This window comes from Artibeus jamaicensis, unplaced genomic scaffold, assembly GCF_021234435.1.
Source record: "Artibeus jamaicensis isolate MK-2021 breed Jamaican fruit bat unplaced genomic scaffold, CSHL_Jam_final contig_477, whole genome shotgun sequence".
Classification (NCBI taxonomy): Eukaryota; Metazoa; Chordata; class Mammalia; order Chiroptera; family Phyllostomidae; genus Artibeus; species Artibeus jamaicensis.
Window position 1 is genome coordinate 5,974,615 of NW_026521854.1, and position 72,089 is coordinate 6,046,703.

The 72,089-nt window shown below is 43.0% G+C and overlaps 1 protein-coding gene and 1 pseudogene across 3 annotated transcripts; both read right to left on the reverse strand.

The window, feature by feature from the left end:
- Positions 1 to 2,579: 2,579 nt before the first annotated feature.
- On the reverse strand, positions 2,580 to 7,270 carry LOC119054751 (ras-related protein Rab-10-like; annotated as a pseudogene).
- A 7,253-nt stretch (positions 7,271 to 14,523) lies between these two features.
- LPL (lipoprotein lipase) lies at positions 14,524 to 37,054 on the reverse strand. Of its 3 annotated transcripts, XM_053668148.1 has the most exons (10): positions 36,774 to 37,053; positions 31,290 to 31,459; positions 27,195 to 27,374; positions 25,826 to 25,937; positions 24,919 to 25,152; positions 23,538 to 23,780; positions 21,565 to 21,685; positions 20,627 to 20,809; positions 18,876 to 18,980; positions 14,524 to 16,435 (listed from the first exon to the last, which is right to left on the reverse strand). In XM_053668148.1, coding segments are annotated over exons 1-10 (1,437 nt in total). In that variant the 5' UTR covers positions 36,862 to 37,053; the 3' UTR covers positions 14,524 to 16,434. The 3 variants fall into 3 exon arrangements, with proteins under 3 accessions (XP_053524123.1, XP_037008604.2, XP_037008603.2); XM_037152709.2 differs by lacking the exon at positions 31,290 to 31,459 and having other exon boundaries at positions 36,774 to 36,855; XM_037152708.2 differs by lacking the exon at positions 14,524 to 16,435 and having other exon boundaries at positions 18,872 to 18,980; positions 36,774 to 37,054.
- Between the last annotated feature and the right edge of the window lie 35,035 nt (positions 37,055 to 72,089).

The following is a 72,089-nucleotide window of genomic DNA, read 5'->3' on the forward strand; positions in this document are numbered from 1 at the left end:
CAGGTCAGCTGACAGGTGCAGAAAACCTCAAGGAGAAAGAATACAGCAAGGACTTAGCACATAGTAAATGTTTGAAAAGCATTTTGCATTTGTCACCAATGTTCTGTCAATTGTTTGCTTATGTGAGTGGGTTAATGCAGTTATTTTTGTCGGGGAACAAATACTTGAGTGCCTGCTATGTGCAAAGCACTGAGAATTAATGTCTCTGGCCTTACATTAATTAAAGGATGTTTAGGAAACAAACAGTAAACAGGTTAAAAAAAAAGAAAACCTAGACAGTTTCAGACAGGACAACAACCGTACTTAGGGTAACAACTTGTCTTCTTTCATTATTATATTATATTGACTATGCTATTACAGTTGACCTGATTTTTCACCTTTGCTCCCCTACATCCACCACCCCCCACTCCCTCAGTCAATCCCCCCCTCCATTGTTCATGTTCATGGCTCATGTGTATAAGTTCTTTAGCTACTCCATTCCCTAAACTGTACTTTACATCCCCACTGTTTCCTGTAATTACCTATTTGTACTTCTTAATCCCCTCATCTCTTCACACATTCTCTCCCACCCTCCCATCTGGCAACAATCTGATAGCTAACTTCTTTTCTCTTCCTGCTTTTAAGAGTTTCTCTTTATCTTTAACCTTTGCCCTTTTAATTATGTGTCTTGGAGTGGGCCTCTTTGCATCCATCATAATTGAGGCTCTCTGTGCTTCCTGGACTTGCATGCCTATTTCCTTCACCTACCTAGGGGAGTTCTCTTTCACTATTTTTTTAGACAGAGTTCCAAATTCTTGCTCTTTCTCTTTTCCTTCTGGCATCCCTATGATGTGAATGTTGGACTTCTTGAAGTTGTCCCAGAGGCTGTTTATCCTACCCTCTTTTTTTTGGTTTCTTTTTTCTTCTTATTGTTCTGCATGGTTGTTTTTTGCTTCCTTGTGTTCCAAATCATTGATCTGATGCTTAGCTTCATCCACTCTACTACTGTTTCCCTGTAAATTGTTCTGTATTTCAATTAGTGTGTCCTTTATTTCTGACTGGGTCTTTTTTATGTTGCTGAGGTCCTTACTGGGTTCCTTAAACATCCTTTTAACCAGTGTTTTGAATTCTGATTCTGATAAATTGCTTATCTCCATTTCATTTAGCTTTTTTTCTGGAGTTTTGATCCGTCCTTTTATTTGGGCAATGTTTCTTTATCTCCTTGTCTTGGCAACTTCCCTGTGTCTGTTTCTATGTATTAGGAAGAGCTGCTATGACTCAGTGTCTTGGTAGTGTGGCTTAATGTAGTACGTGTCCTCCGGGGTCCAGTGACACAGCCTCCCCTATCACCCAAGCTGGGTATTCGAGGAGCTCCCTTCAGGTGCTCCTTGAATACACTCTAGACTCATAGTTGAGCCTTAGTTGCTGTTGGCAGATCAATGGGAGGGATTCATTCAGGCCAGTCAGCTGTAAGGATTGACTGTGACCACTTACCACCAATCTCCACCCTCCATTGAGGATCAGCAGTGCAGGGGCAGGGTGCTGGTGCTCCAATGTGGTCTGTAGTTGTCCACTGGATGCTCTTCCCCTGGGGTTTCCTGGGTGCTGCAGGCCAAGATCAGCCCTCACCTGTGTTTCGCCTGAGCTATAAAGCAATCTGAGATGGCTGCTACTTGTGCTGGGCTTGGAGATTTCTAAGTGAAGCCTCTATCTGGCTGCCTCTAGGGCTCACTGAAACCAGCTGTTGCTTGTTTGATAGGATTTAGAGCCAAGACCAGCCATTCTTATGGAAAAGCAGTTTGGGTGGGCTCAATTAACTACTTTGAAAATTATAGCCAAACAAACTACAAACATGGTAATGGTCTATGTTTGGGTGATGTCTCTTGCACATGCTTCCATGAAAACAAGAAAAACAATGGAAAAACCAAAGAAGCTATTTCCACATAAGGCACAGGACAAAATCAACCACATTTACATATTGAAGATGAAAATGAGTGTTTTTTTGGCTTTGTTTGTTTTGCTATTATATGTCTATAGATTAAAGGGACTCAAGCGTATTATCCATGACAGAAAATTACTGTTATACAAAATAAAATTGTTAATTCTAACTTTTATTCTTATACAATTTGAAGAATAGAGTTGAAATGATTGCTATAAGTTTGAATGTTGGTAAGAACTAGACTATAATATAATGCAATGCAGTGGTGAGCTGAGTGAGTACATTTGAAAATGAAGTCACAGACATGATTTTTCTCTATATTTTTTGTTTGTTCGGAGAAAATTATAAAGTCAGCAAGCAGTCCTGGATGAAAGAACAAATAAAATAGGTGGATCGGATAGTTAAGATGAGGAATAACCCTGGCCAGGTGGCTGAGTTGATAGGAGCATCTTCCAGTACACCAAAAGTTTGCAGGTCCAGTCCCTGGTAAGAGCACTTTCGGGGGGCAATCTATGTCTGTCTGTCTGTCTCTCTCTCCCTCTTCCCCCTCCCCTCTACCCACCCTTCCCTTCTCTCTCAAATAAGAAACATATCTTTGAGTAAGGATTTCTTTAAAAGATAAGAAACAAAAATATGTTTAGAGTTAAAAATGGACAGTGGTTTATTCTGCAGCAAGAAGAGAAAACGATGGTGAATGGGAACTGCCAGAGCGGGGATTTCTCTCCCGGCCTGTCACACCTCCTCTACTGCTGAGGTCTGCGTTTTCCACTCAGGCTTTTTTACAGAGGCCTTTTGAAGGACATCTTCAGCTAATGTGAGAAAAAACTTTCCGATATTTATATTTGATTTTTCACTAGTCTCAGAAAACCTAACACCATGCTCCCTTGCAATCTGTTCTCCTTCTTCCGCAAGTACAACTCTGACCATCCCTATCACACTTCTTTCCTAACGCATTCTTTTCACATGTTCACTGGCATGCTCATCTATGCTTCTAAACCAGTTACTGATGTTTTCAAACATTTACTATTGGTGAAGTCATATACTAGCATGATACCCATTGCTCCTCAGTAATAGGAGGTTGTGATGGTATGAAATTGCTCCTGGACTGCCGTATCTCATATCTGTAGATTGATCTTCTTCCCTTGTAATTTGACTGTTTTACTCTTAAAGTCTATTTGTATGGTAGAAATAAAGGTGGTATCAAAGGCATCATCCCAATCACATAAAAGGACACCAGTCTTCCCCACTCCAGAGTCCCATATCAGGAGCAGCTAGAGACCCCAAGGGTAAATAGATCCCTTTCACTATGGCCAACTCTTCTTCACTCGGGCATTCTCGGGCCACAGGACCCAGGAAGCATGGGGAAAAGTAGGACTCAAAAGGGCGTGGGCAACCTAGTAATGTCCTCATCCAGGAAGCACCAACTGGGGTGGCATCCTGTGGTCTCAGAGCAGCAACCAGGCTCCACAGCCTCTCCCGGCCCTCAGGGCCCCCCTACCACCTCAGGGCTGTTCCCAGTCCTACCTGGCAAGTAAGCAAGCTCGGCCATGGAGGGAGCAATCCAGGCAAGAGTGAGGACAGTCTCTCCAGAGCAGAAACTCCACACTGTGACAGAGTGATGGCAGAGAAGGAGGACTCCAAGCTGGGGAGGTCAGATTCATAGCCACAGGAAACTGAGCCCTACCTCCCCAGAGCCACTTTTCTACTTGCTCTCATACTGGCATGCCTATTTCCTTTCTTCTCCTCATTTGGGGATTTGCTCGTTGTTCTTTTTCTACTTCCTTTAAGTGTAAAGTTAGATTTTTTAAAATATTTTTCTTGTTTCTTGAGATAGGCCTGTAATGCTATGAATTTTCCTCTATAGACTGCTTTTGCTATGTCCAGTAGATTAATTCTATATCTGGTAAATTACTTGCTACATTTCATTTAGCTATTTTTCTGGGGAGTCTCCTGTTCTTTCATTTGAGGCATGTTTTTTGTCTCCCCATTTTGGCCACCTCTTTGTGATAGATAAGTTCTATATATTAGGTAGATCTTCTATGACTCCCCATCTTGGCAAGATGGCCTTATATAGTAGGTGTCCTGTGAGATTCACTGGCACTCTCTCCTTGAACACCTGAGCTGGGTGCTCCAGGAGTGTCCCTTGTGTGGGTTAGTGGGCCCTTCTATTGTGACTGAGTCTTGATTTCTATTGGCCCAATGGTGCATGGGATTGACCCTCAGGTTGGCCGACTGTGAGGATCAACCCCAACCACAGGGTACAAGCTTCTGTGCAGGTGCTGACCACATGAAGCAGAATTCACCTCAGCAGAGTCTGGTGCCTACTGAGATCTCTCTTTGGATATGCCACTTGTGAAGCTAATTGGGTCCTGTTCTGATGTTGTCTGGAGCTGTTTGGAGGCCTCCTGGGAGGGACTCTGGTATGAACAAATGTCAGACACTGCCTGTGACTGGCCCTTGGCAACCTGTTGGGAGCTATAAAGCAATCCAAAGTTTGTGGGTGCTTCTGCTTGGCCTGGGTTTTGGTGGGATGGATTAAGCTGCACAAAACGGCTGACTTTTTCCAGCACTTGGCCTGGGTGGCAGATCAGCAAAAGTCCCAAGGAACACTGAGAGTTACCTCTGTCTGCCTTTGCCTCTGCCTCTGCTTCTGCCTGCTGGCTCCCTGTTAGGCTCAGTCACTAAAAGAGCCATTAGGGTGCTCCAGTTGCATGAGGTACATTCTCAGTGAATCACTAGGTTGGGGCAAGTGGTGTGCACCAGATCTATACACACTCAAACTTGTTTCAGTGCTGGGTCTGAGGCTACTCAGCAAATTCCCCAGGGTATGCCAAGTCTAGCTACCACCTGCTTGGTGCTTGCATATCTTGGTGGTGGGATAGGGTCTCAAGGAGTCATCAGGGTGAGGCCATCAGAGTTTATGAGGCCCAAACAAACCAAGATTTGGCTGTGTGAAGGGAGGGCTCTGCAGCACTCAGGCATGCAAGGGAAAAATGTTCCCCATCCTAGTGCCAGAACCATCTATCTCAGATTCTGCCAGGAGCCTGATCACAGCAGGATGGGGCCACTGGGGGTTCGGAGAGGAGATGGTGCTGGTCAGGCTCTGGGGAAGGGAGGGAGAGTGCCCTCCTCCCCAGAGCCACACCGCTCAGTCACTGACACCCCTGGGTCTGCCCAGACCTCCACACCCCGGCCCTGGCAGCTGGCTCCTCAGCAGGGCACACTCCACAGGGGGGGGGCATCTTGTCCGTTTCTTGACATTGTCTTTGGAAGCGCATAAGTTTTAAATTTTGATTAAGTCTTGGTTATCAATATTTTCTTTTATGGTTTGTGCTTTTGATATCTAAAGAGAGCTTTCTCTAACCCAGTGTCACAAAGATTTTCTTCTGTGCTTTCTTCTAGAGGTTTTACAGTTTTAGGTTTTACACTTGGGCCCATTTCTAGATAGTGTTCATATGTGGTGCAAGCTACAAATAGAGGTGGGTTTTGTTTTTGGTTTTTGGTTTTTATTACATCAGGATATCTAATTCTATCACCATTTGTTGAAAAGACTATTCTCCCTCCATTAAGTTATGTAGAAACTTTGTAGATCTTATTTTGTAGATTCCATTGGATTATTGACATAGATGATCTTGTTGTCTGCCAGTATACACAGTTTTACCTTTTTCTTCCCAATCTAGATGACACATTTCTTTTTCTTGTCTCTTACACTGAATGGGACCTCCAGTATAATGTTGGATAGGAGTGATGAGAAAACCATCCTTGTTTTGTTCCTGATCTTAAGGAAAAATAATTCAATATTTTACCACTAAATATGATATTAGCCATAAGTTTGTAGATGCCAGTTATGGTTAATTTTATGTGTCAGCGTGAGTGTCTTGAGGCTGTACAGATGGCTGGTAAAACTTCTTCTCTGGCTATTTCTGTGAGAGTGTCCCAGAAGAGATCAACAGTTGAATGGGTAGACTAAGTAAAGGTCACCCTTGCCAAGTCTGGGTGACCATCATTCAACCTGTTGAGTATCTGAATAGAACAAAAAGGCAGGCCTGCCTGCTTGACCCAAGACATCCATCCTTTACCCCCAGACACTGACACTCCTGGTTATTGGGTGTTTTGATTCAGACCAGGACTTGCACCACTGACCTCCCAATTTCCAGGTCTTTGGATTTGGACTAGATTATGCCACCTGTTTTCCAGGTTATCCAGCTTGCAGACAGCAGACTGTCAGACTTCTCAGCATCCACAACTGCACGAGCCAATTCCTAATATGTATATTCTCCCACTGGTTCAGTTTCTCTTGGGAAACCCTAATATAATACCTTTCATCAGAATTAGGGTATACTCTTCTATTCCTAGTTCTCTGAGAGTTTTTATCTTGAATCTATATCAAATTTTGACAAATTCTTTGTCATCTTCAATTTTCTATGGTTATAAAATAGTCCTAATTGATGAACATATGTGTTGCTCACAAATTTGCTATTACAAATGAAGTTGTGATGAGTGGCACCACACTGATACCTTTTCATGTGTGTCTTCAAGATGAATTTCCAGGAGCAGAAGTATTGGGAAAGAATGTGTATTTATAATTTTCTATAATGTGTATTAGCAACTGCCCTCCATGGGGATCATACGAGTGTACATTCCCACTGCCAATGTGGGAAGTTCTTGTTTCCTTTCAGGGTTGCTATCAAAGTGTATTTTTAAACTTTAGGTTTTTCCCAATCTAAACTGGTAAAAAGTTGCTTTAAAATTTATCTCTTATTATGAGTGACAAGGACTATTTTTTATCTGTTTAAGAGCCTTTTGTGTTTATTTTCCAATTCCCATCTTTTGTCCTTTTCTTTGTGTGTGTGTGAGAGAGAGAGAGAGAGAGATTTTTTCATTAATTTTTAGGAACTTTTTAATATATCTTTTTTTTGGTCAATTTGTTATTTTTTGACTTTGCTTTTGGTGTGTGTATAAAAGCTATCTGTCAGCTTATCTTTAAAAAGTCACATTCTTTCCATTATTTTTTTCTGTGGACACATGGGAATGTGGCCTAAGAGAAACACTGTAATTTTATCAATTTCTTTGACAAATCATTTTGTGAAAAGTGGTGACCCTTACAACAACAGCGTGCTGACTCCTGCTAATTTCTTTCACAGAAAGTAGTCAGCATAACTTAAGTGCTTCTTCTTTCACTCCTTACATCATACCTTTAGGATTAGAAGAGCAGTAAAGGTCAAGGAACACCATGCCACTCTTTGGTGCACATGGAGTCAGAATGTACCCTCTGATCCAAGGTCGTCTTACAATCATTAGCAGCCCAGTTTCAGATAAAATGCTCCGCATCTCTGAAAGTATGCTCGCCATTGGCACCATAGCCCAGCCACATGTGGTAGTAGAGAACTCCTAGGGCCTTACTTTACAGCCCAGACTCTCCAGCTTACAGACTTCCAAGAGCCTAATTTCCTAGCTCTTACTTGGATATCAAAGTGCTGAGTTGACAGGCATGCACTCAACCAGCTCTTTATTTAACTTGTACTGCCGTTGCCCTCAGTATAGGACACCATCTCACATGATGTTGCCACGTACAATGATAAAAGAAAGTTTTTTATGATTAGTATTTATGATATAGCGTTATGACATATCTTCCTTCCTTCTTTCTAACTTCTGTTTTCTATTGCTTTTTTTAAAACCCCCAACTCAACTCACCCCCGCTTTCCTTAGCTTTTTTGGGTCAGTATCTTGGTTCCTTTTTATTTGTTTCTTCTTAGTACATATAGGAAAATTTCTTCCTAGAGATAGTTTTGCTCATGTTCGTTACATTCCTGCGAAATTCTGTGTAATGAATCACAGAATGTATTTTTAGAACATCCTAAATGTTCTGTTCCTTTTGCCTGCTCAAACTTGCCAATGACACCATGACCCTAGCACCTTACAAAATGCCTGCATTTAATAGTGCATAATAAAATTTGTCAATTTGGATTGACCCAGCACTTTTCCTCCTTTGTCCCCCCAGATGTTGATAATATTGTTTGTCGCAACCCACCACCAAAGTGTGAAGCACCCAAGATGTCAAGGTTTCCTGACTGAGTCCCCCAGAAGCCAGTACAGCCTATAAAAACTGCCAGAGACCCCAGCGCACTAAGACCTTGCTGGGAAAATGTTGGGCCAAAGTTCCCACCAGCCCCCACACCATAGATCCCAATCTAGCCACCCACAGAGCAGTGCCTTGTCCCCAACTCTCAGCCACACCTCCATAAGGGCCAGCCTACGAGACAGCAGGAGACACAGACGCATGGCAGAACTCAGAGTTGTCTGTCTTCTCTCTCCTGGCCCCATGTCCATGATGTGCTCTGTGTATTCCAGTTCTCTTTTGCCTTAGGAAAATTTTTCCTCCCAAAAGATTTCTGGTGGACCACCCCCAAGTGCTCTGATATGTCCAACAGGCTTAAAACTTAAAAGGGAAAAAAACAATGACTTTGAAGTCAGATCTGGTTTTGAATGTCAAGTCTTCCACTTACTAGCTATGAGGCTTTCTAAACTGTAAGTTACTTAATTTCTCTGCGTCTCAATTTATTCATCAGTAAAGGAATGATAAAAATACCTTTTTTGAGGGGTTATTGTGAGAATAAAACAAATATAAACAAAGTGCCTAGTACAGTGCCAGTGCATAGTTGCTACAAAGACAATAGTAGCTACTACTTTTATCAAAGAAACATCTGAGCAAACGTCTGCTGACATTTGTATGCTGACAGGTCCTGCCATGATAGAAGACAAGATTGAGGAAGAGCATTCAGAAGAGTGGATATAGTCATTAAAGGTACAGAGAACATAGGGTGATTATTACAGACAGGAGGGCCACATGAACAAAGCACTCTTATTTGGGAAAAGAATAAGAGACCATGCTGTCTGGGGCAGAACTTCCATGTCAGATGAATGAAGAGTAACTTGGCTCAGTTGGAGAAGTATAGGGAGTACAATTGTTTATTGTCTCTTCACTGTGCTACTCTCCTTGACTTATGCTTTGGACCATTAGATCACCATTAATGTGTTTAAAGAACTCCCAATTTTGATTTGGCTCAGCCTGACTTGGCAGATGGTGTTGGAATTGCATCTCCCGGCAGCTGTTCTGGAGGTGTGAGCCTGGACTTTGCACATAGCCTTTCCCATCAGCAATGGGACAATGTTAACTGCTTCACAGGAACATCACAGGAATCAGAAAAGAAGATGTATGTAAGGGCGTGGAACTATAGCTTCGGAACCTCAGGTGCAGCCCAGGTGCCAACGCCCAGGGTCTCACCCAGGACACGATTTCTGTTGCTACACTATTCTCTTCTTGGAGTGCAAGCCAGTAATGAAAATTTCACCATCTTTGGCTAATGAGGCCAAATTTTGCAAATCTTATTATTCATCTTATCCCCTTTAGGAATTCCTCCAATTGTGTCATGAGATTGGGTTTCATTTAGATTGTGAAATCTTTGTCTTTCACCTTTGACTAAGGTAGAATTGTCTCAGCTCAGCAATTAATGGACTTTTAAACCTGAAAAAGACTAGAGATATTACAACTCTGTCAGTGGGAGAAGTCAGGGAAGGAACTTAGGTCTGGGTACTTCCCTTAATCTCACTTCTTAAGCAAGGTTCCAGCTTAGGTCCAGAAGTCTGCGATAAGAAAGTAAAGAACTTGAGCCATGATGAAATAGGGAGGTCCCCATACTGGAACTTCAGTGCAGGCTTTCTGAGTTGTCTTTGTAGAGCCCACATTGACTGAAAAAAATCAATCATTATGAGTAACTGGTTTGTGAGAATGGGAGTTGCTCATGTTATTCAATCAAGAAAGAACAGTCTTTTCAACAAATAATACTGGAATAATTTGACCATGTAAAATAAGCAGTTACTACCACCACACCTTAACAACAACAACAAACACATCTGTCCGTAGCTTGCACCATGTAAAATGTGGTGCAAGCTACGGACAGATGTGTTTGCACTTAACCAGAAGTGGGCTAAATGTAAAACAGTGAACAATGCACACACACACGTGCACAAACACACCTGCACACATGCATGCTCCCATACACAAATGATAATTTACAGTTTGTTGTTCACCAACACGATTGGGTTTTGAGTAGATGAAAGGGATGTTATGTTGTATTCTAGAAAGTGCACTCAGTTGTCATATTATTAACAGACTAATGGGGTAGCTAGGGCAAGCAAAGAGACCAGGGGAAGACTATTACAATAGTCCAGGGAAGATCTGAGGGCAGTAGCATTAAAAAGAGTAAAAAGTGGTCAGATACAGGATGTATTTTGAAGCAGAGCTGTGGGATTTCTTGACCGATTGATTATGCTTTGTGAAATAAAGAAAGGATTAGAGGGTAGATTCTAAGTTTTCCTTTCTGGACAACTGGAAGAAAGATGTTGCCACATACTCGGTAAAGAAAACTGAGGAATTAGTAGGTTTTATGATCAATGGCCATATTTTTAACATTTTGACGACTGCCAGAGTCAGCAACCTCGCCCAGGCTTGGTGCCAGGAAACATGCTGTGACTTGTTCAGCGGCACGGAGGCCAGGGCTATGGAAAGTCACGTGCAAGCATGTGCATGGACTCGGGGAAAACCCACCCAGCCATGTGCCCATTTTTTAGTTCATCTCTTCTCCTTTTTTCTTTTTAACATCTCAAGTCTTCAGGTTCCTGGCCAGCTAAGAGCCTGAGGCCTACTCAGCTTTCCTCTAGGCTGTCCCCTGTCTTGGGACAACCAGGGTCTCAGTGAGACAGAATGTTCACCACATGGAGCACAGCACCTGGAACTTGACAAGATGTTCAATGAACAGGGTTAGCCCCCGTTAGGCAAATGCTGACTGGCTATTTGGTCCCTTCACCTTGATTTGCTTGGAGAGATCTCAACAAGGACTGGGCACGTCTCTTCAGAAAGCTCCCAGCCCCTGGACTGAAGGGTGTAACAGCAGAAGGGAGACCACATACTGACTTGCAGTCACACTACTGGCTAACGACTGGTATGACCAGGGGAGATAACTAACTCAAACAGAGAATTTCCAAGTCCAGGAATCTCCAAGATTTTGTGTGTGGAATCAGTTTTCTGAAAGAATTTAGTTGGTAAGTTAGTGGGTTGGTTACTCTTAGCCCCAAATCTCACTGGACATGACTCTAAAATAACCCTATTATGTGGAGGAACCATATTACTTTGTAAAACCAATAATGAAACATAACAGAAATAGAAATCGAAGAGCTAATTATTCATTATCTTTTGCTTTAACAAAGAAAAGCCAGAGGGAGGAAAGGAGAATTCTTTCAAAATATAACCTTCCCAGGTTCTTTCATGTTTTGTTCTTGCAAAACATGGTTTCCTAAATGTTCAATTTATAAATAACTATTGGAGTGTCACCTATCAGGTAAGTAAACTATGTGTATTCGTTATCTACTGCTACATAACAAAATAGCCCCAGATTTAGCAGCTTCAAACAATAAACATTATTTCACAGTTTTTATGGGCCAAGGATTTGGGAGCGTCTTGCTCAGTCTTGCAGGGATGCATTCGGGCTCTTGGTGGGGCTGCGCCCTCGGACGGATGCCCGCCTGGGTTGTGTGGAGTCGCTTCTGGGCCTGCCCTGTGGTTGTCAATGAGAGGTGTTCGTGCTTCGCCGTGTGGGCCTCTCCATGGAGTCAGCCACAAAACAGCTTCCCCCGGAGAGAGCGACCCAAGAGAGACAGGTGGCACACGAGAACAACCAAAATGGAAGTCACGGTCCTGTTACAGCCTTCTTTTGGAAGTAACATGCCATCACTTCTGCTGTACCGCACAGTGTGGGGAGAAGCTGCCCAAGCATGCCAATACCAGGAAAGGAGGACCTTTGGGACCGACCGCTGGCTGGCTACTACACTGCTCCAGTTGTTCTGCACGCAGTTGGTCTTTAGCCCCCTAGTTCCCCTGGCCAGAACCCTGTGATCTGTACACATACAGATCTGAGGTGTGATTAACTTAGTTGGTGTCCCTGGTGCGGAGTGCCCTCAGTGGGGCGGCTCCCCACCGCACACGTCACTGGTCACGCAGATGCGTGAGGTTTTTAGTGAAAATTCATTTATTCTATTCGAAGTCCCCTGTACCTTCTCATGGGAAATGTATGGTGCTATGTTTGTATGTGAAGCAAACTCAAAATGAAGCACATCGTTTATAAAGTATTCAGGAGACAGAACGATGGAAACAGATGTGGATACGCTGAGCACTAACCAGTAAGAACCAGTCCGAGGCCCGTGTGTGCCGCTGACTAGAACTGTGACCTCAGGAAAGTCCCTCAACCTCTCTGGGCTTATTACATCAGCTAAAGATTGAGTGTCTGGTATTAGGTGATTTCTAATCACACTGCTACTTCTAAAGATGGTTATTTAATGATATTCTAATGATGGAGAATTCCCAATGAGATGCATTTCGGAGTACAATTTTTTAGACATTAGCATTTCTGCAGTAAGAGAAATGTATCACAAATGGGCCTATAATCTTACTGAATCAGAGCATTTTAAAATAAGACATTTTTAACAGGACTAGTTCATTGGCAGCGTTCACTTAGGACAAACTCTGCCATACGCTGGCCCTTGGGAGATTCAAGGCCAGTGTGAGAAGTTGGGAGTAAGCCCTGCAGAGTTCCTCCCACGGGGGCCAGAGAGCTCTGTCCACAAAGTACAGTTTCCCGGGTCACATACAGGAATAGTATGTGGTCATGTCTATCCCCACAGGTCTAGGTGTATACATGTTTAAGACCTTTAATGAAGCAAAATTCACATGCCATAAAATTCACCTATTGGAAGTGTACAATTCCATGATTTTTTAGCAAATTACACGGTTGTGCTTTTCTAACCACAATCTAATTTCCATCATTCCCCAAAAATCCCTTATATCCAATTATAGTCAACTGTTCTTTCAACTCCCCTCCCCAGGCAACCACTAAATCTACTGTCTCTATAAACTGCCTTTGCTAGAACTTTCATACCTGTGGAATCACACAATACGTGGTTTCTTGCATGTGGCCCTTTTGTACAGCAGATGTTGCTCAGGGCGCCTCCATGCTGCAGCCTGTCTCAGCAGTTCGTTCTTTTAATTTCTGAATAATGCTCATTTGTGTGGACATTTCGTCTACCTCTTCACCAGTGTGTGGGCATCGGGGATGCTTCCATGTTGGGGCTGTTAAGAATGATGCGGCTGTGACATTTCTGTCAAATCTTGGTGGACATATGTTTGCATTTCTCTTAGGTATATACCCAAGTAATGGTGTTGCTGGGTCACATGGGTTAAACTCTATAGTTAATTTTTCAGAAAACTGACAAACTGTTCTCCAGAGTGGCTACACCATTTCACGCTGCCACCAGCAATGTACGTAAGCTCATGTTTCTCCCCATCCTCGCCAAATCCTCCATTGCCTGTCTTTTTTATTAGAGCAGCAATCATTGCTTAGCAGTGAGGAGAGTGTGAACCTGGGAGTCTCTTCTTCTTGGGGGGGACCCCAGCTCCAGAAAACCTTATGCCTAACCGGCAATCAAGTGGTCAGGGGCCACTGAAACAACTGTGTTCTGACTAAACTCTTCCTGATTGTCCTGAGAAGCAATTCCTCCCTAGCCGTGTGGATGCTCTGGTGTGTTCGTCTCCACCATCCGACAGCCCAGTGCGAAGTTCTGAACCATGCGCCTCCCGTCCCAATAGTTTGTTTTACTGTAAATGCCAGTCTTTTTGTAGCTAACATTTAGGCCTCAGAAAGAGACAATGTATTCCAGAAAATGGTCAAAGATGTTTTTCTATTAATCTAACGTTTTGTGGGAAACTATCCTGCAGGCAAGAAAAGTTTCATGTATTTATTGAGGAAAATTCTGTATTGTTTTCCTCTGTAGTTAAGTCTAAAGATCTCCAAGACATTGATAGACCTAGAGGGTAATATGCAAAGTGAAGTAAGCAAGACAGAGAGAGACAAATGCCATATGACTTCACTTATGTGTGGAACTAAAAAACAAATAAATCAACAAACAAAACAGAAACAAACTCATGGATACAGAGAATATTGTGATGGCTGCCAGACGGAAGGGGTGTTGGAGGAATGGGGGGAAAGGGTGAGGGGATTAAGAAGTACAAATTGGCAGTTATAAAAATAGTCTCGAGGACATGAAATGCAGCACAGGCGATACAGTCGATGACGCTGTACTAGCCATGTCTGGTGGCAGGTGGGCACTAAAAATACCAGGGTGACCACTTTGAAAGTTACATGGTGTCTAATCACTACATGGTACACCTGACACTAATATAAGATTGTATATCAACTATAATTGAAAAAAATTATTTTTAAAAATTTCTAGCTTGTGAGCCATGTGAAAATGGATTGTAATAGATTGTTAGGTACGGGGCTGTAATGTGTTGACAAACAAGTGAATAAAGGCTCTCTAAGGCCCTGTACAAATGTAAACATAAAAAATACATATAATGTGTACTGTTATTTTTAGAAGCCATATTTTTTTTCCTAAGTACAGCAGTTCCTCAGTAGAAATGTGCTGAATGAATCTGCCCTAAGAATAAATTTCTATTTTAGGGGACTAAAATAATACAAAGTAATGAATTAGTGTTGCAATAAAATTTTGTCAATTTTATTAAAACTTCACATAGGTAAGTGAGTTTGTTTTTTCTGAAAGCCCATTTTATTGCACTGCTTCATCAGAGTAAGGTGGCCCAGCGAGACCATCACTGATAAAGACACGTACAAAGTTAGCACCACACCTTTAGAAATGCAGATCACCATGGCAACTTTCCCGATATGTACAACCCCCGTTTACACATACACACATGTATTTACAGCTAATAAATAACATGTAAGGCCAAAGCACTGTTAATATATAATTTGTAATGAAGTCGAGAGAAGCCAGAGTTTCCAGGGCCTTACACTGATTTGATTCACGTTCCTAAATTTATGCACCTTGCTCAAAACCCAAATCTGGAAAATTGATGGATTAGCAATAAAGGGGGAAAGCCAACCACAGATTGCACATTTTATTTTCAGAGAGAATTCGTGCCAAACTGGCTGATATGGATCCCAGCATTCACCCTGCTCTGCGCAGGCACAGCCGGGCCCCTCAGATGAAGGGCCTATAACCCCCTTACACCTTTTCATCCCCCGCCTTCCAAGCGCTGAATGGTTAGCGCACAGGTGGGGCTTTCTCTGTGGATATGTATGCAGGTAGGTGCCTGCAACGTGCTCACGGTCCAGATTCCCCACAATAGCCTCTGAGATATTTTACTTCTTTATAATGTTATATTAATTATATAGAAAAGCATTCTGAACACAGATCTAGATCATAAATAATTGCTCACTCGCTCCCGACTCATTAAAAACAACAACTCTGACGACGCTGCGTGTGGCTGTGGCACCTGAGGACTCCTTCCATCGCCCGCAAGGGTTTTAGGCGCAGTTTATGAATATGTCCCAGCAGCTTTTCCATCTCTCTACTTAGTAAAAACAGCCCTCGTCTAAAATGTGTAGACCTTTGAGTGATGCAAAATTTGGCTTTGAACACGTTTTCTTATCGGAACCAAGGAAGAAAGAGACACACTCGAAGTGTGACTGGAGCGTGACCGAGATAGGCCTGAGACCAAGTAGGAACCGCTGGAGAGTAAATGACTCCAAACCGATGAAGACACTTTTGAAAATCTGGCACTAAAGTTATGGGATCACTTTCTTTCTCCACAGTTAAAATTACGTGCCAGCTGAGCATGACAGGCTCCTTTTCACACCTACCGAGGGAGTGTTGTTAAAATACAACTTTGAGACAAAGCAAGAAAAGGAAGGAAGAGATTAAGCAATGAACTGTAAAGCCTATTAAGATTTGATTGTATAAATTTTATATCTCCTTTAATTTGTAACCTAGTTATGATGCAACCAACCCCAGAGTGTTTAAAGGCTCAGTCCAGCTCCATTCCTCCTTCCTCGCTCCAAACCGCTAGTTCCTGGTTCATTCTTGAACTGCCTCCGATGACAAGAGGGGAACCGTTCCAAGGAGGCAGGTGTTGAGACCAGTCAGGAAACAGTTCGAACCCAAGCCAGAAAAGAACACTTTCTATACTCAGACTTAGAGTGAACTTTGAGAATATATCAATCCAGAGAATGCAGAATTCCATCTGAAATATGAGTTCCAATCAAGTGTAGGCTATGGCTAAACTCATCGCATAAAGAAGCTTTATTATTTTACCGCAGCCCAAACAATTCTTGTTTCTTTCTCAAGGGACAAAAATGCAGTGCTTTTCATTCCTGCCGTTTTTTAACGTTGTAGGATGTGCTATTTGGCCACTGTACTCCTCGAGTTGAATTAGCCACTTTTTAGTACTTGATACTGTCTCTTAAAATAACTAACAAGGATAACTGGGATTAATACTCAGGAAAATTTGCTTTTAACCACCCAAAGTTCTGGACATCTTTTGTAAAAGTTACTTCCTTCTTCACAGAACTCATGTGCTGTTCTTCCTTCTGTAGGTTTGCTCCGTTTCTGAGAAAAAAAAAAAAAAAGAGCAAGAGAAAAGGAAGGGAGATTTATTATCTGCTTACAGTTTTATAACCCTCTCCCCTCCCCCACCACTTCAGGAGGAAAAGGATTTCAACTGCAAGTTCAGAACGAAGTTGTGAGAATAAACCCGGGGGAGACATGGATAATAGAATAGGCCAGAGAAAGCGGCAGGTTCCTAGAAAGGGCAGACACGCCAGCATCTGCTTAGCCATGTCCCAGTAAAGCGTATCATTTTCAGAAGGCTAAACCAAATGATTTCGAAATTTAGGAAGATATATTACTTCTACAACTTGCCACATGAAATGCCTGTTTTTTTTCTTGTGACATGAGAATTCTAAAGAGTTACGTCAGAAGGTAAGAGAAACAAAAGGTTTTGTTTGATTAAAATTTAATCACAAGAAAACTGCAGAAGCTTATTAATCTGATTCATAACTACCTCTTAGATAAAGTTCTGATATATTTTTTAAAACCTATTGTCTCAGCAATCCTATAATCAGACAAAATGTATCATTAGACTTTCTCAGGTAAATTCTTGTAACCTATAAGTAATATGACCAGAAATACCTTATAAACAAATGGAGTTATTTCCTAATCTGGGATTCTTTTCTTTTTTCTTTTTCTTTTTTTTTTACATTCACACATAGATTTAAAGTTGTGAATAACTTTGGGAGAATGTCTGTGTATATGCGCATTTGTGTATGTTTTTATGTGACATGAATTCAGGTATAGGAGTCCCTTTCTAAGAGTTGAAACAAATGTGAAATTGCCTCAAATTTGTGATGAGGAAAAACGAAGCAAAGAACTTCTTAGTAAAACAGTCTCCACTAAAATAAGAATTCGGGTACTCTGCCTGGCTCAATGCCAGTAACTATTCTTCATTTCAAGTTTATCTTGAGTGTCCTACACAAATGTTCTTAATCCACATGGCCCCACCTTGCACTCAAAGTGCATATGCCATGATTCCATTTTTGTAAAATAATATAAATATTATCCATGCATAGAGAAAGCCTGGAAATACACACAAATGTATCTCAGAGATCCTGCAGGCTGGGTCCCAGACCCCTGCAAAAAAGCAAGTATCACACTGAAGTGAGTCACAGGAATGTTTCAGTTTTTCAGAGCACAGAAAATTTACAGAATACTGTAGTCTATTAAGTATGCAATAGCATTATGTCTAAAAAGTGATGCACACACCTTAAATACTTTATTGCGAAAAAATGCTAACCGTCATCTGAACCTGTTGGGACAGTAGAACCTACTGGTTGCTGTCCCATCACTTGCTGGATGCAGGGTGACCACAAACCTTCCATGTGCTAAAAATGCAGTATCCAGGGCGCGCAAGAAAGCGAGGTCTGCTCGTACATTAAAATGTTAACCGATTGTCCCTGGGCCATAGAGTCATATGATTTTATTTCCTTTTTGCCTCTTTTTTCTAATTTATCCATAACCCATAATTATCCATGGATAACTTACATTATAAAATACAAATTAAAAATAAAAGAGATATTTCATATAGGGTCTTTAATGTGCTTTTTCTGATTAGGCAACTCTTATTCTGTACTTTTGTCCACAAATGTAACAGGGAGAAGGCAAACCACAAGCAATTGCTTTTTTTCTGTTTGCAGATAACATTATGACCAGCCTTCCCCACTGCTTCATGCGTCCCTGGCTCGTAATGAGTTTTCTCCTGGCAGGCGAATGAGTGGACGAATGAAAGTCAGGAAGGGATGGGGAAAATCACATGCTTAGTCTCCACTTAGTACTGACGCTCTGGAAAAATTCATCTGAGAGCTGCCACACGGATTAGCCTGAAAGGTCAGGTGAGAAAGAGCCAGGGAGCTGTTTTGAGACGGAAAAGAGAATGAGAACCGCCTCCTATAGTCTACCTCCACTAACTCCCCACCTCTGGAGTTTTGAGATGGATGCTTGGTGGCTGCCCCTTGGGCCCTCTGCCCCGGAGTCAGCCGGCACTTAGCCCATCATAGAAAGAGTATGTGGCTGCAGCTGCTGCTTCGCTCTCCTGGATACGCCCCAGGAGGAGCCGCACCCACAGCCACGAGACTGCTAACGTGTGCCGCGTGCTCTGCACACAGAACTGTCTAGGTAGCAGGAATGCTGTGCAGGGGAAAGCACGCAGGAAGATTTTGTGGTTGTTCAAGTGGAAAATAAAATCTAAAAGTGCGCCAGGGATGCAGATCAGAACCGGCAGAAAGAGACAGTATAAAAGAACGAGTACTGCCCAAAGCGAATGGACCAGTCTGATGTCCACATGGAAGGGCTAGGAAGACTCCGGGGGGCTCCGATCACAGGAACGCACGAGGGCCTGCAGTTCTGGGCGCAGAGGCCCGCGTGCAGCAGCTCTGTCGGCGCGCCAGCCCGCCGACCCCCGGGGGAGGGGAGGGGTTGACCCCCTGATGCTCACCAGCCAGAGTTTTTATTCAGGGACTTCTCGTGGCACTTCACAAAGACCACAGATGGCTTCCCCTTCCGCAGATGAGACACTTTCTCCCGGGAACAGAAGATCACCCTGGGAGGAGAAACATGGGTGTGAACATGCCATGCGGAGCCATGAAAAAGGCGGTTCAAAGACGAGTGGTTGGGTCAGGGCTGTTTAAATCCCACGTGATCCATCTAATTAATTGTTTTGATATTTTCAACAGTTAACTGTTGACACGCAGGCCATTCTGGTCAGCAACACCTCTGAGTCAGAGGGTTATTTGAGGGCCCAGCCCACCATTCAGCAACAAAGCCAGTTAATCAATCTAAACTGCATACAAAGAGCCTGCAGTGGCCTTAAAACCACAAGGCTCTCACCACGAGGTGATGCAAGATGGATTTCCCCACCCGAGTGTGTGCCTTAGGGGCTTCCCGAACCAGCCTCCCACGGGCTCTGCTAGAGAAACAGGGCTCTGCTTCTCCAGCCACAACCTCTCCTTCTTTTTTTTATTTGTTATAAAAGAAAATGACAAAAGAGAATAATTAACCGATATTAATTTAAAACACCACATTTGCATTACCAGTATTATAGTAATACTGTAGTTGCAAAATCCCTGTCCATTTAGTATAAAAGCTTCCAATCCTATGAGGTTCTCTTTGTGATTCATTGTATAGCTATGTGTGGGGTGGGCCCGGGGAGACAGGGTGAGATTCTCTTGGCATCTCATCCTTCTAGGAGAGGTTGGTGCTAGTCTTCAAACATCAAAGTAACATGTCAGAGGTTCTTTCCATAACTGCTTTGTGCTTGCAAGAAGCCATGCAAATCGAGAGGCTGAGATCCCCCACTTTTCCTCTCAGCTGTCACTCATAACTGTGACCAATAGGGGCTCCTGTTGTCTTCCCATGAAATTCAGAAACACTACTCTTTCCCTAGTATGACGGTTAAAGAACACTCCTGCAAAAAATATGTGTGTAATTATGTAGCTGATACAGTCTTCTTAAATTTTTAGATTACAGTTGACATTCAACTTTATATTAGTTTCAGATGTACAGCATAATGGTGAAAGATGTACATAATTTATTAAGTCATTCCCCCAGTAAGTCCAGTGCACACCTGGTACCACATAGTTATCGACTATATTCCCAAAGCTATGCTGTACTTTACATCCCCGTGACTACTTTGTAACTGCTAATTTTTTTTTTAAGATTTTATTTATTTATCTTTAGAGGGGAAGGAGAGAGGGAAAGAAACATCAATGTACGGTTGCCTCTAGTACATCCCCTGCAGGGAACTGGCCTGCAGGGAACCTGCCTGCAACCCAGGCATGTGCCCTGACTGGGAATGGAACCGCGATCCTCTGGTCCACAGGCCCGTGCTCAATCCACTGAGCTACACCAGCCAGGGTGTAACTGCTAATTTGTACTTCTTAACCCCTCCCCCTTTTCACTCCGCCCCCAAGCCCCCTCCCAGCTGTCAACCATCAGTCTGTTCTCTGTGTCTATGAGTCTGACTGTTTTGTTTGTTTGCTTATTTTGTTCTTTCAGATTCCACACACAAGTGAAATCCTATGGTATTCATCTTTCTGTCTGACTCATGTCACTTACTAGCTGATACAAGTTTTAATGACAAAGCTTATTAAAATTTCACCTGAGTGTGGAAGCCTCCAGAAATACTATCTCTAGGTAATGATATTAGAGAGAAATCTAAAGGGAAGGAAGAAAACTAAATGCAATTACTTCTTTTGAGTCTCTCCTGCTTTTACTCTGATCTTCTCAACAGCAAAGCCAGCGCTGCCCCACCAGTCGGACCAGCTGAAGTAGGAGTCGCTGTTCCACTTGAGCTTCAGCATGAGCAGCTCTCCGATGTCCACCTCCGTGTAAATGAGGAAGGAGTATGTCTTGTTTGTGGAAACTTCAGGCCTGAACACAGAAATCAACAAAGTTGGTTAGTTCTGGGAATCAAGGGGATCCCCCCTCTTCTCCTTCCCAAAATGTAAAGAGTTTTATTGTTTGGGGGGTATTTTGGTTCACAGGCCAGCACTCAATCCACTGAGCTACACTAGCCAGGGCAGTTGGGGAGGTATTTTAAAAATGCAAAAAATGTCCAACAAAATACTCGAGATGAATGTCAATGGCGTTTAGTGTATTTCAAAAGATAGCTCCGCCCCCTTAATCAATTCTAACTTTTATCCTAACAATATGAACTATTTAATACAATTCTAAAAGTAAAAAATCCATTAGCCAACTACTCAGAGCCATTATTTTCATGGATTCTCTTTCAATTTGCATTGATTTGTGAACATGTGTTTCTTTTGTAACAATCACGGTGCACGTACAATTCTCTGTTCTTTCTTTGTTCACTTCATATTTTACCTTCCACGCTTACCCTGTTTTACCTAGTTTTATAGAGTCCCCGTTTTCAGAGACTAGATGGGTGGTGCTGATTTGTTAAATCCCAGCTCCCTTCACTGCGGCCTCAGTTTGGACGGACATTTACTTCGTTTCTGGTCCACGCCATCACATGCACCTCTGAAACGGGCATTTCTGCCATACAGTTTTCTGAAAGTCTTTTGGATATTTCTTTTCCTCCATGGCTTACTCCTCTCCTAATCCTCAGACCAACAGTCAGGGCAGGTGGCGGTGCAAGACAAGCCCTCAGGCCATGCGCTACTCACAGGGTGAAAGGAATGTTCTCGCTCTCGGCCACCGTGCCATACAGAGAGATCTCGAAAGCCTGGTTGGTCTGCGTGTCACTCTTGGTCCCAGAAAAGTGAATCTTCACTTGGTAATGGAAGACTGTAGGGAGAAAGTTGAAGCATGTGCTGATCAGTCTTAATAGAAACACCACAGCCCCCCCATGAAGCAGGCAACTCAGAACCACAGACTGGATTTCGCTAGGGGTCAAGCAAGAAGTGTTCATGCAGGACAGTCAGGGCGGTTTAAAAAGATTTCTTTGTGTCTGTACAGTGTCTGCTACTAGACAATTGAAACCTTGAGTTCTACTCCTTTTCAAAAAAGTGTGGTTACGGTGGGTAGGGAAATCCAGGTGTGTCTGAATTGCCCGGCAGCCCCAGAAAGCAGTCATCTTTGATGGGGTACTGGGGAGATGACATCAGGAGGCCACATTTCCCATGATGCTTTCTCCATGAACTCTACCTCTTTCTTGGCCAGCTGGTCCCTTGGCATCTATACCAAGCATATTTGGCATTTGTTACTGTGTCAGTGTCTGGGACTACGTTTCTTCATGTTTCATGGGTCCTCGGGCCAAAGGATCACGCTTGTCCTCTGTCCCCCCATCATCTAGCACAGAGTCTCACAATAAAACTTGTCCCGTTGTATCACCAGCAAGGCTGTACAGACTGTCAGCTCCTAGAGTGTCCTGTGTGGGAGACAGCCTCTGGAGGCAGGTACCTGAACTTGAACCTCTCCTCCCTGCGCTGCCCATCCCTATCAAAAACTCTGAGGAGATGGGATGGGGGAGAAGACAAAGGCACAGGAAAGGCAGCGGGCTTAAGGCACAGCTACTACAGGTGAAAAGAAACAGAGGTGAAACGGAGCCCTTGCAGGAGCAGCCAGGCCTGCCGGAGCCCCCCAGACATGTGACGGAGCTCTGAGTGGTGCTGCGTGAACACCTGGGGCTCCTCCACACCTTACACACACGTCCTCATTCTGAAGAGTCGGGGAGCCTGAGGGATCTCTCATGACTCAGAAGCCTTCTTTGAATTAGCGGTGCTCCAAACCTCTGGGCCACCAAGCGCACCTTAGAGATTGTCACAAAGCACCTTATGAACGGAGGCCTCTATCAGATATCTGCTCTGTGGGGAACTGTTCTTTAATATCTTTCCTTCCCTGGCACTTCCTCTGACTCCACATCAGCCTGCCCTCCTGATGTTAGTCCTCCTGGCCAGGTAGCTGGTTATCCACTCTCCTGTCTCCCTTCAGTTCCTGTAGGTCCTGTTCTAAGCAAGCTGCCGTGTTTGAAATTCAAGAGAGAACAAATTCATAATGAAATGGATATACCTCAGGAGGTTTGGTATATTCTCCCTCCCAGAAATAGTTATATTTTAAAATAGAGGTGGTTCCTGCCTTCTCTTAAAGCAAACTTAAGGAGCTGGCAAACTTTCTCTGTAAAGGGCAGATAGTAAATATTTTAGGCTTTGTAGGCCATACAGTCTCTGTCCCAGGAAGGCAGCCTTAGTCAATACAGAAACAAATGCAAGCGACTTTATTAAGGAACCTCTATTTACAATAGCAGGTGGTGGGCTGGATGCAGCCCATGGGCCATAGTTTGCTGACCCTGGATGGATGGTTCCAAATGAGCTCCGAGCCTGGTGCTCGTGGGCAGGTGCAGGCTAACAGTCCCATTACAGAGGAGGACGGCCAGCAGCACTGCCGCACAGGACAGTGCCAGGTGCGCCCTGGGCCTTGCTGGCAATGGGAAGTCAGACTTCAGTAAAGTGCACCAGCACAACTCCCTCTCTACGCACAAACACACAAGTGAGGGCTCAGTGTTTAGTAACATCACTTTATCGCCTCTGTTGCAATGAACAGCATCAGTGCGTGTGATGCAATGGGCATGACAAAAAAAGAAAGAAAAAAGAAAACAGGATCAGATTGGTTTTCCTGTTCATAGCAGTCTCGGGCTTACCTTTGTAGGGCATCTGAGAACGGGTCTTCAGGTACATTTTGCTGCTTCTTTTGGCTCGGACCTTGTTGACCTCATAGCCCATGTTGTTGCAACGGTTCTTTCTGCAGCTCAGGCAGAGCCCTTTCTCAAAGGCTTCCTTCGAATTGCACCGGTAGGCCTTACTGGGATTTTCTTCATTCAACAGAGAGTCAATGAAGAGGTGAATGGAGCGCTCATGGGAGCACTTCACGAGCTGATCCACATCTGGGGAGAAGGAAAGCAAAGAGAACTTCAACTCTGTAGAAGTCCTCAATGAGTGCCTCACCCAGCACGTCCGAGAGAGCTTAGGTGTGGTGTTAAGAATCAAATGACCTCAGGATCTAGTCCTACGACTTTTCGACTGTATGTTCTATGTAAGGAGATATTCTTGGTGGCAGCTTCTCACACACTTCCAATAATGTCAAAGATGCAAATGTACAGGGAACTTCTGGCTTTACCACTGGCTTACACTTGTGTGTTTAGGAAGCTGTAATATGAGATATCCAAGGCAAAAGTTGATTTCACCCAGATTTATTATATACTTTATATCTAAAGCATATAATGATTCCAGATGCTTCTAGAAACATAATTGTAGAAACCACATAAGAGCATAATTATTAAGTAAATATTATTTTATCATAGATGCTGCATAAAATTCTAGGGTTCTACTACTACTAATGATTTTTATATTAAATGAATATAGAAATAATTACCAACATTACAAGACTGTATCTATTACTATAAACTTTTATAATAATTGAAAATCATAACATGATGCTGTAAGTTTTATAATGTACACAAAAGTCCTGAGCATATTATCTACAGGTGCTTCCCACTGTCCACAAAGTATGCAAAGTTCCCTTACAACAAATAATACATGGAACACAAGCTACCACAATTATCAAAGCAACTATTAAGCCAATGATATATTTTCTTCTTAAAATTTGTTGTTAGAGAATAATTTGCTTATCCAAAATAACTCTTAAGTTATCTTGTTAACTTTAAAAGTTATAAGTCCAAAATAACTCTACTCGTTTTGCAACTGCATTCGAAGTTTGATAGCAGGTGGCCAGAGAGCATTCGTGCTGCTAGAAGGCAGCAGGGTCTCCTTGTCTAAGCCCCGCCTGTCTTGTGTTTGCACCATGAGTGCAGGAGTCAATGCAGTTCGGGTCGCAGTACATGAGAGAGGAAATGCCTGACTGACCACAGGAAGGGGATCGTGCTGAACCTGGCACTTCATCGGAGTGGTAACTTGGCTGAATGTAGACGTTAAAATGACATATTTGTGGAGAGTGGTTTAACACTGGGCCAAAAAGAGTTAAGAACAGAACTTGCGTTTCACTAACTTCTAAATTATATTTACCGCCAAGGCCTCGCTCGGCAATCACACGGATAGCTTCCCCAATGTTGCAGCCTGGTTGAAAAGTGCCTCCATTAGGATAAATGTCAACATGCCCCACTGGTTTCTGGATTCCAATACTCCGGCCAGGTGACCCTCTGGTGAATGTGTGTAGGACGTCTACAAAATCCGCGTCATCGGGAGAAAGGCGACTTGGAGCTTCTGCGTACTCAAAGTTGGGTCCGGCTGGATCTAGACCTTCATAGGGGAAAAAAAGCCTCAGAGATTTTTGAATTCTATTGGTCTCAGTCTCCTTCAGGATCACCTTAACATTCCACTGCTCACCACGTGAGCAGAATTGGCAGCCACACAGATTCTTATTAGTTCTTGTTCAATAGTGATTAGATCTTTGAACTACTGGGAGTTAGAAAAGTAGAAAAGAAATTCCTGAAATGGAATTTGAGTCTCTTAAACTAACCATGAGTTAGAAATTTTCACAGGATGACTTGATTTCCTCTCGTAAATTATTTTTGAAGTTGGTGGGGGGCCCTTCATCAGTGGTAGGTTCTTCCTTCCTCTCTGAATGTGCCAAACCACCTACTACCAGTGGCCCAGGTGAATGTTTTCCTGTTTCCAAGTGGTGGTCCTTTTTCATTTTCCCAGTCCTGACAGGAGGGGCGACATGTGGGCTGCACATAGCAAAGTCCGGGGGAGGGAGGAGGGACACCGGTGGGCTCCCTGTGCTTATCTCTGCTCTCTTTCTCTTTGGCCAGTAGAGCTGGCCGTGAGAGCAAGGGCTGATATTTTGTCTCACTGTAGAAAGAAAGCCCTCCAACACACATTCGGGCATTTGACAAACATTCTCACCCTCTTTCAGGATGACGGACATCTCAACTCTTAGGCTGTAAGAGAAATGGCACTGCTTTCTTACCGGTGATTCTGTTGACCTTCTTATTGGTCAGACTTCCTGCAATGCCCGCAGCATGGGCTCCAAGGCTGTATCCCAAGAGATGGACATTGTCCATAGGGTAGTTAAATTCCTCCTTTGGAAGAGAGAAAGAAGAAAAGGGCTCTTACAGTTCTTTGCAAGAGATCAAAGCTAAAAGAAGTAAAATGAATGTGTGTTGTTTTCAACATATTGGCAATACTGGAAACTAATTCTACCTATTTAAATTTTGTGTTACAGATAAGACATACACTCTACTGTTGAGACCTTTCTCTTTCCTTAACAATGTGTTTGATTTAGAAAGTATTTCAATACATCTGAAATTGAAATGTATGGAAATCTTAATTTCCATACATCTGAAAATATCTGTATGCACATATATGCTGTGTAGATTTAAATACAGATACACATACGTGTATAGACACAAATATACAAATTTAACTTTAGTCCACTATCTCTTACTCTAGATGCCCTGCATCACTTTATTCTTGAATGTTAGCCAAGCAACAACTAAAAATCAGGAACTATTACAGGGGAAGGGAACGCAGACACATATGGTCCAACCTCCTCATTCAACAGATGGGATGAGGAGCCAAGGAGGTGATCTGATTTTCCCAAGTTCATGTTCCTGGTTAGCAAAAGAGCCAACCTTTTAAGGGTCAGTCCAGTAAACACAGCCTATTGTTTACCTCCAAGCATCTGACTTCAGGAATTTGGCCCTGTCCGAGAATTAGCTTCCTTTCAGCCCCAAGAAACCTTCCAAAGGTAGGTTTCAGAGGACGGCTTCAGGGAGTCGTGCGGGTAAAACTGGCAGCTAAGTTGGAACTCCTGACCCTGGGCCACCTCACATCCTGTGGACTGTCCCTGCCATGTTCTTCCTGCTCAACTCCATCCCTCCCGTAATGCTCAACAAAAATGTGGGCCTTTAACCCACCCCATGGAATAAGTTCTAGTAATATCCTCATCAAGGAGATGAGTACCCTAACAGATAAAATTGCACGTGCCAGCCAACTGACAGGGAAGGAATGGCCCGAACAGGACATCTTCCCGATGCCCAGAAATAACAAGCTTTTCTCTATTCTGCCCACTTAGTTGTTGGTTTCAACAAATCTATTCACTATGAAAATATCAAAGGGCAGAGCAGGGCAGAACCACGCCTTGGCTTTATAGTTTTATCATTCTTATCATAATGCTGCTTTTGGATTAAAAAATAATGCCAGTGCCCATCCTGCAGACTTGAATTGCCCGCAGAAAATACCTATATCTGAGTGAAAAGGAACAAAGACCAGCCCCTTGTCCAGCTCTAGCCAGCAGATCTGTGCCGGACACATAAGGCCCCTCCCCCAAGTCTCACCTCCATCCAGTTGATGAACGTGGCCACATCCTTTCCCACCAGCTTGGTGTGGCCCGCGGACACTGGGTAGTGCTGCTGGGCCCGCAACAGCCAGTCCACCACGATGACATTGGAGTCGGGTTCCCTCTTGTACAGGGCAGCCACAAGTTTGGGCACCCAACTTTCATACATTCCTGTCACCTGAAGAGGACAATGCAAGCTTTTTAAAATACCCACCTGCAACTTGTCCAGATATGTCAACCCACTATACCTACAAGAAGTCGGGAAAAAAAAACCACGAGGAAACCATAGACTCAGACAGAAGAACCAAACCACACGAGAGACGGTTCAGAGACTGTGCCCACCCCTCCCGAGACAAACTTGAGAATGCCCACGGAAGGGCGTGCTGAACTCAGGGATGGCAGACGGCAGCTCACCGCGCTTCCAATTTTAACAGCACAGTTTATGAATTCAGGAAAATGTCAATAATTCATGGTATTCAAAGAAAAAAATAATCTGAACAAGTTAAAATTTTGCAGTAGAGTTACAGACTATCTTTATTTTAAAAATCTATTCTAATACTACTAATTAGGCTAATAAATGTTTCCCAATAGAATTATTTTGGCAGCTATAAATGCCCTTTTTTCTTATAAAAGGGTCACACGTAACGTTTGATATGCTAATAAAAAATAGTTTTAAACATGCTAATAGTTTTAAATTTGTTAATCTCTCCCAAAAGAAGGTATGTTTGCTTAGCAATCTCTTTGTTAACACATAACAAAATGATCAACTCCAGCTCAGACTCTTTCATAAATTGCTCAAATTCTTCATTATCAGTGTGGAAATTAGTGAAGTTTGATGCTCATATTTCCCTAATTATATTGGTCATTATTATATTGGTCCTGTTTGGAGCTAAGTAGACTGCCAACAGTAATTCTTTGTTTCTTGTTTTTAAAGGCCCCAAAATTCAAAGTCAAAAGAACTACGGGGTCCTCAGATTAACTCTGGTTATGTAGGCACTGGACACCTGTGAAAAGATGCACACTTTGAAACAGTAGAAATGCATTTTAAAAACTGCAGATTATAAATTGCACACCACCCTGCCATAAACTGGCACACAGCAACAACCTGATTTCGATTCCCAAATCTACCCACCCTCAACATGGCCTGAGAGCAGATCATATAGTAGCCAGAGTAACGGTTAGTCACCATGTACTCAGCAAAGAAGATTCTGAAATCCACGCGCACGGCAGTTCTTCAGGGGAACCCTGTAAAACCTTTCACCTTCTAAGAGGAATTCTAATAGAAACATATAGGAAACATCATTCAGAACTTGGATTTACATGGTGGGTTCTTTCAGACTTACGTTTCCATTTTGTCTTGTCTATTTTCTAGGCTAAACTATCGAAATGCGACGGCTCGCTTCACTCCTGACACTAACAAACCGCGCAGTCTCTCAACAAATTGCTGTAATATGAAAAAGAAGGCCTGGGACTCAGAGGGTCTTGGTTCCGGCCCCATCTCTTCCACTCACTACTTCTATGAACAGCGTGGGCGCTGCTTTCACTTCACTGACACCTTCAAAGGGGACAGACTGGGGGGACCTCAAAGTCACCCTCCACCTCGGAAATTTCTTCTTCAGTCCATCTGGCTTCCAATTTATTTGCAGTGATAAGACCCCAATTCTGTGGCTATTTTAAGTGGGAAGAGAAAACAGAAGAAAAAGTACAAAAGTGATGTTAACCCGTCAGGAATTTCCTTAAATCATCTTCAAATGTGGCCCAGCGAGTCTGCTCCAGTCTGCTTCCAGCCTGGGTCTTTGAGAGGACCTGCAGGACACCCACCTCACTGGAGACCATGAGGCATTGGTCCTGCCCCCCTTCTCCTCCATTCGAGACCAGGGGCCACCCTGGGCAGCAGCTTCTCAAGAGAGAAGAATGTCATTCCTTCAGAAAGTAGTGTGAACGCCTCCTCCTTTCAGCCAGGGGTGAGGACCTCCCACGTCACAATGCAAAGCCTGTGCTTAAAGCAGGCGGCAGAGCTCCAGCCCGGCCGTGTCCACTCGCCTTCTGAGATGGGCCCTGCGCCCCCTGCCCTCTCAGCAGCCCTCTGGGTTCTCACCACAAAGCTGCAGAACCTCCCCACTTCCCCGAGTCCTCAGTCCTTGAGTCGCTGAGCAGTTTGCCTCAGACAAGGCAGGAAACTCTGGTTTGTCATTAGGCCCTATGATAAGTTCTTCTGCACTATCGGTGTTTCCAAGTGAGGCAACCTGCCAAAGAGCAAGTAATCCAACTTACCCCTGCTGTGACTGATCCTTGTATTAACCGCCTATCAACTAACCTAATCCCTCCTTTTTGAATTCAACATACTGTAACTAACCGAAACGGGTGGGAAACCCAAATAAGTCCCCACCTTCTTCAACTCTGGAAAGGTATTATTTTCTAGACTTTTCTTCTGAGCCTCCTTAAATCTGTGCCAGTTTTTTTTTTTGTACTACCAGACACACAACCCAACTGAAGCCCCCCAGCCACCTGCACCAGGGGGTCCAGACGAACCCGCCAGGGAGCTCACTGAGGCGAGCTCAACCCAGCCAGGCTGGTTGTGCAGACCAGCCAGCTCCATGCAGTGACACCCAGCCCCAGACAGCAGCCAAGCCCCTGAGCGCAGGCTCTCAAAAGGTCAGGGCCTCAAGGTGAAGAACACAAACCGGCTGAGCAGACAGGAGGGCCAGTGAGGGAATCCAGCCCTGTCCTCTGAGGGAAACTTACCCCTGATAAGGGGTTAGTTGCATCATCTCAGTATGAGAAAGAACAGAAAACACGTTTTTAAAAAATTCATAAAGTATAAAACTCTCTCAGGGATAAGCTGTGTGACATATTCAATTTATTCCTGTCATATAAATGCTCATTAAGTTTAAACTTTTCTGAAAAGTATTAAAAACCAAGTTCTATAGGCAATCAAAATATCTCTAAACCACCATCGATTATTTTTTCCTACTTAAATCTTCTGAAATATAAAAAGATTTATGTTAGGAATTTGAATATGTATATTTATCAAAAGATATGTACTTTAATATATTAACTCTAATAAGTAGATATATTTTGTTAGAATAAACTTCCATGTAAATTCTATTAGAAGTTGCCTTCATCTCCATAAAAGTTTTAGCAACTGTCCTTCGCTGTCAGTAATGGTTGGGAATAGAAGTATGTCAATCATTAGCTAATTCATCGAGTTAGAATTTAGTGCCTATTACTGTATTTGCAAGCTCTGACACAATGAAATATCTCCTTAACCATCCATTTTATTGAAGTCTTTTTTAATAAACAATGAAATCTGCTCACGGGGGACTTAAATTATTAAAACCCACCTGAAGTACATGAGTAAGAACTGCACCACATACAGTGACTACCCTGCGTATTTAGAAAGAACTAGTTTATTCACATTCTTTTCAAGTAAATGTAACTGCAGTTTTTACCATTTCTAACCATCTTGCATGACAGTTCACTGGCTAGCCCTTTTTCACCTCTGGAAAAACTCCCTAAAGTTTATAATTGAATGATATCTGAAGTGGCAGGATGTCTAGACCAACCTCTTTGTTTTACAGATCAGTAAACTGAGGCCCAGAGATGAGAAGGGCTTTGAGAGCTGGAGAACCGCAAAACCAGGACTGGAAGGAGCACCTCCTCGCTCCACTCCAGTTCCCCTCTCACTGTCATGGGTTGCCTTCCTTAGGAAAGAACCTCAGGTGATGTCCTGGTAAACCAGGATCATGCCAAGTTTCCAGTGATCCCCCAAAATGATAACTACACTCTGCTCTGCAGCTGAGCAAAGCCTTGTTCTCACCTCATGGGAATGGGTGGTCAGAGGGCACCCATGGGGTCCCAAGGTAAAGTAAAGGTCAACGTGGCCTGGGCAAGGTACTCATGAATCTGTGACTTTATATTCCACAATCCTGGCCAGAGCGCAAATTGCCTTCATTCAGCTTTAAAGCAAAGCCATCCGAAAACAAGCAGAAGTGTGCGGCGTGAAGACCCATCACTGGGTTCCCAACAGACCCATCCCTGGTTTGGACGTGGGTCCACCCCCATCCCCTCATTTCTAAAGAGCTTCTCTTACTGTCCAGCCATGGATGACCACGAAGGTTTTGCTGCTGTGGTTGAAGTGGCAGTTAGCCACAGATTCTGGTACCCCGGGACGGAGGTGACAAGTGTCCTCAGCTGTGTATTCAGGGGTCCTTAGAGAAAATTTACTTTCAATGTCTTTAAAATCTTTTCCTCCTGTAATTTCTGAAAAGGAAAAATTGGATAGAAAGTTAATTGGAAGATTGTTTCCTTTCTCACCAGCAAGATATTTTTTAAATATTAGCAATAAGAAAAGTTAGTGACACAAGGAAGCTTTTGTATGGAGTGGCTCCCACGCCCACGGCAGGACACATCAGTTCAAGAGATTTTCAACAGTCATGTAGTGGGTTGTTCAGAAATACTTGTGCCATGTATGAATCTTGGTTAACTCTTTCTCCAAATGTCTTTTCCCACTTTTGTCTTTAGTCTTCCACAAAGTCAAAGCTTAAAAACCTACTGCAAAGGTGGTGTGGGCAAGAATCCACTTTGGTTCCTCATAAATAATCCCAAAATAAATAAGGACGGAAAGGAAACCTTTATTGTCCCTCTGGACAATAAACTGTAGTGCAGATAAAATCAGGCTATTTTACAAAGCAAACATGGTCAAAGGGAAATTATAGTATGGAAAAATATTTAATTTCTTGTCAAGTCAAAAGTAATCTGTTTATTCACTATAAGAAGGCAATAACTTGTAGATTTCAGATTTCACTATTTAAAACTTTCAGAAGATAATTAACTGGGGTTGCATAGAAATACTTCTAATTTCTGAAGCTAAACTTCCTCTTTTCACAATTCAAAAGCTGAAAATCTGTGATTTTAGATAACATTACAAAAGTGAGGCCAAAAATAAAAATAAGAATGCTATCATACATGGGATAACAAGCATCTGATCAAACTTATCATAGATTTATCTGAGGACTGGCCAACATTTTCCTTTTTTATTATTTTTCAAAATTCCTGAAACACTCCTGTTGTTACCTCTTGATAAGCCAGTCATTATATGTAGCAAGTTGACCACACACAGGTACTTGCACATACAATCTCCAGAACCTAAACATTCTAAGATAACTTATTCAAATCCGGGATTGATATTTAAAGCTCTTTTTTTATTTCCTGTAGTAAGATTGCACTTGAAATCCACTCATTCATCAAAAATATACTCTGCTTCTCATCTTGTTTGAAGATGCAGGACTTCCTTTGCTTTCCTAACCAGAAAGCACTCTGGTGGCTTATCATTCATCTGACAGTGGGAAAAAACACATTGCACGTTTCTAATCTGATTCTGCTCCCAATATGCAAGAAGCTCTTTCATTGTTGGAAAGTGTTCTAGATAACTTGAAGCTAAATTAGTTTCCCTCCCCCACATCTCTCCCCATCAAATAGCTCATGCCTCCTCTCTACCGGTCTTATTTTAACATGTTTGATTAGCAGTCTTTTTAGAGCAGGATAGTCTGAAACCTGGCAGATGGATCTCACCCACCACCTATTTGCCAAACTGACATTTAAGAGTTGCCTTGCACAACTCCGGAGAACACCACTCACTTTTCGTCTATTTTCCCCTGGAATTATGCAACGTGATGGCCCTGGTGTTGCTAGTCATTTTGAAATGGTTAAGAGTATTCTTTGTACTTATTAAGGCTGGCTTTGTACATTTGCACACACACAGTGTATTCAATCTGTAGACCCTGTATCAGATTGTCTGAATAGCTCGTGGAGAGCTCCGATTTCCCACGAGCGAGATTTAATGCTGGGTACGTAGCTGGCAAAGGAGAATAATAGGAAATTCATACATTCTCAAGCAAACTTTTACCTGGAGACCTTTATTTAACTTTCCAAGGAAATTGTTTTTCATTGTAAGTTACAGAAAGCCTAATGAAGTGTTTGACCAGAATATACTACCACTCCATATGCTATGTGATGTTCTCAATTCTAAGTCAGTTCTATCTGACTTTGAAATCGTAAACATCAGTCTTACCTTCTCCTGATGTTCTGATAGGAATTTTCCCACTACAGGCATTTGTGACCCCTCCAGGATGTCTCGGCATCCTGAAAACATGTGCTTTTCGAACCTCTATCAGCCCTGACCTAACTGACCTGGGCCGCGTAGAGACAGGGAGGAGGGTGGGCCCTGAGGTCAAGCGGTCAGTCTGTGCCGCTGTCCAGCACACACAGGGCTGCACCAGCTTGGCAGGTGAACTGGCTCTACTTCATTGTTACTAAGGAAATTGTGTCTCCATGCATGGAAATGGTATCAGTGACTCCGAGTATTCTTTCAAAGGGAAAACAGTTTTTATCAAGTCCCTTTAGGAATTTCAGCCATCTTAGAATAATAAAAAAGGGGACCTACCTAAGGTGTATTTCTTTGCAAGAACCTCCATCCTGAATTCAGTTTATCATATCAGCAATGCCCACCTGGCCCCATCAGGCCTGTCCTTAAGCACCAAGAGGAACTACTGGGAAGCCAGGCAAATTACAAGTTAATGCGTTTTGAGGCTATGTAATCTTTATTCCTCAATGCCTAAATAGGTAGCTAAAACTCTAAGCATGCACATGAAGACAGAGAATTTATCTTAGTGTGGATGATAACTGACAGAGACAAAATTAGGCAGAGAAGTCAAAGCACTTTAAGGATAAATTTAGAGAGGGTATATTATTGTTTCCTGAAAAGGAAAAGCATGGAGCATCCCAGAAAAGACATTGTAAAGGTGGCTCACAGTTATTAGATGAATTTGATTGACATTTAGAAGAATTCAGGAGGTACACTAGCTCAATTATAGAGTGGTTCTTTTTGAAGTTTCTACTTCCTCCCTCGCTCTCTCTCTCTCTCTCTCTCTCTCACACACACACACACACACACACACACACATACACACACTCCTAAAGGACCTCCTCGGTAATTTGTCTACTCTCTGAGACTGAGGGTCACAGCTATTGACTCAAGCAGCTTCTGTGGAATGCCAAGGAACAAGATGAATTGGTGGAAACAAAAAACAAGTTCAGTGAGGAGGAAAAACATCAATATTGTTATCTGACTGAACTGATTAGTCCTTTCAGATATTCCAATGCAGACAATGCAGACTTATTTAACAAGCAGATTAGCTTTTCATTTATGTATATAAAATGTTGGTGAAAATAGAGGCAGCAAACTCCATAGCCCAATTCTTCCTCCAGGAATAAAGCGTGCAAGGAGGGCTGAGCTAAAAATACATCATCTGAAAGAAAGTGAAATTTTCCTTTGAAACTCTTCCCCAGTGCCTGACTCCCACCTTTCAATACAGCTATTAATCAATCAATCGCTTGCCAAGCTCTGCAAGAGGGATCTGCTATTTTGCTGTCATCAGCCAGCATGTTTAATTCAGACGTTAGCCTGGAATTCACTATGGCCAGTCAAAAGGAACTTCAGCTGCTGAGCACTGACCCATATGCTGGTCTCCTGGTTCTTCAGGTCTCCTGGGGAGGCCACACAGAGGTTAGCCATGGCTTCCAAGAACAAGGAACCTGAGGGCAGGGCCTCCTGTCCGCACACTCTTCTTAGAATGAACTGGGGAATGACTGAGTCAGAGTCAGAGCTGGGAGGTGCTGCTTACCATCCCCTCACCCCTGTGTGTTCCTGCTCTGAAACTCTTGAGTTCTCAGATGAATCCCTCTGGGGGACAAAAGAGGTGGGCAGTCACTGTGGCAGAAGAGGCACAATATAAGGGGTGGGGAAAGCCAGAGGCTAGACTGGCAGGCATTAATTTCAAGTCTACTTAAAAATGCTTCCTCAGTGCATGTACAGCCAGGAAAAGCATGTAGTGGTTAAAATCCAGTTTAATTTACGAATCACTTGTGTCCACATCAAGCAGAGTAAGAATTAGAGGGGCCTGAGAGAAATTTGAGTCTGGTCCAAACTCCCCTTCAGAGTTGGGGGATATCAACTCCGAGAGGTGACACTGATGAACCCCTAAGGCAGACTAGAAAGAACTTACACTCGGATGACACACCTCTGTGTGTGTTTTGTGGAGAAAGGAACACTACATTACGATGCACTTGTTAAAAGCAGAAAGGAATGTGGCTCTGTCCTGACGGTCTTCTCGGATGGTGTGAAACGCCATGGGGGGGGGGGGGGGGGGGGGGACGTGACACCACCCGAGATGTTTAAGACTTTCTAACAGAACCTCTAGTGTTCTCCAACTCATCCGACAGAAGAGATACTTGTCCTTTTTGGCCAATTCAGCTTTGGTGGGATCTACTTTTATTAACCTAGCCAAAATGTTCTTTCACAGAATTCAGCTCTGAAATAAACTCTCAGCTGCAATAAAAGTCGTGGACAAACCCGACTGCAACCTGAACCAGGCTGGCGCGTGCCGCCTGAAAGGGCTTCCAAGCACCGCCCCGGAGAGCAGAGCAGAAAACGCCGCCTTGGTTTACTGCTTGCTTCAGTTGCCGGTTTTTGTTTTTTGTTGGGGGGGGGGGGTCTGTGTTTTATTTATCATTAAACACGCACACACACAGCTGTAAGTTCTGTGTTGGCTTCAATAAGGCCAAGTAGTTAATCCTTTCAGTTGCTGCTGTGTTAGCTGAACCACGGTTCAAGTGAAGCAGGCTGCATCTGTTGCGGGCAGGTCTCGGACTGAGAGCTTGTTCCCCTGTAACCCGCACCCTCACCCCCGCCTCAATAAAGAAATTCGCCTCTGGCCTCCAAAGCTTTGTCCCTGGCGAGCGGGCGGCTGCGGAACCGTAGGAAGAGCCAGGGCAAACCTGGCAGCCCCCAGGCCCGCGTTCAGGAGCGCCGCCGGAGCTGTCGGGCGCTGAGAAAAGCCCAGCAGCGAGAGCCGCAGCTGGAGAGTTTCCCCGCGTCCGGACGCCTGCAAGATACGGCGTCTCCAGGCCTCCGCGCCACGGGTCCCCGGTCCCCCACTCCCACCTCGACGCGGAGTGGGAGTGCCCTGTGCTTCTAGGATGCAGGGAACCCTTCCGCGCTCCCTGGGCCGGCTTCTCCAGGAGGGACCGCTTTCTGCCCGCGCTCCCACAGGCGGGGGCTGAGTCGCCGCCACAGCCTAGCCAGGGTCACCTTGGCCCGCGTGCCTTTCATTCCAAGGCCGCCCGCCACCCTGCCCGACCGGGGATGGGACTGCCGGGCACTGCCGTCTGGACCTTTCCTCCCGCCTCCGTCGTCCCGCCCCTCGCACTGCCCCTGTCCCTTCCCGGCTGAGCCCGGGCTCCCCCGAGCACGGCCTCGGCCGGCGCCGAGGGGGACAGCGCGGGAACCCGGGAGCGCGGGAACTGCTAGCGGCCCCCGCGAGGTCGGAGAGAGAACTCTCTCCCTGCCTCTCCCGGATCCCGCCTGGGTGACCTCTCCGAGCAGCGCTCGGGCGAGGCGAGTCCTCGGTGCGCATCCGAATCCCCTGCCGACTCCCGCCTTCTCATTCGCCAGACGCGTGGAAGGGGCCGCTGGGCCAAGTCTGCAAGTGAAGGGGCGTCTGCGCGCAAAACTTACGGTTGGAGGCGGCCACCCCTCCGCGGAAGGCGGTCAGACTCTGGAGACACACGCCCAGAGCCACCAGGAGCAGCGCTCTGCTCTGCATCTCGAAGCTCGTCGCTCGGTCCGAGCTACAGGGCACGGTCCGGAGCGTGGACAGACTGATGCACCGCGGAGCCGGAGGCGGGAACAGAAGAGCCTCGGTCCTGCGCGGGGCAAAGCAGAGAGCCGGGAAGCTAGAAGTAGCAGGTTTCCTCGGAGGGAGAGGAATCGAGTCTGACACTGTTTCCACGCCAAGGCTGCTTATGTGACTGGAAATATGCAAATAAACCTCATCACCTATTGGCTATAAAATCATAAGTTGGGAGGAGGGCCCTCAATTCACTTCCAAATGTTTGAGCAAACCGTAGTGAAGATCAACCCTGCCAGCGAGAAGAGGGTGAAAGGGCAGAGGGGAAATGTGCTTTTTCTATGGGTTTCCTATGCGCTCTTCCTAAGGGTCTGGCTCTCCGGGGCCCCCTGTACAAGCACCAAATACGGGTTCATATGGATTTGTGGTAAATACCCCTCAATCACCAGTTTTCCAAGGAGGGGGAGTTAAGCTGTTAAACTGCATTTTGTCCAAATTTAAATCCACTCTTCTTTTGGTGGATTCTTTTGTAACTTACAGGATTTCTTTTCCCCAGAATTCTTATAGAGATTGTCAGTTCCTGAGTCCGTAAACACACACTGTTCCACAGCTTGTGTTGAGCGATCTGTTTTTAACATTGGCAAAACGGGTTAGCTGACCTGGGGGAGAAAAGCCCTCTCGTTCTACCTAGTGTCTAATTTTTGCCTAATGCAAGTTAGACCCAAACTCATCAAAGAATGCAAGTGTAACATTTTATTCTCAGAGTCCTGAGATTGAGGTCAAATAATCTAAAACTGTATTGTTATGTGAAGTGGGGGAAGCCAGTCACAAAAGACAGATTGTAAAATACCCACAAATGGGCAACTCTTAGGGACAGAAAGTAGATTAGTGGTGGCCTGGAGCTGGGGGACAGGGAGTATGGAGAAGTTTTGACACTAAAAAAATTGACTTGCGCACTTTATATTGGTGAGCTTCATAGTGTGTAAATTGTATCTTAATGAACTATTAATAAAGCTGCATTAAGGTATGCAGTTAAAATAATAAAAATAATGAAATCTTAATTTTTGCCAAAATGCCTAGGATACTACCATAACGTCTTTTTTAGTGTAAAGGATTTGCATTAGCCAGAAAGGACAATTAACTCTCTACTCTCCACTTTATATCTGAGAAACAGGCTCAAAAATCAAAACCTCTAATTCACTGTCTTATATTAGATTATGTCTCTGAATGGCTTTAATGCTTCCTTCTACTCATCCCTCCCTCCTCTCTCTCTCTCACACACACACACGCACACACACACACACACTCCACATGTGTATGTTAGAAGGATGAAAGGCCATACTATTTAAACTAGGCTTACATTTAAAGTTTATCTCAGAAGTGAAATACACCTGATAATATCCACATCATTCCAAGTGCACTATTCTGAAGACTAGAGTTCTATTTTTTTAGTTGATGCATTAAATGGCACAACACAATATATTGTCTTGTGTCTTGTATTGAGATCATTAAACAATGTGTTGTGTACATTCATTCTATCCTACAAAGTGTGTGGAGGAACTTTGAAACGTGCTAGGAATGAAACTCATCAGAGAGAACAGACTCTGCGGGGGGGGGGTGAGGCACTGCGATGTGGCAGTCCTCCAAGAGTTATATGGGACATTCTAATTTTAAAAATGTTACAAGATGAGTACAATTGTATTGCATGTACTCGGGTATAAAGGACATAAACGGAAGTGCAAAATGCCTACCATCTTTTACAGAATATTCATGTGGCCTATTTTCAGACATAAATTTATTTTTAAAAAATCATTTGCTAAGACAATCAAACCAATCTGCTCTTCTTTGCCTTTCAGAGAACTGCAAGAAGATTGCCAAAAAGAATTCTGATGCGTATAATGCGTGTTTAAAATGATTTTCCAGGTTAACAGATAACAAAATCAAAGAGTTTGAGTAATTCTTCCCCCTTCTTTTTAAAATATTAAGCCGGTTTTGGAGTGGCCTGTAGTGTTATACTCCGTGTCCATTAGAGTTGCAGAGATTTCCAGGAAGAATTAAGCCACAGCAGCTCAGCCTGCTGGAAAAGTAGACAGATTGGCTCCCATCCCGGAGACCGGCGAAAGGCAGGTGGGTGTGGCGGCAAGCACTCTCCTGATTGGCTGCTGTCGGAACTATCAGGTGCCTGCGACCGGTGTCGAGGTTCACAAGACTCCAAGCCCCGTCTGCATGTGCGTTAGCGGGGCGTCTCCACCAAACTCCAGCAAGGTTATTTGATCGCCAAGAATATGAGGTTTGACATTTTCTGTAACTGACTTTTCCATCGTAACAGACTTAAAAAAGCTTCAGGTTAAAAGGAGCTAAGTTTATTTATAAACGTTTAACAAATCGGTACTCATGGCAGGCCCCTTGCTCCTGGTATAAGTTAAACTCTCATAAGTAAAAAAGGTGAATGGGCATATCTAAAGAACCAGCCAGAAGCTCCCGAATTCCACATGTAGGGAAATTCTATATATCATCTCTTTTTTCATCATTTATCGTCTGTCGTCTACCATCCATCTATCTATTATTTAGATAGAGGGCCTGCTATTTGCGCACTTTTCATGCCTTTCATGTGATCATTATAAAACACTGGGCACTTTTCATGCCTTTCATGTGATCATTATAAAAACATCCTGAACCTAACAATATTCCCATTGTACAGATGAATAAGGATAAAATCTGAGGAAAAGCCCTGGCTGGTGTAGCTCAGTGGATTGAGCGCAGGCTGCAAACCAAAGTGTCGCCAGTTTGATTCCCAGTCAGGGCACATGCATATGAGAAGCAGCCAGTCAATGTCTCCATCTCTCTCTCTCTCTTCCTCTCCCCCTTTCTCTCTCTCTAAAATCAATAGACACATTGAAATTTAAAAAAAAAAAAAGATATTTACTAAAAGTTGCCATTAAAGTCTTTTCCACAGCTACCCACGTGTATCCCAGCATTAAACTGTAGACAGGGGGAAGCGCTGCCTACATCTGCACAGATGGGAATGAGACAGTGAGGCCCTAGCTCTGAGGCCCTAGCTCTGAGATGAGGCCCTACCTCTGAGATGTGGCACCTGAGGCTGGAACTGCTCCTACTGGGAAGTTAAGTGGAGATGCTGTTCTCATGGGCCTCTTCTTTGATTCCTCACCCAACAGAGCTGTATTGAAGAAATTCCAAGTAGCAGTTCAAGAAAGAATTAATCCAGCCCTGGCTGGTGTGACTCAGTGGATTGAGCACCGGCCTTCTAACCAAAGGGTTGCTGGTTGGATTCCCACTCAGGGCACAAGCCTGGGTTGCAGGCCAGGTCAGGTGCCCAGTAGGGGGCGTGGGGGAGGCAACCACACGTTGTTTCTCTCCTTCCCTTCCCCTATCTTAACATAAATAAAAAGAAGGAAAGAAAAAATTAACGTGGACAGAATATACCATAGTTCCCCCTTTGTAACAGTGGGTGTCATATTCTGGAAAACTTAAAATGCAAATAAATATTATATTTAGGGAATTTGCTACTGTCTCCTTCCTTCACCAAGTTATGAGTAAAGGGATCAGGAGAAGGAACTGTGGGTTATGAAGGGAATTATTTCAAATGATAAAAGTGGTGTTAAATAATCCAGACATATTTTAAGAATTTGTTTTCTTGTTTTGTGGATATTCATCCCTTCCCCTCCCCCCAAAAAAAAGAAAAGAAACAAAAACACAGAAAAAATAAGTATTTTAATATCAGCATTAAAATATTGACTAAAGTTACGAGAAATAAAAGATTAAAAAGATGTCAGTGTATTGCAATGGCCTGTCTGGACAAGGCGTTATGGTGAGAGAGAGACATCAGAACAGGACAGGGAGGCAGATGCTGTCACAAGGGAGCTGCAAAGGTCCCCGGGGTTGGGGGGCAGGGTGCAGTCCTCTCCTGGAAGACAGAGCAGACAATCTAAAAACAACGTCCCACAAGTAACCCACTGGATTTATCATCTATGTTCACTTATAAGTAATTTCCTTCTCCTTTAAAAAAAAGTCCCAAACTTAAAAACTTAAGTCCATGTAGAAAATCCAAGGACACCTAGTTGGTGACGTGAATATGCAAGACCACAAATATATGAGAGGGGACCCTAAAAAAATGGAATTCTCTTCGGAGGGCAAACCCCTTGTAGTACAGGTTTCTCCTGCTAGGTGAGTGTTCTAGGAAAACATTTGTAGCATCAGTATAGCAGCTGGCATTACTGTGAGAGGCTGCGTTCGGCTTCAGTGAATCTTTTTGAAGACTCAATGCATTTGCCCATGTCATGATGGGTGATTTACGAGAGCACCTGCACTGAATGTTCAGCAGTTTTTGACCAAAACAAACAAACAAACAAACAAAAACAGCATCACTCCGTGCTCCACCCTTCCTATTCACCCGATTTCACTCCAAGAGACTTTTTGTTTGTTTGTTTCCCTGGATGAAAAAAGTCGTCCAAGGGAAACGTTTTGCCGATGTGGAAGAGGCAAAACAAAAAACAGCAGTAGCACTAAAAGGCATTGAAATCAACAAGTTCAAAAACTGTTCTGGGCAGTGGAAGAAACGTCTCAATAGGTGTGTTGCCTCAAATGGAGAGTACTTTGAAAGCGACTGAAGGTTAAAACATGTAAGAAAAAATACACAATTTTTAATAAATAAATTCTGTTTTGGAGATCCCCCCTCATGTGGCTGAGGGCTTCGCACCTTGAGACAACCTCAGAAAAACCGTCAAAACCGTAGACTGACAATAAGCTGAAGGGCTCCAAAGCATATGTTTGATGTGCCCCCTGCTGACTTCCTGGGGACACTGTAACCTCTCGGAAAAAGCCCTTTTAGGAGGCTTGAACAACTAACTGACTTGAGTAATCAGTGGCTCTTGTACTGTACTGGAGTTTTTCTTGTTTCTTTTGTTAAATTATATGTAACCATGAGGTGTCCTTCTCCCCTTTGTGGTACTTCCCACAGCATCTCCGTGCAGGAGGGCTGGGGCTCTTAGATAACAGTTGTTGGGTGGACGGGTCCAGTGCTAAATGGGGGAGAAACCCAGGGTGCTTTTTATTTTAAACTTTCACTGTGTTTAGTAATTAGGAGACTTGAACATGCGTATGCACAGACACACACCCCACTTCTTGCCGTAATCCAGTCTGCTCAGACCAAGTCCATCTGGTTAAGGAAATGGAGAGCAGCCTTGTTTAACTGGGGGGGGTGGGGGGTGGGGTTCTTGGCCTCATATATGTTTCATCTTCCTTTTAATTAACTTTTGTTTCAAATGTAATATATTCTTGACCAAAATAAAACCCCAAGACAAAGATGCAAGCAGGACAAAAGTGTGTGCAACCAAACAAAAGCCCTTCTCTGACTGCAGACTTCCTTGCGCGTTTTCTTGAAAAGCCTGAGCCTTTACGTGAATGTGCATCCGTCCGTACACTCACAGCTGATTTCTTACCGCGGTGTCCGCATTCCATAAGCACCGCTCTGCCATCTATCTTTTCACCTAATATTGTGCCTTAGAGATGAGCTCACCCGAAGGGCCCCTTTTCTTCTTTCTTTTTAGAGCCCTGTCAGATGCTCTTCTATGGTTGTACCATCGCTTTTTAAGCCACACAGCTATTAATAGGTATTTAATTCTTTTAGTAATGTGAACCGTGTTACAATGAACCAAGACGAATTCTTGGGCTTTGAGATTATGGGCTCAAAAGGTATAAATATTTATCATGTTAGTAAGTAACCCTACTAGGTCCTCTAATGAACATGCATAAATTTACATTTCTGTCTACAGTGTAGAAAAGTTAAGTGATTGTGGACATTCTGGCCATTATTGTGTAGTACTGAACCACTGAATCTCTACCAACCTGGAAAGTGAACATGGTCTCTTGTTTTAATTCTCATTGTAAATAATAATAATAATAATAATAATAATAATAATAATGGCTAACTCTCATCTAGTACTTGCTGTGTGCCAGGCATTATTCCAAGAATTTTACATATATGACTAACGTAATATTAAACAGCTTTATTAAGATATAACTTACATATCACACAAAATATCCATTTAAGGTATACAGATAGTTTTCAGTATGTTCACAGGATTCTGCAAACATGATCAATTTTCTTTTTTCTTTTCTCTTTTAATCCTCACCCGAGGATATGTCTATTGATGTTTAGAGCGAGGAAGAGACAGACATAGATCAGTTGCCTCCCGTACACGCCCTGACAGGGAATCAAACCCACAGCCTAGGCATGCACTCCAACCAGAAAACAAACCTGAAACCTTTGAGTGCACAGGACAACACCCCAACCAACTGAGCCCCTGGCCAGGGCAAATGTGATCAGTTTTAAAACATTTTATTTATACCTAAAGGAGCTCCTTAGCTATCATTCCACCCACCTCCTTCCCCCAGCCCTAGCTCTGGGCTACTTTCTGTCTCTACAGATTTACCTGTTCTAGACATTTCATACACATGGAATCATATACTATGTGTTATTTTCTTACTGGCTTCTTCCTCACAGCCTAATGTTTTCAAGGTCCATCTATGTGGAGGTGTGAGTTGGTACATTCCTTTTTATTGCCAAATAATATTCCTTTCTATGGATATAACACATTTTATTTATCCATTTATCAGTTGATATATATGTGGGCTGTTCCCATTTTGGGGCTACTATGAATAATGCTGCTATGAATATTTGTGTATAAATTTTTGTGTGGACAATATATTTTTAATTCTCTTAGGAATACATGGAGGAATAGAATTGCTGGGCCATGTGGTAACTTTGTTTAAGTCTTTGAGGACCTGCCAGGCTGCTAAGCACCTTATAGTCTCCCATATTTCCCATCAAACCACCTCCTTGTGTTGAAAGTTAGTGTTCATTTCTTGATTATTATGCTCACAAAGTTGGGGGTGAAATCCGTTCACAGCCTCTAGTCCTCAGCACCAAACACAGAGCTGGGCACCAGGGTAGATACTCAAACATGTATGTGAACAAATGATAGAATAGAGGGAGGAAGGGAGGGAGGGAGGAAGGAAGGAAGGAAGGAAGGAAGGAAGGAAGGAAGGAAGGAAGGAAGGAAGGAAGGAAGGAAGGAAGGAAGGAAGGAAGGAAAAGTTGGAAAGGTGAAAATCAGTATATACTGCAAGGTATTTATATTATTTCAAAACTTATTCTCTATTTTCCTTGTCAAATAGTTGGATAAATGAGCCAGAATTAAAAGGATAGGTTGAAACCTTTGAAGTATTAAAGAAGTTCATGTATGAATGAACATAACACTGGTGCTGCTCTTCACCGAGAAAGCAAAGCCAACTGCCAGGGGCCAGAACCAAAGCAGAAGAGTCCAGATCTGGATGAGTTGTCCTAAACATCTGTAACGACATGGTGGTGCTTTAATTTTTATTATGATTTCAATATGTGATGCAACTGATATAATTTTATAGGTGATTTTTTTATCTTGAAATGTTAGCATCAAACTAATTACCATTTTATGTATTTTGTCATCACTGCTAAAGTTATAATACTATTTTATCAAAAACTTATTTATAGCCCTGGCTGGAGGGTAGCTAACTGGATTGAGTGCAGGCTGTGAACCAAAGGGTCAATGGTTCAATTTCCAGTCAGGGCACCTGCCTGGGTTGCAGGCCAGGTCACCAGTGGGGGCCAAATGAGAGGCAACCACATATTGATGTTTCTCTCCCTCTCTTTCTCCCTCCCTTCCCTTCTGTCTAAAAATAAATAAATAAAATCTTTAAAAAAACATATTTATATGTTGTTCAATACCAATTCCAATACCTTCCATTCAAGACATTTAAACAGTCTAATATAACACAGTATGTCACATATTAGCAGATTTCACAGTCGTAAACACTAAGCATCATACTCGGAATTGAGAATAGACCTGGACCTGGCCTGATTCTCAAAGAACCCTCAGGAGAATCAGGACACAAACTGATCTTCAAAATTACTTCTCAAACCTCTACTCTCTAACTTCCTATATCAACACCATGTTTCCTATCACCACGCGGGGATTTGATTGACCCTTGTCCAAAATTCTACCCAGCCATCGTAACACTACTGCATGCACCCTACCCTGGATGGACTCTTTGGACCATTTTAAGCTACAGAAGTTCAACCCAGCTGACTTATTACCCAATAGCAACGTAAGAGGAGCACAAATCTGCCAGGACCTTGAGTCTACATTATTAAAGGCTTTCCCTAGAAGCATTGAACCTAATTTGTCTGCTTGACTGGCCAGGAGTAAAAGGGCTCAGTCCTGCCTGAAGGAGAAAGGCATCTCCATCTCGGACTTCAGCTGCACCAGCTTCACCAAGGAGTTCCAAGGAAAGCAAACCTCCTTAGAACATGATAGAGAAAGATTAAGAATAGGTGGCAAGGTCCACAAGGAAACAGGAAGAGACCACAAAAGTTGAAGCTCTGGGCATATTCCTGGTTGCCAGGACCTAGCCCCAGGGATCACTCTGGCCCCAGCAGTCTCAGACGCCTTTAGATGGGATGCTCTATTCACTCAATCACTGTAAATCCTGCTCTGTATAATGTGTTGAAGTCAGCTTATATCAGCTATAACAGCTTGCTAAAGCTGATTATTAAACCTTTAGAAAAGTTTTGCAAGCAGATTAATGGCATATGTAGCTTGGAATAAGCCACCGATAAGACTTTTTCCCCAAGACCATTGGCTGTCAAATATTTACCAGTAAACCATTTATTCCTACTCTGTAAAAAATCTACATAGAAATCAGTGATTCTCAACCAGCAGTGATTTTGGCCTTCAGACAATGTCTGGAGACATTTTGGTGGGGGGAGGGGGGCAGGTATTGCCATCTACTAGGTAGAAGCCAGAGATGCTGCTAAACATCTTACTACAACTCCACATAAAAAAAGAAAGACTTCTCCAGCCCCAAATTTCAATAGTGCTGAAGCTGAGAAACCTTGGTGTGTACCTTGAGAAAGTAGAGCTTCCTGACAGGTCACACTCATTAAGACCAAAATAAATTTTCCATGATGAAACTGACTATCCCTGTAATTAGTCTCTCTTTCCCCATTAAAGGGCTCATGTGGCCACCTGACAACCATTGCTAGTGCTCACGTATTAAAAAGCAGCTCTGCAGGCCCCGCCCAGACAGCTCATTTGGTTCAAGCAATGTCTCAACACACCAAGGTTGCAGGTTTGATTGCCAGTCAGGGCACATACAAGAATCAACCAATAAATGCACAAACAAGTGGAACAAACAAACAAAATAACAGTGTTTCTCTCTTTCCCTTTCTCTCTCTAACACCAATAAATAAAAATTTTTTAAATTAACCTTGCAGGAGCTTCACACGTGAAGCTCTTGCTGCCTCTTCTGCCGCAGTCATATCTATGCAGGTGTTGCCCTGCCCGCCTCCCAGTGACTTATATTTCATTGTCTCTTTCAACCTATTTTGGTGGCATTCTGCTCTCTGCAACCAACCCCCACCCACCTCTCCAACTATCTTTTTGAAAAACAAACAGCTTTATCAAGATATAATTCCCACATTACACAATTCACTCATTTAAAGTGTAAATTTAATGGCTTTTAGCATATTCACAGACTTTCACAACCATTACCACAATCAATTTTAGGACATTTTCATCATCTCAAAAATAAACCCCAAACCTAAGCAGTCAATCCCAATTTTTCCCAAGCCCCCTAGCCCTGGGCAAGCATTAATCTACTTTCTGTGTCTATAGATTTACCTGTTAACAATATTTCATATAAATGGAATCATACAGTAACTTTTGTAATCATGTTGAATATTTCGTTTCGTGGATATACCAAATTTTATTTATCCATTTATCAGTTGGTGGACATTTGGGTTGCTTTCACTTTTTGGCTGTTTTGAATAACACTGCTATGAACATTCATGAGGACAGGCTTTTGTGTGGGCATGTGTTTCCAGCCAGGAGTAGAACAGCTGAGTCAAATAGCTGCCCTTTATTTAAACAGTAACTGCCAGACTACTTTCCAAAGTAGCTGCACCACCCCGGCCAGTGTGGCTCAGCTGGTTGGAGGGTCATCGCATAATCAAAGGGTTGCGTGTTCAATTCCCAGTCAGAGCATAGGCCTAGGTTTTGGATTTGATCCCTCGGCCCAGGTGCATATAATCCCCAGTCTGGCACAGAGAGGAGGCAACCAATTGATGCTTCGCTCATTGAAATATCAATGTTTCCCTCTCTCCTTTCCTCCCTCTGAAAGCAATGAAAAAATGTCCTTGGGTAAGGACAAATTAAGTACTTTAAAAATAAAATAAAAGGACCACTTTCACATTCCTACCAGTGGTGTATTTGGGTTCCAATTTCTCCACATCCCCACCAACACTTTTTATTATCTGGTTTTTTATTGTAGACATCCTAGTTGGTGGTATCTCATTATAGTTTTCATTTACGGTTACCTAATAGCTAATGATATGAAGCGTTTTTGTGTGTATATTGGCTATCTGTATATCTTCTTTCAAAAAATATGTATTCAGTTCTATTGCCCATTTTTTAATTGGGTTAGTTGTCTTTTATTATTGAGTTGTAAGACTTTTTCATGTATTCTAGATACAAATTCCTTATCACATGTATGGGTTTCAATTTTTTTCTTTTTTAAAAATATATTTTATTGATTATGCTATTACAGTTGTCTTAATTTTCTACTTTTATACCTCTCTGCCTGGTATACCCCTTCTCTCCAGCAATTCCTTCCCCTCAGTTCATGTCCATGGGTCATGCATATAAATTCTTTGGCTTCTCCATTTCCTATACTATTCTTTTTTAAAATATATATTTATTGATTATACTATTACAGTTGTCCCCTTTTCCCCCCTTCACTCCCCTCTGCCCTGCACACACCCTCCCACCCACGTTCCCTTGCTTTAGTTCATGTTCATGGGTCGTACATATAAATTCTTTGGCTTCTACATTTTCTATACTATTCTTACCCTCCCCCTATCTATTTTCTACCTACAATTTATGCTACTTATTCTCTGTACCTTTCCACCTCTCTCCCCCTCACTGTCCCCTGTTGATAACCCTCCATGTGATCTCCATTTCTGTGGTTCTGTTCCTGTTCTAGTTGTTTGCTTAGTTTGGTGTTGTTTTTTTTTTAAGTGTGATTGTTAATAACTGTGAGTTTGCTGTCATTTTACTATACATGTTTTTCATCTTCTTTTTCTTAGATAGGTCCCTTTAACATTTCATATAATAAGGGCTTGATGATGATGAACTCCTTTAACTTGACTTCATCTGAGAAGCACTTTATCTGCCTTTCCTTTCTAAATGAAAGCTTTGCTGGATAGAGCAATCTTAGATGTAGTTCCTTGCCTTTCATGACTTGGAATACTTCTTTCCAGCCCCTTCTTGCCTGCAAGGTCTCTTTTGAGAAATCCACTCACAGTCTGATGGGAAGTCCTTTGTAGGTAACTGTCCCCTTATCTCTTGCTGCTTCTAGGATTCTCTCCTTCATTTTAATCTTGGCTAATATAATTATGATGTGCCTTGGTGTGTTCCTCCTTGGGTCCAACCTCTTTGGGCCTCTCTGAGCTTCCTGGATTTCCTGGAAGTCTATTTCCTTTGCCAGATTGGGGAAGTTCTCCTTCATTATTTGTTCAATAAGTTTTCCACTTGTTGCTCTTCCTCTTCTCCTTCTGGTACCCCTATAATTCAGATGTTGGAACATTTAAAGATGTCCTGAATGTTCCTAAGCCTCTCCTCACTTTTTTGAATTCTTGTTTCTTCATTATTTTCTGATTGGATGTTTCTTCCTTCTGGTCCACATTGTTGATTTGAGTCCCAATTTCCTTCCCATCACTATTGGTTCCCTGTACATTTTCCTTTATTTCACTCAGCATAGCCTTCATTTTTTCATCTAATTTGTGACCAAATTCAACCAGTTCTGTGAGCATCCTGATTGCCAGTGTTTTGAACTGTGCATCTGATAAGGTGGCTATCTCTTCATCGCCTAATTGTATTTGTTCTGGAGCTTTGTCCTATTCTTTCATTTGGGCCATTTTTTTTTTGTCTTAATGGGCCTGCTACATATAATAAGGGGCAGAGCCTTAGGTGTTCACTAGGGTGGGACAACCCCCAACCACCCACCCAGTGCTATTAGGCTGTATGTGGGAGAGGGGTCTGAGAGGGAACATTGGTGCTTGCTCTGCTCTCTGACAGATTTCAGTCACTTCCCCCACTACATAGAAGCAAATTAGGCCCTTCTGGTGCAATTCCCAGTTGGGTGGGCTTAAGTACATTCTAGGACCCTGTGGGTCTCTCCAACAAACTCACCTGTGAGACTGGGAGTTTCTACCCCTGCTGCCTCAATCCCCACAGGTGTTTTCAATCAGTGGCTTCAGGCTGTATTTCCCCAAACTGAGGTCCTGGGTTGTGCAGTCTGTCTCGCTCCCCTGTTGTTTCTCGAGGTTTATCTGCATGTGAATGTGGGACCTCCCACTCCACCACCCACTGCCTCGACCGGCCCACCAGCTGCCGCCTTGCCCACCTCAGTCCTCCAGCCGCCGCCCTGCCAGGAGTCCTCTCCTCCTGGCCGCCTGTCTTTGCACCTCCTACCGGTGTGGATGGATGTTTCTTTAACTCCTTGGTTGTCAGACTCCCATACCGTTTGGGTTTCTGTCAGTTCTGGTTGCTTTTTGTTTCTAAATTGTTGTCCTTCTTTTGCTTGTGCAAGGAGGCACAGTGTGTCTACCTACACCTCCATCTTGGCCGGAAGTTCTGATTTCCAATTTTTTCCAATTCTGTGGATTGTCTTTGCACATTATTGATGGTGTCCTTTGAAGCACAGAGTTTTTAAATTTTGATGAAGTCCAATTTATGTATTTTTATAGTGCATGCTTTTGGTATCATGTGTAAGAATATGATACTGCTTGCTCCATGGTCATGAGGATTTACCCATTTTCTTCTAGGCTGAACCCTTATGTTTAGACCTGTGCTCCATTTTGAGTTCATTTTTATGATGCTGTTATATGGGGCCCATGTTTATTCTTTTGACAGTGGATATCCTATGTCCCTGAACCATTTGCTAAAAACACTTCTCTTTCCTCAACCTTATCCAAAATCAATTGACCATGAATGTGAAGATTTATTTGTGAACTCTTGATTCTATTCTATTGGTTATACCTCTACCTTTTTGCCTATGCTACACTATCTTAATTACTATGGTTTTGTAGCAAGTTTGAAATGAGGAAATGTGAGTTCTTTTAATATTGCTTTGGTTATTCTGGGTCCCTGTGTTACCAAGGAGACCCAAGTCTGGAGGGTCCCCCTCCTCAGTTCTTGCCTTGCTCACAAGAAAAAAATCCAGGTAAGAGACAAATACACATAGTGTAAATGAGGTAGCTGGTTTGTTTATGAAACCCACATAAGCACAAAGCTGCGAGCAGGCACCAGGCTAGTCTGAATGCCTCACATACAGAGGAAATAGTTGTTTGTTCTATACACCTAAGCCCAAAGTTGCAATCGGGCACCCAGCTAATCTGAGTGTGCCAACTATAAGGAACCAGGGGTTATATACTTTAGTCAGTTTCTAGGTTCTCCTTCCACCTCACCTCCCAAGACCTTGGGATTAAAACACAGTCTCAAAGGCTTTTTTCTCCAGCTAGTGGAGATGATACATACAGAACTTCAAGGGCTCCCCTCCTCCCACAGTGTCGTAGTTCTGCTTGTCACACCCAGAACACCTGGAAATCTTATCGGACTAAGCTAAGGACTGCTGAATCAATGGGTGAGATGTGTCCTTTTATTCCTAGCCTCCTGTTATAAGTTCTTTATTAAGTTCTTTAATAACATGCACTGGGTGGGGGCCCTGCTTTATTTCCCCTCTGGCTGTTCAGCCCAAGCTGCTCCTTAACATTTCCCCCTCAAGTAATAGAAACCCAAATTTGGGGGGACTTCTGGACATTGGCTGCTTCCTGCTAGAAGGGCATGTTATTGAGATTTGGGTTCCTACACTTGCTGGCTGTTGGTCAAAGGAGGTGTCCATAAGTGATGTCCCTCTAGGAGCCCATGATCAGAGGGCAAAGGTTGATGGCTGATTCTTTCAAAGTGGGGATGGGCTGGAATCCCCGAATAGTCATCATCTTGACATGGAATCACTGTATCCTAGAGGCAACAAATTTGACAAGAAGATTAGTGGAATGGAAGATCTGGGACATAATTCAATAAGGGTTAAATTTAACAGGAATGGAAACATCCCTTTTCTGGGGCAGGAGGCTGAGTATATTGACAGGCTGGTAGAGTGTCAGAAATCTGAAAAAGACCATTAGATTAAAGCCTAGCTATTGTGTTACTGATCTGTAACAGGTTATTTTTTTTTTTGCTTTTGTTTTTCTTTTAGAGGAGTTTGGGGTCCCCACCGGCTCTCAGAAGTGGGTGGTATTGTCCTGCTGCTCTGGAAGTCCTGAAGGAGTTTGGCTCCTTCCTTGATTTGACTGGAGAGTGAGGTGTCCAGCTGGAGATGCCAGGGACTGCATGGTTGTTGGGGAAGACCTAAGAACAGGGAAGGGTCCTTTCCACGAGGCTTGGAGTTGAGAGCTAGGGGGGCTGCTGTGCCTCCAGGTTTTTAAACAGACCGTGTCCCTGGTTTGGCTTGTTTGTGTAGGTAGCCTTAAGCTTGTTTCTGTACTCCTGTAATGCTTTTTGTATCTCTCTTAAATGGTATAAGACAATTTAAGGTCTGTGTTACTGCATAGGGGAGCAGGAATGTAGGTTATTTACATACTTGATCACCAGGCCACCCCTCTCAAGTGATAGGCCCCTTGAGTCCTCTGCTAATGTGTGTCTAAATAAATGAGGGCTGTCCCTAAATCCCTGAGGGAGGACAGCCCAGGATTATAAGGAGAGGGGTCTGGAGAAGGAAATAAGGAGAGAGTAGGTGGCCCTGGTGTCTAATGAAAAGGCTATTGTCCTACCTGCCACATCCATGCATACCCCCAGGCTCCAGTTTGGTAACAGTGACCTCTTGAGGTGCGGCCAACTGGGGCAGGCAGCTTCAGTCCTGCATTACCATCTGCCAGGCAGCCTCGGCCTTGGGTCCAGGGGCCCTTCGTCCCAAGGGAGAGAGTGCTGCCTGGCTCCATGTACTTATGGCGTGGTGCCTGAGGAGGCTCGTCACTGTTGGACATTCCTTGGCCCAGTCCCCTGACTTTCCACATATGAGATACTTAGTGTCCTTGTAGTGGACCTGGAAGGGCTGGTGGCACGTGTCTGTCCTGCAAGGGTGGCTAAATCTGGTCATGTCTAACCCCCTTCCTTTTTTTCCTTCTCCTGAGCCCTGTCCCCAGTTGTGGAAGACTGTATTGGCTGTGGCTGACATCTCATTTAAGGAGACTTGAGGTTCCTGGATAAGCTTCTGGAGTTTCCTCCTAATATCAGAGGCAGATTGGGTTAGAAACTTATCTTTCATTATGACCTGGCTTTCATATGATTCTAAATCTAGTCTCTATAAAAATATGGTGGGATTTTCCTCTGGGCTTTGGCTGACAGTGGAGACCTCAATATAGTTTATGGCTTTTGTTGACCTGCCTTGAGGCCCATTTTCATGCAAATTAGAAAATGATTTCTTTCTCATTTTTGGGAGGAGTTACTGTAGTCCTGATCAGGGTCTACCTATGGAACCGCTGACTTTCTTAAAGGGTATTCACTACCAGATAGGTGTAAGTTGTTAGCAAACTTTCTGGCTTCCTTTATTACCTTTTCCTGCTCAAGTTCTGATAAGGTCTGCCCCAAGATAACCAGAGTGTCCTGCCTGCTTAACTGATAGGCCAGGGTAAGGTGTTGGAAGGAAACTCTGTACTTATGTGAGTTGTCAGACTACCTTCCCACATCTGCCTCAATCTAAGTTCTAGGGGAGAGAGGAGGAGGAAGAGGAGGGGAGAGAGAGAGAGAGAGGGAGGTGTACTTACTAGCTGTGGGGCATGGTCTCCTGTGCAGCCTCAATCAATGGTAAAAGCTGTCCGTAGAAACATCCTGGGCCAGAAGGCACGAGGGCTGTGAATTGAGTTGGACCCCGGATGTGGCAGTAGTGATGAAGATGTTGAGGGTATCACTTCTAAAGGGGTTTTCCCTAAAGGCAAGGGTGTGTAATGGCCACTAGATGGCAGAGTGGTAGGAGTTAGCTTACCTTTGTGACAGGTCCCCTGTGCCCCTCAAACAGAAGAATGCCTGTACATAGGGGATGTCTCACCACCTGCCTAGGTATTTGCAAAAAAGACCAAGCTGAAATTGTGATTTAAGCTTCTGTATAGTGGCCAGGATTCCCATCAGCTAACTGATATTGAGCCAACCGGTGTTGCAAAAGAATGTTAGCCTTTTCTTATTCAGAGTTTAGGTGTTAAACTGTGACCCATTGAAAAGGATATAGCCTAGTGGGGTCCCATCTGGAAGGAAGAAGCGCCAAGAGCTTGGAGAGCCCAGCATCCTGGGGTGTAATCTGAGGGCTCAGCTTCCCGGGGCCCGAGAGCCTGCTTATTCAGAATGGATGTCACCATTATGGACGGATGCAGAGACAAAGAGTGTACCTTGCACCTGTCCCTAGTTTATTCCAGAGGGATGAGAGCATTTGTCCCTCTTCAACTAATGAGAAGAAGGCCACTAATCAGCAGGATTTCCATAGCTCAGTAGTCAGTTGTGGGAGCTGGAGAGGCTCAGCCCGGGGGGAGGGGGAGGGGAAGGGGTAAAGGGTGGAATGTAAGGCGATGCTAGTGGTCTAGGGTGAGCCACCAGTCTGAGGGCATCCCTCCTTGGCTGCAGGGATAGCACTGTCCCTCTGATGTCAGTTGTGGTCTGGGGGCTGGGTGACCCCCGCGTGGCACAATGCTTCGAGGCACGGCTAACAAGCGGGTCTTTTGTTCCCATTGGGTGATGGCTTTCTGTTTTTCCTCTGCCCTGTCTTGACTGTTTAAAAAAAATACTGAAAGCTACCCTTACTAGTTACTCAGGATTTTCGTTTTTTCCCTCTGTGCTTTGTCCTTCCCAGTTTGATAGATTCACTGAGGGTCCTGATCCAGGTTTGCGTTTCCCCCTGGTTGATGGCGCCGTTGAGGAAGGCAGCCAGCTAGTTCCTCAGCGAAAGCCCAAGCGGCCCCTGGTACACACTGCTTCTTATTTCCAGGACAGCCCTGGGAGAGAACAACCTGTAAATTACTCCAAGTTAGGCTGTAAGTCAATGATTACAACTCATAGCAGAGTTTGCTTCTTGTAATAACATTTTGAATCAAGTAATGTGTTCCCCATCGTCTAGTTGTACCTGGGGTTTCTGTTGGGAAATAACAATTGGATTTGGAAGATCAAAGGAAGCTCCTGGTTTTTTCATTTGGCATTAAAATTCTCTTTACCATTTGTCTATGTGCCTTTCCTTTTCTTATTCCTCGTTTTCCTCTCTTCCATTTCCCTTCTTGAGTTTCCGACTCCAATGTCCTTTCTTCCTGTCTCTTTGCTTTACCCTTTCTCACCCTTTGTTCACTTCCTCAGTTCCTTCCCTTTTTGCTTCTTCCCTCTACAGGATCCATCTCAGCTCGCACAGGCCCTCCACGATGCACGCAATCCTTCTGCAGGTTTCCTAGTCCCTTTTACTCATCTAGAGACCACTAACCCAGTTTCAGTTCTATAATTCATCTTTGATTACCAAAACCATACATTTTCCTCCCAACTTGATTAGAGTTTTCAATTTTTAGTGACAACCAAAAGTAACTAATTAGCATTCTTTAGATTGATAAATTTATGAACATATTTTATAACTTTTAGAAACAGTTTTTTGCCCACTGGCAGATACGCACAGTGCGCAGAAGTGAGCTGTTTTATTATCCAGTGTCCCTGACAACTTCGAGGAGGCTGGAGAAGGCAGGAGGTGAGGGGGGCCTAGATATCAGGCTCAGGTGACCTTCAGCCACTTGTTGTCAAAGAATCGATTTTTCTCTTTTACATTGCAGGGCAGAATTATTGCTACAAAACAAAAGAAAGACTTAGGGTGGGGGAAGTAACAGGATAGAGCCTCGGTGGGCTGCTTGGCTCCCTGGAAAAGCTATAGGACTGGAGTGAGCTGAGGCGGGGCTGCTGTTAGCTCACCTGGAAGTCGGAGGAAAAGGGGGCCCTGGAGACAGGATCAGGGAGTTAGTCCAGGTCAAGCTGCCGCTGCCCACTGCTCCCCTGGCTGCAAGTCTCCTTGGGACCCTTAAACTTTAGGAGGAAATAAAGAGTTCATGCCTAAGAAGGGTCAGAGCTATTTCTCAAGAGAGGGAGAGAAAGATACTCACCTGGCAAATGCAACCCTGCCCCTCAGGAGAAAGATGTAGATAAAATTGCTAGAAGCCTTCTGGGGCAGAGAGGTGTAGCAAACTTAACAACAGACCTATGATTTAAACTTATCCTTCCCTGCCCATGTTTTAGAGACAGAAAAGACTAGCGACTTAGGTCAAAGTGTGCTGCTTGTGAGTGGGGCTCCCAAGGCTGTCCCACCTTTGGTCATCCCCAATGCTCTTAGTACCCCGGTTTCTCCCCTGGTTGTCTAAGACAATCCAGGGGGCTCAGAGTGCTGGGCAACCAACCCTTGTTTTGCATGTCCCTGCATGAGCCAAAGTGATATTACAGTGATGGGAGGTCCCTATGAGGCCCCTGTTCATCTTAGCGATTAACCCCAGACACCTCCTTGAGGCCCCCACTCACATAGGGATGCCTGAGAACTCAGACCAGGGGGACGATGTGCTTCTTCAGTCTTCGGAGCCCAGGCGAACCTGAGCACTCGTTTTAGATTGTATCCTTGTTTCTGCTTCCAAACACAGGCCTAGCATGTTTGACTCACCCCTTCTCCCACTGCTGTACCTCCCTTTTAACCCCAAAGGTGAACCAGACAATAAATATTGCCGATTCACACTTACTGCATTTCTGACAGCTGGAGACAAGAGTAAAATCCGAATCACAGCACCAAAATATGTTACTGGGGAGACTCAAGTGAAGGGGTCTCTCTCCTCAGTTATTGCCTTGCTTGCAAGAAAAAAAAATTGGGCAAGAGACAAACACATACACTGGAAATGAGATAATAAGTTTATTTGTGAAACACACCTGAGCACAAAGCTGCAAGAGGGCACCCAGCTAATCTGAGTGCACTGACTAGGGGTTCGGGAGTTACAGACTTCACCAAGTTTCTAAATTCCCCCTGCTCCTCCTCTCTCCAGACCTTGGGATTCAAACACAGACCCAAAGGCTTTTTCCCCAGTTAGTGGAGATGATACATACAGAACTTCAAGGGCTCCCCTCCTCCCACAGTGTCGTAGTTCCACTTGTCACCCTCAGGACACCTGGCAATCTTATCAGACGGAGCTCAGGACTGCTGAATCAATGGGCGAGACACGTCTCCCTTTTGCTTCTAGCCTCCTGTTTTAAGTTATCTATTAGATCACACTGGGCAGTATCCCAGCTTTATTTCCTCTCTGGTTGCTCATTCCCAGCTGCTCCCTAACACCTTTAACTTAAGCGGCTTGTGTTATGGTCTAGAACATGGTCTGTCCTGTAGAATTTTGCATGTGCCCTTGAGAAGAATCAGTATTCCGCTATTTGTTAGTAAAATATTCAGTGGATGTCTGTGTCATATATATTTTTAATTTTCTGTATATTATGATGTTTTAACATCTTGAAAAATCTTTCTGGTTTTCATTTTTAAGTTCACTTACCTTTTCTTCTTTATATAAAATCTTCCTTAATATAAAATCTTTTATTAATCCCATCCAATCCATTTTTATCTATGAGACTGTACTTTCTGATCTATATAAAGTTGTTTAGGCTGAAAGGACCCACAGCGAGGCGTCTGACCAGACCACGAAGTGAGGTGGAGGCTGGCTGAGAGAACCCGGGGCAAGGTAGTAGACTGTGTGGGTGGGGCTGGGTGAAAGGACCAGCAGTGAGGTGGTAGACCTCTTGGGCAGGGCTGGTTGACCGGGAAACTGGGACTCAGAGCTCACCCATTGTCTCCCCATTGACTATGGACTATGGCAAGGGTTGCCACAGTGGGTGAAACTCCCAGTCTCACACCAGAGTTTGTTGGAAAGTGGAGCTAGAGCCCAGCAAGTGAGCTGCATTGTTCCCTCTCTGGCCCCACCCCCACAGACAGCACCACAGCACAGCAAGAAGGATTGCTCTGCTCCAGTGAACACCTAAGGCCCCGCCCCTCACAGCTTATCATTTGCGCTGAAATGAAGAAACAGGGCCCAAGTGAAAGAACAGAGCAAAACTCCAGAAGAGAGCTAAGCGATCAGAAGATAGCCAACCTATCTGATGCAGAGATCAAAGCCCTGTTAATCAAGATGCTCACAGATCTGATTGAGCTTGGTCAAAAAAATGAAAGAACGGAAAAAGGCTACCCAAAGTGAAATACAGCAAAATATTCCGAAACCAACAGTGACAGGAAGGAAACCAGGATTCAAATCAACAATTGGTAACAAAAGGAAGAAATAAACATCCAAGTGGAACAGAATGAAGAAACAAGAATTTTAAACAATGAAGAGAAGCTGAGGAGCCTCTGGGACAACTTGAAATGTTCCAATATCCAAATTATAGGGGTGTCAGAAGAAAAACAACAGCAAGAAATTGAAAACTTATGTGAACAAATAATGAAGAAAAACTTTGCCAATTTGGCTAATGAAATAGACTTACAGGAAGCCCAGAGAGTCCCAAAGAAGCTGGACCCAAAGAGGAACACACCAAGGCTTATCACCATTAAGTTACCCAAGGTTAAAGATAAGGAGAGAATCTTAAAAGCAGCAATAGAAAAGGAGACAGTTACCTACAAAGGAGTTCCCATAAGGCTATCAGCTGATTTCTCAAAAGAAACTTTGCAGGCAAGAAGGGGCTGGAAAGAAGTATTCCAAGTCATGAAAGGCAAGGACCTACATCCAAGATTACTCTGTTCAGCAAAGCTTTCGTTTAGAATGAAGGGCAGATGAAGTGCTTCCCAGATAAGGTCAAGTTAAAGGAGTTCATCATCACCAAGACCTTATTATACAAAATGTTAAAGGGACTTATCTAAGAAATTGAAGATCAAAAACCATGAACAGTGAAATGACAACCAACAACTAATCAACAACCGAACCTAAAACAAAAACAAAAACAAGCTAAGCAAACAACTAGAACAGGAACAGAATCAGAGAAATGGAGATCACATGGAGGGTTTTCAGTGGGGAAGGAGAGGGGAGGAATGAAGAGGAGAGGTACAGGGAATAAGAAGCATAAATGGCAGGCATAAGATAGACAAGAGAGGTTAAGAATGGTATAGGAAACAGAGAACTCAAAGAACTTATATGTACAACCCATGTACATGAACTAAGGGTGGGGGGAAGCTGGAGTGTTGGGGGGTGCAGGGCAGAGAGGGGATAAGGGGGAAATTGGGAAAAATATTGTTAGTTATTGCAGTTATCCTATCTCCCTATACTCCTTACTCTTTCCACATACATCATCTTTCTCTGTAGATTTTTAAACATGTTTTTCATAGTTATTTTAAAATCTTTGTCTGTTAATGTCAGTGCATGGATGCTCTGTGTGTCTGTTCTGCCAGCGAGCATCTCTCCCGCACTGTTTGAAGTCTTGGCCCGTGCACACGCTGTGCAGAAGTCAGCAAAGGACTTAAAACAGATTTATGTGGAGATTTACTGACCACTTTTCATGTTACCCTGTAACAAAATATATATTTTGAAATTAAGTTATTTTTATTTTCTGATGAGAGTAAGATGCCAAGAGTTAAAAATTTATTTTGAATTGAGATATAATTATAATTACACAATTAAGAATGACAATAATGACTTTTGAGAAGCATTTGCTTACAATTGGATTAGGTGCTCTTACTTTCTTTTTTAAGAAAACAAAGAACTGGAAAGACATTTTTCCCAGAGTAAAGTCTTATATTTTCTTAACACAGATATCAATATTTTGAACTGTCCCATTGTTGAGTGTCTCCAAGGATTTTATGGCAAAGTGCAGAGTAATCAATAAATGGTAGCTCTTATTAGCACTGTCTGTGGGTCCCAGGTAGCCCTCAAGGCACTGACTGAGCCCAGGTCTGACAATTCTCTTTTTACCTTCAGCACATTACACACTGATTCAGTTTCTGTTGCATTACAGACCTGCTGAGATCATCCTTACCTTCTTCATGAAACTTCCTTCACATGTCCAGCCCTCAGTAGAAATTTTCAACATGAAAACTATTTTATATGAAATCAGAATTACCTACATACTGTTTCATTTCTGTGTAGTAATCATGTGGCCCAAATCAGATTATACACTTTCTGAGGACAAAAATTCTGGAATGATGCTCCAACCAGCTGAGCTACTACCTGGCCAGGGCAGAGGACAACAGTTCTGATTTGTCATTCTGTATACCGCACATGTCCTTATGGATGAACAACTAATTCACTTTTTAATAACATATAACATGTGCTATGTTGCTCTTTCAGAATGTACTTCTTGGCCTCTGATCAGCTTAAGCTGGATTTCTTGTTTACAATTATTTGCTTATTGTCACTTGATTATTATTTGCACTAAATTTCCCAGAAACTCAGACACAGGGATTACACAATGCCTCAGTTTCAATCACAAAACTGGGGAAAGAGAAGGGAAAGAACATTGAGCTCCTACATGGAAATAACACCACTTACACAACTAAGATTACAGTCAGCTGCTTTACCATCCTGCCCATTAGTATACTTGAGTGTCGTGACTATGCTTGTAAATAAAGAGGAGAATGAGATATGCAATAATAGATACAGAAAGTATCTAATTATTCTGAACACGTTTATATTACTTTTTCAAAGCTAGAGGCATTAATGAAAAACTATAGACGCTTATGGGAAATGACCAGCCAGCACTCCATACCAACTTTTTCATATTAATTTAATTTGAACTATTTGAATCACTATCAATTCTGACAAACCCTACTGAGGAAATGCAGGGTCTTTTGTTAATCACTTATCATTTATTCATTGTTTTATTCCTATACATTTATTTAAACCGTGTGAGTGGTGGAAAGACAAACCCAGTTCATGGCCCCTGACCTGAGAGAAGAAGAGAAACATCGACTGGTTGCTTCTCTCATGCGCCTCAACTGAGGACCGGGCTTGCAACCCAGGCATGTGCCCTGACCAAGCATCGAACTGGTGACCTTTCACTTTGCAGGATGATGCCCAGCAAAATGAGCCACACCAGTCAGAGCTCTATACAGTATTCTTAAAGTCACCCACAAGTTTAGGAATGTGGTCTCAAGAAGATTTTCTCCATCTTTTTTATTTTTTAATCCAAGATTTTTTTAAAGATTTTATTTATTTATTTTTAGAGAGAAGGGAAAGAAGAGAGAGGGAGAAACATTGATGTGTGGTTGCCTCTTGTGCACCCCCTACTGGGGACTTGGCCTGTACCCTGACTTGTGCCCTGACTAGGAATTAAACCAGCAACCCTTTGGTCCTCAGGCTGGCATTCAATCCACTGAGCCACACCACCCAGAGCTCCATCTTTTTTTATTATTATTTTGTGGGGGGATTTCTTACAGACTTTTGCTTCTTAAAGCTCCTTACCCATAACACTTCAATAACACATACATACTATTTTTCAGCTTATATACTTTAACCCTTTAGAGGACCACATACCATTCTAATATCTGAGATTTTTTCCACTCCCTAAAAGCCAATTTTTGCCCCCAGGAAGTGATATGATTCCCCTTGAGAATGCATTGTCTTCAGTCTAAGCTGAATACCACAGTCTGTTGGGTGTCTGGCTGGTTCTCACATGTTGTTCCTTGGCTGAAAATGTAACTGCACAGAACCTTGTTTCTTTAATCTGAACTTTCCTCCTTTTTTCCTTTTGATTCAAAGAGCCTTGTCTAACCCAGAAGCACCCTGACTCACTCATCTCTCTCTTACTTGCACATTCATTCTCCTAATCATTAAACCCTGGAAACAATTAAGTTGTGATCAGCATCAAATAATCTTAGGAACAAAGCTTCAGGTCTCCTGATCCCAGAAACAGAGGGTTAGTCAAACTCAAAATCACATTCAAGCCTCAGTTGTGTTTCTGCTCCAGACCCAGAAAAGCAGAACAACCACATCCTTGCAAAACCAGACATAATGATCCATGGCTAACATCAGGACCAGATGCACTGACCAACTACCTCCTACCCTAGCAACGAGCAATCAACAGAGACCATGACCCTGACCATAGCCCTAACTCCCTTAGCCACTGCGCTTAAGGACTTTTCCCCAATATAACCCATCTCCTAGAAGCCACTGGGGAGCCAGGTCTTAGGGTATTAGCTCACCTGTGGCTCCAGGTTTGGCACCATTTCCTTAAATAAACCTTTACTTTCTTTCCTGTTTACATTTGATTGGATGCATGAAGGTGAATGAACCCCTTTAGTTCAGAGACAGAAATAAGAGGTCCTTGAGAGTCTTCAGAAACTGCTAAGTGCTAGAGATGTATCTTTGGGCAAGAGAGGCACTGTCCTTATTCTCATGGAGGTGTTCAGGTTTTAAATTGCAAGAAAATAATTTTAAGCTATAATTATGGCTTCTTCTTCTGGGTAAGATATACTAAGTAGCAGGAGGTCTTCTCTCCTACTGTAACACTAAGAAAAAGAAGTTAAATTTTAAAATCATGTTTTCAAAGTCATTAGACAGCCATGATAGCAACGAGGATTAGATGAACCCCGGTTCTAGAAAGGACGAGGCCCATTTTGGGGCACTGATTATGGTTAGACAGCTTCTTTGGTAGGGGCTAAAAATTGTCCTGCACCACGTGGGAAACCCCAGGGCCAGCACACCCAGTGGACAGCTACAGACCATGTCAGAGCACCATCATCCTGCCCCTGCACAGCTGAACCTCCACAGAGGGTGGAGGCTGGTGGTGAGTGGTCACAACCAATCCTTGCAGCTGGCTGGCCTGGGTAACTCCCTCCCATTGACCTGCCAATAGCAACCAAGTCTCAACTACCAGAGGATTCAGCCTACATGAAGGGTGCACCTTGAATAACCAGCTTGGGTGATAGGGAAGCTGTGCCACAGGACACCTACTACATTAGGCCACACTACCAAGACACAGAGTAAGAGCAGCTCTTCCTAATACACAGAAAAAGACACAGGGAAGCTGCCAAAACAAAGAGACAAAGAAACATTGCCCAAATGAAAGAACAAATCAAAACTCCAGAAAAAGAGCTAAATGAAATGGAGATAAGAAATCTATCAGATGCAGAGTTCAAACACTGATTATAAGGATGCTCAAGGAACTCAGTGAGGACCTCAGCAGCATAAACAAAAATACAGTCAGAAATGAAGGATTCACAACTGAAATAAATAACAATTTACAAGGAAACAACAGTAGAGTGGATGAAGCCAAGAATCAATGCTTCAGAACATAAGGAAGCAAAAAAAATCAGAACAACAAGAAAAAAGAATTAAAAAAATGAAGGTAGTATAAGCAGCCTCTAAGACAACCTCAAGAGGTCCAACACTGCACCACTGGGGTGCCAGATGGAGAAGAGAAAGAGCAAGAATTTGGAATTCTACCTGAAAAAATAGTGAAAGAAAACTTCCCTAATTAGGTGAAGGAAATAGACATGCAAATCCAGGAAGCACAGAGAGTCCCAATTACGATGTATGCAAAGAGGCCCACTCCAAGATACATCATAATTAAAATGCTAAGAGTTAAAGATAAAGAGAGACTCTTAAAAGCAGCCAGAAAAAAAAAGTTAGTTACCTATAGGTGAATTCTTACAGACTGTCAGCTGATTTCTCAAAGGAAACTTTGCAGGTGAGAGAAGGCTGGCAAGAAGTATTCAAAGCCGTGAAAAGCAGAGACCTACAGCCAAGATTGCTGTACCCAGAAAAGCTATCATTAGAATCAAAGGACAGATAAAGAGCTTCCCAGACAAAAGAAAACTAAAGGAGTTCATCATCACCAAATCATTATTATATAAAATGTTAAAGAGATTTATTTTTTTCAAAAGAAGATTAAAACTATAGACAAGAAAATGGCAATAAATAAGCCCTGGCTGGTGTAGCTCAGTGGATTGAGCGCGGGCCTGGGAACCAAGCAACCACGGTTCGATTCCCAGTCAGGGCACATGCCTGGGTTTGCAGGCCAGTTCTCTCCCTCTCTCCTTCCTTTCCCCTCTAAAGATAAATAAATAAAATCTTAAAGAAAAGTTTGTCTCCAGCCTCTTTGACCCTTTTAAAAAAAAAGAAAATGGCAATAAATACATATTCATCTACAATTGAACCCTAAAAACAAACTAAGCAAACTAAGAACAGAATCATGGAGACAAAGAGTGTTTCAATGGTTGCCAGGTGAGAGGCAGGTGTGGAGGGAATGGGTGAATAAGTGAGGGGACTAAGAAGTACAAATAGATAGTTACAGAATAACCATGGGGATGTAAGATAAAGTATAGGAAATGGAGTAGCCAAAGAACTTATATGTATGACCCATGGACATGTACAGTGTTGTGGGGATGGCCTGAGGGAGTGAGAGGTCCTGGGTGGCGGGAGGCAATGGGGGAGAAATCGGGACAACTGTAATAGCATAATTAATAAAATCTAATTTTTTTAAAAGTGCAGACCCAAAGATGATCCAGATGTTGGTGTTAGCAGATAAGGACTTAAAATACCTATCACAACTATGTTAAAAAGAACAGTAGGAAAGACATACAAAATTGATGAAAAGATGGAGAATTTTAACATCACTGCAAACTATAAAAAAAATCAAGTGTACATTTTAGAACTTAAAATGCATAAATTTAAGAACCCATTGGATAAATTTAACAGCAGCTTCAATGTAATAGACAACAGAATTAGTGAATTTGAACACAACATAATGGAAAATATCAAAGCTGAAGTACAGAGAGGAAAAAATAAAAACAGATCAGATTATTCAATATGTGTTTGTACAGCCTACTGAACTATGGCTTTTTTAAAAAAAATAATAATGGCAAAAAATATTATTATTATTTCTAGCTCTATTCAGGTAAAACTGACTCATTAAAATTGTATGCATTTAAAGATGGTGGCGTAGGTAGACACACTGTGCCTCCTCGCACAACCAAAATAAGGACAACAACAATTTAGAAACAAAATAACAACCAGAACTGACAGAAAATTGAACTGTTTGGAAGTCTGACAACCACAGAGTTAAAATAGACACATTCATCCTGACCGGTAGAAAGGGTGGAGTGGAGCAGCTGAGCAGAGAGGGGTCATGGCAAAAAAAAGCAGTGGCACCAGGCGTGCAAGATGGCAGCGGGCAGACCAGCAAGGCGGCGATTGTGAAGCGTGGCATGGCACGCAAGGCAGCTGGCTGACCGAGCAGTCCCACTTTCGGGCACAGATAAACTAGGTGAAATAGGGGAGCAAGACAGACCGAGCAACCCAGGATCTTAGCGTGAGGAAATAAAACCTCAAAACACTGACTGAAAACACCTGTGGGGTTGAGGTGCAGGGAGAGACTCCCAGCCTCACAAGAGTTCGTTGGAAAGACCCACAGGGCCCTAGAAGGTACACAAGCCCACCCACATGGGAACCAGCACCAGAAGGGCCCAGTTTGCTTGGGGGAAGCAGCAGAAGTGACTTAAATGCAACAGAGAGCAGAAAAAAACACCATCGTTCCCTCTCAGACCCCACCCCACATACAGAGTCACAACCCAGTGACTGGGTTATCCTGCCCTGCTGAACACCTAAGTAACAGGCCTGACAAGACAAAAAAATAGCCCAAATGGAAGAACAGATCAAAGCCCCAGAAAAAATACAACTAACTAACCAAGAGATAGACAACCTATCAGATGCACAGTTCAAAGCACTGGTGATCAGGATACTCACAAAACTTGTTGAATTTGGTCACAAATTAAATTTAAAAAATGAAGGTTATGCTAAGTAAAATAAAGGAAAATGTACAGGGAACCAATAGCAATGGGAAGAAAACTGAGACTCAAATTAACAATGTGGACCAGAAGGAAGAAAGAAACGTCCAACCAGAAAATAATGAAGAAACAATAATTTAAAAAAACAAAGAGAGGCTTAGGAACCCCCAGGACATCTTTAAATGTTCCAACATCTGAATTATAGGGGTACCAGAAGGGGAAGAGGAACAGCAACAAGTGGAAAACTTATTTGAACAAATAATAAAGGAGAACTTCCCCAATCCGGCAAAGGAAATAGACTTCCAGGAAATCCAGGAAGCTCAGAGAGGCCCAAAGAAGTTGAACCCAAGGAGGAACACACCAAGGCACATCATAATTATATTAGCCAAGATTAAAATGAAGGAGAGAATCCTAGAAGCAGCAAGAGATAAGGGGACAGTCACCTACAAAGGACTTCCCATCAGACTGTCAGCTGATTTCTCAAAAGAGACCTTGCAGGCAAGAAGGGACTGGAAAAAAGGATTCCAAGTCATGAAAGGGAAGGACCTACATCCAAGATTGCTGTATCCAGCAAAGCTTTCATTTAGAATGGAAGGGCAAATAAAGTACTTCTTGGATAAGATCAAATTCAAGGAGTTCATCATCACCAAGCCCTTATTATATGAAATGTTAAAGGGGCTTATCTAAGAAAAAGAAGATAAAAAAACCTGTATAGTGAAATGACAGCAAACTCAATTATTAACAGCCACACCTAAAACAAAAACAAAAACGAAGCGAACAACTAGAACAGAAACAGAACCACAGAAATGGAGATCACAGGGGTGTGGGAAGAAGAGGGGGAAAAGGTACAGAGAATAAGTAGCATAGACAGTAGGTAGAAAATAGATAGGGGGAAGACAAGAATAGTATGGGAAATGTAGAAGCTAAAAATTTATGACACATGGACATGAACTAAAGGGGGAGAATGTTGGTGGAAGGGGGTGTGCAGAGTGGAGGGGAATGAAGGGGGAAATGGGACAACTGTAATAGCATAATCAATAAAATATATTTTTAAAAATTTTACACATTTAAGGTATACAATGTGATAGTTTATATACATATATGTACATTGTGAAATGATGACAATAATCAAGCTGGTTAATATATCCATCATATTACATAGTTACCAATTTGCATGTGTATGCTGAAAATACTTTTGATCAATTCTCTTAGAAAAGCTCAGGTATAAAATACAGTATTGTTAACTGTAGTCACCATGCTGTACATTAGATCTCCGGAACTTATTCATCCTATGTAAATAAACCTTTGTGCCCTTTGACCAGAAGCTCTCCATTTCCCCTACCCTCTAGCCCTGGCAAGCACCATTCTTTCTGCTTCTGAGAGTTCGACACTTTCAGATTTCAGATATAACTGAAATTATGCAGTGTTTTTTCTTTCCATGTCCGTCTTACTTCACTTAGCATAATGTCCTAGAGGCTCATCCATGTTGTTGCAAATGGCAGGGTCTCCTGCTTTTTCAAGACTGGATAGTATTCCATCATATGTATAACACTTTCTTTGGCCATTCATCCCTCAGTGAACACTTGGGTTGTTTCCACATCTTGGCTGTTGAGAATAATGATGCCAACATTGGAGTGCAGATATCCCTTTGAAATCAAGCCCACTGGAATTATTCAGACTAGCCAGTCCTGAGCCTGCTTACCCTGCCTCGCCTTTCCTTTCCACGGAAATGTCTGTGGGGGCTCTTGTCCTTGTTTTCCCCTTACTCCAGCTGCCCCTGGACCCACCCTGGGGTTTCCCTGTGTGCCCCCTGCATAGCATGGAAGGTACCCTCATCTTGGGAACTATGAATAGCAAACTGTCTCCTCAATGGTCATTGTCCCTTTACCCATCGGTCTCAACATATCCAAATAACAAAACCTACATTTTCAAGCACTACAGACTCAAAGTGTTTGAGAACTTTATGTCAGGTTAATATTTTAAAAATCACAGGGACAACATAGTCAAGTTGCTAAAATTAAAAGCAAAGAGAAAAATCTCGAATACAGTCAGGGGGAAATCAGACACATTATCCACAAAAAGCAACAATAAGACTAAAGACTAAAGGCTGAATTTCCAAGAGAAATTATGGAAGAGAGAAGAAAACAGAAAGACATCATTTAAGTGCTAAGAAAGAAAGGAAAAGCCCCAGCTGGTGTGACTCAGTGGATTGAGTGCTGGCCTGAGAACCAAAGGGTCGCTGGTTCCATTCCCTGTCAGAGCGCAGGCTTGGGTTGTGGGCCAGGTCCCCAGTGGGGGATGCACGACAGGCAACCACATATTGATGTTTCCCTCCCTTCCCCTCTCCCTAAAAATAAACAAAATCTTTTAAAAAATAAAAAGGGAGGGAGAGAGGGAGGAAGGAAGTGCCAAACTGTAAAGGGCTAGGAGTGGGAACGACGGTAGTTATTTATCAAGCTACTTGTCTGATTCAACAGAGATGTGAGTAAATAACAAAAAGAAAGCACGCAGGAAAGAAAGATGGCATAAATAAAGGGACGAATGAAAGGACAAAGGGAAGTGCTGCTTCACCCTCACACAGAGGGGCAGGGTAGGCTTACATTCTAACTGTGGAAATAGTGGTTACAGGTACTGGGCCCAGCCCATGTGCCATGCCAGATCCATTTGTCCTCACCTATATCTTCCCCAGCTTTACCCATTTGCCCTCTTTTTCTGGCCAAAGCACTCCCTGAAAGGGCTCACGCTGTTGTGATAACAAAGCTAGCGACAAGGAGAGCTTGCCATTCTTGTGCTCTGGTTGTACTGGACCCATGGGATAGAGGGAATTTCCCAGTAGATCCTTACAGGAATCAGGTAACAACCCAGAAGGGTGGAGGATCTCATGTGCTGTCAGGAAGACTGACCAATGGGAGAAGAAACCAGGAAGGACCCAGCAGAAATTGCTCACTTTTCCTCCCCCTGTGAACTGGCTATTCCAGGCGTGGCAGTTTTACATCGTTCTCAGGAGACATCCTGCAAAGCCAAACAACTGGTTAAGCCATTTCAATAATGCATCCCTTGTATTTGCTTTTCCTCCTCCCCTGGCACATCTCCTCTTTCCCCCTGGTTCACTTTTCCTTGGCATTGCCCCACCACCTCCCAGGAAAGGAAGAGCATGTAAGCCTTCATCTCAAGCATCACATTGTGGGCTAAGCTGCCTGCAATGGAACTTAACTACAAAGCTGCATGCATAGCCCCAGGGGTTAGGAGTGTCAACATTCATTCATTAAAAAAACGAGCCAAGAAAATTTCGCTTTCTAGGTTTCCTACTTCCTAAACCTGAACTATAAGCAGATACAGTGCACAATTTTTGAGACCTAATCATCTTTCTAGCCTGTTTTTTAAAATAATACAGATGACTATTAAAAGGCATTGTTTGTGACAAATCATTAAATCTATTTACTGCCTCGTGAGGGAAGTCCTCTGCATTTTTATATGAAATGGGAAAAGTATATAATCCCTAAATAGCTCTATTTAGAACAGGGTTTTTTTTCCCATTAAATTTCCTGAATGCTAAAAAGGGCAACTTTTCTGTTGGATGATAGCCAAGATCAGTAGATTCCCTCCAGTTTAGGTACAGGTTGAACTGAAATAAAGCATTTTTTCAAGAAGTGTGACTGTGTCATTCTACAGAAGCAGGAGGAAGAGGAGTAATAAGGGTCGAAAACAGATATTACAGTGAGGTAGCGATCTACCCCGAATCTTCCATGTTGTGTGAAGGGATCGTGTAGTAGGACCAGTCAAAGTGTAATATATGAGCCCAAGATGGCAAGGTCACATCATTTTTTTTTCTGTTTCAGTCAAGCTCTTCACATATAAACCTAATTAGTAGTAGTTCAGCATGAAATTTCTTTCCAAAGGGATCTATTTTCTCTTGTCGATGAAACAAGTTGAGATAAGAAGTGAGAATACCTGATACCTAAGAACAAGTAGTTAGGACTGTACTTCCTAGAATGTCTCATCAGACTGATAATAATGAATATTATTATTTTATTATTATTATTATTATTATTATATGTTGTTGCTTATTTTTATAGACCAACCTCTGCCTTAGAGTTATTTATTTCTCAATCATTCATTCATCTATTTATCATTTACCTATTTATTCAATATTTTTGACCAAGAAGATTCCCTACTTCTGGTGAAAGTGTTACCAGACGGGGGGCCTTGTCTGGAATGGGTCTGCCAAGGGCCAACTATAGTATGTGAGTTTTTGACTTTGTATAGAAAAGATTTCACAACTCGAGTCCAGGTGACTACTCACCAGGGCTAGATTTTTGGGGACCATTTCTGTAGTTTGTCAGAATGTTCCATCCCACTGGCCAGAGTGTTACTATAACCAGAAAAGACACCAGCATTCGGGCTGCCTGTCACTACCAAACCCAATAAGCAATGGCAGTGATTGAATCTTTATGGGCGCTTTATTTAGATGGCCAATAATACGAGAACATGGTGGGTTCATACCCTAACAGATCATCTTGCCTTGTCTTTCTAGGCCAGACTTTTTATACCAGAGAATAAACAAGGTGTGGTGAGGGCTTTGAGATTCAGGGAGGATCAGGTGAAAGAAGCTGCAACATCCCTGTCCTGGGCATTTAGCTGTTCCAGGGGTGGGTGGTTGCCTGTCTCTCCCTGGAACACAAAGGCCCGGATACCTCCAGTTGTCCCCAGGCGGTGATCTCTAGCAGTGCCCCAGGATGTTGGCTATTTTCCCAGGAGCCAGGACGGGCCTTATCTGTAGTTTCTGAAACAAAAGCTTTAACATACACATTACTTGCTAGACTTATAACTCTTTACCTTAAGCTAAAATTTTCCTAGTCTTGAGTTCCCTATCATTATCTGCAGAGCTGGACACATGACCCAAGCCAATGATTATCAGGTTTGACTGAGAAAGAGAAAAGCCCACCTGAACAAACCCACCACAGAGGAAACCACTCTTCAGCAAGAGTGAAAGCCCTGCTCTCATTCTTTAGCCCCCCAGTTTGGTTTCAAATATTTCCATTTTGTGAGTAAACAGACTCCATTTTATTGTTGTGGAAGACATTTTCAGCCACATTTTTATCACAGGCATTCCAAAGAGTTCTGACAAACATATAAATTGGTCTTGGAGGTGGAACGTTGCATGTAATAGAATCTGAAATGTAGACTCTGCTGAGCTGATGTCTTTGCCCCTGAGATGGAAAGATGGCAACTCTTATCATGGGGATAGAAAAGCAATTATTTAAATTGTTGCCTGTGTACCTCTGTACTCCAAATTTATTTCTGCCAAATCTGAAATCTTAGGGAACTTGGTAGGAAAAAAAACATCAGGGTGTCTTTTCTACTCGTTGTGACCCCTCAGGAAATGTCCGCGATAAAGACAAACCACAGTTGAAGCTAGGATATATAAAAAGAGAGAGAGGAAAAAATATTAATGTACATCTTGGCTAAAGGAGGTGTTTTTGCATGAGGTCAGCAATCCAAAATAGATATTTCTTATTGCTAGGTTGGAAAAGCCTAAATATTTGTCTGAATTTGTTGGCAGCAAAGACGGAATCTGTGTTAAAGGTGACAGATAAGCATGGACCAAGAAGAAGCTAGAAACTCTTGTTACCTTATTGAGGTAACAAGAATTTCTTATTGAGAAGAGAAATATGGTGGAGTACATTCTGGAGCAAAGAGCAAATTAAAATGGTTCCACGGTTTTAAATGGAAAGTGAAAGCAAACAAAACAGAACGAGTGAGGGGCTGTGGGCCACGCAGAGAGAAAAGTCCCAAGGATGCCTTCTGTATTCAAAAACTGGATTTTCCCAAAGACGTTTAGCGAGTAGGAGCAAGGGAGGTATGAGGTGGCAGAACCTACAGTGGCCTTGAGCGGGGTGAGGAAGTAGTCCCTGAACGGGGAAGCCTGCGGCAGAGATTTGAAGCCCAAGCAGGGGGAGGAAGGAGGGTACCCGCACAGCAGCGTGGCCTGGGGTGGGTGTTGGGGCTTCTGCACAGGAGCAATGGTGGCAGTGGGGCCATTCATTATGCGCAGGGGATTGATTACATAGGTAAATAGATGTTAATGGAAGCCACTGTGAAAGAAGGAAATTACAGTTTGGAAAGAGAAAACTAAAATGAACCCTTTGGTGCTGGATGGGCACTGGTAATATCTGTGTGAACTCACGGTTTTCAAGACATATTGGCAGATATGAAAATAAATGTAAATAAAGTCTGTGTATGCATGTGTATATATATTCACACAATTTCCCAGGATGTTTTTCCTGAGAGGACCCAGGCGCAATGATACCACAATAGCAATTGTGTGCTCAGCACTCAGACATTAGCTTCCAAAAGGAATGAGGGCTCCTTGGAGAGAAGGGCAATTAGTTCAGGGCTGCAGCAGAGGAAGTACAGGGTTTGCCTGGAATGACTTCTTGTGCCCGTGGGTAAGAAAGTGTGTAAGAATGAGAGAAACAGCAGAAAAGAACATGAAAGCCAGCTCCAACAGGCTCCCATTGGCAGAGCCTGGGACAATTAACTAAATGATTAATATCAGATTACGAGAGGAGTGAATAAAATAAGATGCATGAGTCCAAACGGATATAAACAAATTAACAAATTATACTTGATGGGAAAAGTATATTTACAAAGTTATAGAGTAACTTCCTACAAAATGCACACATTTCTTATAAAAGAAGAAGAGCAAGTTTATAGGGAAGAAGCTGACAGACACACACTGATTAAGTGATTAAGTACGTGTTGGGGGGGAATCTTAAATCATGTCACCTGGTAGAAAGCAATGAGAACTAGAATCATTTCTCTGGAATATCTACCATAGATTTTTTATAAGTTTGATATTTTTCAAATTTTTTAAAAATTGGGGATGTCATCAAGAACCTGGAACAGGAAGCTCCAGGTAAACAGCAGTACAAGAAGCAATTCACTGTTTCAGAAATCCAGAAACCAGTTGAGAGACTCACTGGGTGACTAAGAAAATACCCACATTGAAATGGGCAGGAAAGACTGGGACTCACTCTCACCACAAACCCCGCCACAGCACATTACAATCAGGAGAGGAACTCCAACCCCCAGCATCTCCCTGAGCAATGAAGAGTTTGGACCACACATTTGTTGCCCCAACCTTTATGGCTGCCTCCAAGGGGCTGGCTTCTGGGTCACCTATAACTATCTGGGGGCTGGCATGGCTTAGCATTCGCTAGGCTCCCAGGACCACTGAAATCAAAGAAATAGTTTTATTTTTCTTTATTTTCAATTACAGTTGACATTCAATA

Excerpts from the sequence above, each read along its gene's own strand:
- LPL (XM_037152708.2), bottom strand. The coding sequence starts at position 36,861 with ATGCAGAGCAGAGCGCTGCTCCTGGTGGCTCTGGGCGTGTGTCTCCAG. Across the intron at positions 25,938-27,194 it reads CGTTCATCAACTGGATGGAG|GAGGAATTTAACTACCCTAT; the intron begins GTGAGACTTGGG and ends TCTCTTCCAAAG. Across the intron at positions 25,153-25,825 it reads GAAGGTCAACAGAATCACCG|GTCTAGATCCAGCCGGACCC; the intron begins GTAAGAAAGCAG and ends TCCCCTATGAAG.